This window comes from Elaeis guineensis, chromosome 7, assembly GCF_000442705.2.
Source record: "Elaeis guineensis isolate ETL-2024a chromosome 7, EG11, whole genome shotgun sequence".
NCBI lineage: Eukaryota > Viridiplantae > Streptophyta > Magnoliopsida > Arecales > Arecaceae > Elaeis > Elaeis guineensis.
The window spans coordinates 17,879,855-17,951,943 of NC_025999.2; the positions used below are offsets into that span (position 1 = coordinate 17,879,855).

The 72,089-nt window shown below is 35.1% G+C and overlaps 2 protein-coding genes across 16 annotated transcripts in view; both read right to left on the reverse strand.

The window, feature by feature from the left end:
• Positions 1 to 20,578: 20,578 nt before the first annotated feature.
• LOC105060445 (probable methyltransferase PMT5) lies at positions 20,579 to 36,466 on the reverse strand. Its single transcript, XM_073260718.1, has 9 exons — positions 34,946 to 36,466; positions 34,580 to 34,715; positions 30,795 to 31,035; positions 27,498 to 27,723; positions 27,186 to 27,352; positions 26,751 to 27,054; positions 25,438 to 25,627; positions 21,358 to 21,559; positions 20,579 to 20,922 (listed from the first exon to the last, which is right to left on the reverse strand). The coding sequence occupies exons 1-8, from the start codon at positions 35,461 to 35,463 to the stop codon at positions 21,410 to 21,412; spliced, it is 1,932 nt and encodes a 643-aa protein (XP_073116819.1). The 5' UTR covers positions 35,464 to 36,466; the 3' UTR covers positions 20,579 to 20,922; positions 21,358 to 21,409.
• Positions 36,467 to 53,082: 16,616 nt separating this feature from the next.
• Positions 53,083 to 72,089, reverse strand: part of LOC140859164 (protein EFFECTOR OF TRANSCRIPTION 2-like) — a 21,908-nt gene continuing 2,901 nt past the window's right edge. For 4 of the 15 annotated variants that reach the window (XM_073260770.1, XM_073260771.1, XM_073260761.1 and 1 more), the window contains exons 3-6: positions 71,446 to 71,562; positions 60,805 to 61,076; positions 55,098 to 55,469; positions 53,083 to 54,443 (exon numbers count right to left, since the gene is read on the reverse strand). In XM_073260770.1, the coding sequence (XP_073116871.1) occupies positions 53,229 to 54,443; positions 55,098 to 55,469; positions 60,805 to 60,873 (1,656 nt within the window). In that variant the 5' untranslated portion in view covers positions 60,874 to 61,076; positions 71,446 to 71,562 and the 3' untranslated portion in view covers positions 53,083 to 53,228. Of the gene's footprint in view, positions 54,444 to 55,097; positions 55,470 to 60,804; positions 61,123 to 70,771; positions 70,994 to 71,445; positions 71,569 to 72,089 lie in introns of all 15 variants that reach the window. The other 11 variants (XM_073260772.1, XM_073260764.1, XM_073260767.1 and 8 more) reach the window with 6 other exon arrangements.

Here is a 72,089-nt window from a genome sequence, read left to right on the forward strand (position 1 = left end):
TCCCCTTAGATGAGGAAGGAATTTGAGTAACGAAGGCATCGGATATAAGAAATTTGAGAATAGCTCTAGAGTGAGGAACCAGTTGATCTAGATGAGAGTAGGAGGCTCTCTTTTAGAGGTTGAGCCTTTTTGTACTATAGTGAAAAGGGGTTCTAAGGAATCAATTTCATTTCTAGGCTCTCGCTGCTTTCCCAGCCTTCATCACCCTCAAGAGCCTGGATCTCTATCTGCTCTCAATTTCATGTCACTTGATCTAATTAGCTTGGTCTAATTGCCGAGGACTTTACTAGCTTGATAATTTGATTTTAGGGTCTTTCTAGATGAATGCATAGTTAGTATATTGGTTACTACTCCAATGAACAATGGTAGCTTCATTTCAAAAAGCATCCCATATAGTATAGCCTTGTGGTATCATTCTCTCTTTAAGATTTGATATTATATTTTGCTTAATATTTCTTAACATGATTGACTGCAATGTTTGATCCCTTATGCTAGAATCTTATATCATTATTATTGCCCAGATGTAACAACCTAGGAGGGGGAGGGATGAATAGGATTTTTCAAAAAATTTTATAACTTTAAAATAAGTATGTGCTCAATTAAAATGAACTAAGCAAGTATAAAGTGGAAGCAATAATATGCATAGCAAAATAAATGATAAATCAAGATACAATATGAATTAGAATAAGCAACACAAACACAACAACTTATCATGGTTCGGTGCCAAACTTAGCACCTACGTCACTTTCCAAATCTTCTTATTAGAAAATTCTACTATAATCCTCTTGATTACGGTATGATTATTTTAATTGGATCCATAATCAATCTAACCAATTATTTTATTGGACTCATAATTATTTAATTAATTTTACATAAAAAATTAATCAAAATCTTTCCAACTATGTCACTCCTAGACTTAGTCAGTATAATATCCAATTATGAGCTTACACAAGCCTATCCTATGAGTTTCTATTCTAAGAAACTTATAAAGAAATAAAATATATAATAGAAGTTGGAAAGAATGAGTAAGAGAATAAAAAAAATAAAAATCGTTAAAGTTTGGTTGAAGCTAATGATGAATGCTCTTTGAAGCTTTGATGTCTCTTCTTTAATGAATGAAAAGCTTTTCAATAATTGCTAAGGATATTCTCTTTAAAGCTCACTCCATTAATTATACTTAATTCATCTCTCTTTGATTTGCTCAAGATATCCAGTGCCTTCACTAAAAATTTGAGTTTTTCTCTTTTCTTTTCTCTTAGATTCATCTTTCTAATTAATTTTGTATCTTAAATATATTTAAATTTGATCGGAGGAGGTGTGCTAGCTATTTGAGAGGTCAAACTAATCATTAGAAGTCAAATTTGCTTGTTGAAAGTTTGCAGAAGAATTAGTTATTAGGTTATCATCACAATCGAGTCGACTCGAATTAAGTAAGAGCTGACTCATATTGACTTGGAGTCGACTTGAGATAAGTATGGACTTGAGGCCAATGTAAAAAATCTACTCTTTATCTTCTTGAGAGAGTTGACTCATAATTAACTTGGGATCAACTTCTCCTCTGCAAAAGCTTCCAAAATACTCACAAATACTTCTCTAAATACTTCAAATATTTTTTCAACTTTAGGATTTATTCTTCTAAGCTTCTCTATACTTTTTTAAATTCAAGCTCATTGTACTCTCTATCAAATAAATTAACTACTCTAAAAATATACAATCATTAGTATCATACTCAACTCATCAAAATCAATTCTTCAATCAATAATTACACCATCAATTGGTCAACTTGATGTAGCATAAGATTTGTTAATTTCATTTGGTCATATGGACTACAAGTATCTTGTAGTCTTAATCATAAATTTGTTAGCATGGAATGATGGTAGTTTTATTGCCAAACAAAAAAAGAATGAAAGGATTGTAATACAAGCACTTGACTCAAGAATGGATATGTGACTATCTAATGTGTCATTTCATGAGGATGATTATAGTATATAGGCAGCTAAACTATAAAGTATCATTGACTTTTTTTTTTTTTTTGCATAACTTGTGCGTAGGGTAGCTAAACTAAGATTGTTACACCATGTGGAAAATGAACGGGTGTTTGATAGCATTATGCATTACAAATGCTATGTTTTGGAAAAAAAAATACTTGCTTCATGCAATTTTTGCATCAAGACTATTATAACAAAAATGAATTCATATGCTTTGTGAGAACATAATTCATGTCCAGGCGGACTTCAATTTCTAAGGTAACAATAAATGTGTCATGCAGAGATTTAAAAAGAATATATGATAAGGATCTATGATAAAAACATTAGCATGTATGACATTTTAGATATTAGTTGCATATATCCAATAAGCAACTATCATCTTTGATTTACTTGCAACATCTCCATTGTAAATTTGAGTAAAGCACAAGTAGCATGAGTAATCAGATAGATGAATCAGAGTCTTGGATAAATTGCCAAACCCCATATTATTTTCCAAATTTTGGATGATCAACATGAAGTTATAGCATCTGATATGTATCCCAGGTAAGCAATGATCAGGTGACATGAAAAGGAGAGAACAAATAAGAGCTTTTTAGGGAAGATGTCCTAATAGGTAGAGAAAAAAGAAAAAAAATACCTCATCCATCTGCAAGAGATTGACGTCTTGGTTCTCATTGGAGCATGTAAGCAAGAAATTCTGCTATGTATATAGACGAAGCTCAGTACTAGAGACTCAAATAAAGGAGCTCATCAAAATTCAACCAATTATACTTTGCTTATTGCATTTCATCCTATTGCATGGATGAAGGTGGACCTGATAATACATAGATCCATTTTCATATCTGAAGCTATTTGGATAGAGATATAAATCTGAGTCTCCGATTGATATCTGTATCCATATTTTTATCTATATCCATTAAAGCAAAATGGATAAGAATATTAATAGATAATTATTTGATCCATATTCAAATATTTAATTATGCTTGTAATCTTATTCACTCTTATATAACACTTATAAACCTTTAAGAGAAATATTAACATTGTATGACTTAATTTTTCTTGCACTTTATGATGTCTTTGATACAGCGATCATTAAATTAAACTATCCAACTTATATCTATATTTGTATCCATACTTTCTATATATAATTTATATCCATATCTGTTTAAAATTAATATGGATATAAAATTTTATATCCAGCTATCATCGATATCCACATCCATAATCATCAAACAAAAATAAATATTGATTGGATTTACCAACATTTGATCTAATATCCAATCTATTTTCAGCCCTATCCCATTCTATTTTCACCTATTGTTTTTTAGCCTATGTTGTTTTATTTTGGCCCATTACATTTTGACCATTGTATTTCAACCTATTAAATTTTGGTATCATATTTTAGCCTATTTTTGTTCTCTATAGGTGTGATGAAAAATCTAGACCAAGTTACCATCAAATAATGCTAAAGGTTGTCCATTTCATGCATGCAAAAAGTTTTCATGCTTGAGGAGAGTCATGTTACTTGTAGAAATTGATGCAAAATACACGGAATATTAAAAGTGGTTGAACATTGAATGGCTAAGGTGGCACTAAATGAGCTTATTGTGTTTTTAATTTTTTTATTTCTCTTGAATCATATTTTATTATATTTTATATTTTTAATTTTATCTTTTCATCAAAATTCAAATTTTAAAATAAAATGTTAGGTTTTTCTGCTTTTCCATAACTATCTCTCTTCCTCTCCTCTCCCTTATTCTTTATTTTTCTTGTCAAACTTGAGCCTCCTAACCTACTATTTATCTATTGATGAGTTTTGAAAATAAACTAGTGATGAGTTTTATATATTTCTATCTTCACTTCCTACAACTTGATACAATAGCATCTATTCGTTATTACAAATGACAAAAGGAAAAGAAATACCTAAGAAATAACAAACAAATGAAAAAGTTGGAAAGATTGAAAAAAAAGAAGGATTATTTACTTAATATTTGACAAAATATATCTTTTATACTCAAAGAAAGATAGAATACTTAAGCTTCTTATAGTTCCTTCCATGAAAGAGACTATTCATGCTATGACTTTTGTAAGTGATTCTTACTTTTCAAATTTAATTTTTACATCAAATTTTGCATTACAAAATAAATCACCGTATTTTCTTAATTCTTATTTTCTGAACTCTTTTTTTATGGTTCCTAGTTTTAAAATATTACCTTTTTATCTTTTTATCAAACTTTACATTACAAAATAAATTGCTAGGTTTTACTGATTCTTATTTCTCCTGCACTAGATTTTTTAATTATTTTTAGTTTTCAACTTATATCTTGTGCACATTATGAAAATAAAATGCCAGATCTTGCTATTTTTCCATCTTTCCCTCTCTCTCCCCACCTCCCCCCCAACCTCGACATCCCTTTTATTTTTTATCTTTTTCATCAAAATTCACATCAAAATAAAATATCAGATTTTCTTGATACTTACTTCTCCTAAACTAATTTTTTATGATTTTTATTTTTAAAATTTTATTTTTTTAAAATTCATATCACAAAATAAAGTATCAGATTTTTTGCTTCTTACTTCTCGTGCATTATTTTTTTTAAAAAAATTATCTTTTTCATCAAATTCATATTGAAAAATAAAATGCTAGATTTTTTTTAAATTTTTCATGACCATCTCTCTTCCTTCCCTCTACCCTTTCTTTATTTTTCTCATCAAACTTAAGCCTTCTAACCCACTAGTTATCCACCAAGAAGTTATGAAAACATACCTGTGATGAGCTTTACATGTTTCCATCTTCAATTCTTATAATTTGACATTGATGGCACCTATCCTCTATTATAAAAACAAAATGAGAAGAAATATCCTAGAACTACAAACAAGTGGAAGAATATGACAGATCAAAGAAGATGGATATTTTTTGAATATTCTACAAAATTTGTTCTCTAGACTGCAAAGATAGATCAAGTATTTAAGCTTCTAGTATTTCTTTCCATGAGCCAAACTATTCATACTATGATTTTTAATGATTCTTAGTTTTTAAATTTTATTTTAACATCAAATTTTATATTACAAATAAAACAATAATTTTTTAATTCTTATTTCCTGCACTATTTATGATTATTAGTTTTAAAATATTATCTTTTCATCTTTTTATCATTACAAAATCCATATTAAAATGCTAGGTTTTCTTAATACTTATGTCTCCTACCTAAATTTTTTTATTATTTAAGTTTTTATCTTTTCATCAAAATCCATATTACAAAATAAACTATCACATCTTCTTATTTTTCTATTTCTCCCTCTCCCCCTCACATCCCTTTCTTTAATTTTTCAAATTTTATCTTTTTCATCCAAATTCACATAAAAGTAGACTGTTGGCTTTCCTTAATACTTATATCCCTTGAATTAAATTTTTATCATTTTTAGTTTTTAAATTTTATCTTTTTATCAAAATTCATATTATAAAATAAAATGTCAGATTTTCTATTCTTGCATAACTCTCTTGCTCTCTCTCTCACCCTCCCGCATCGCTCGTGCACCTTTCCCCTTTCTTTTTATTTTTCATCAAAATTCGAGTCTTCTAACCTACTAGATATCTGATGAACTTTTAAAACAAAAATAGATATAAGTTATATATACATACATACATACATACATACATACATACATACATACATATATATATACATACATATATATATATATATACATACATACATACATACATATATATATATATATATATATATATATACATATATATATATATATATATATACATATATATATATATATATATGTATGTATGTATATGTATGTGTGTGTGTATTGATCCTATGATTGATTTTGATGATTCTAAAATTTTGAGTGATTATATTACTAATCATATGTTCATGAGTAAATATAAAATTTTTCTAGTACTGAAAATGAAGAAATTATCCATAAAAATAATCCTTTTAAAAGAAGCTAAATCAAGGAAAAATATGAATCAAAATATCTAAATAAAATATAAATGAGAAGTTTTTGGAAGCTTACATGCTGTGAAAGATCATAAAAATCAATGTAAAAAAAGTCCTCAAAAGTTGAAGTCAAAAAATCACTCATATAAAAAAATATTTAAAAATTTTCAATTAGCTGTCATTTGAGTCGACTCAAATTTTATTCGAGTCAACTCAAGCTAAAACTAGAAGAAAAAAAATTTTGACATGCCAAAGTTTTAGCCTGCATGCACTTAAGTTGACTCGAGTGTCATCCGAGTTGACTCAAAGAAAAAGGATAGAAAATTCGAGTAAACTCATAGAAATTTGAGTGAATTTACAGAAATCCAAATGATAGCTCAAGTCGACTCGAATTATTCAAACGAAAGTTCTAAAAAAAGATAGAAAGCTATATTTTTGAGAAAAAAGCTCAACTAAAAGACTGCTCGAGTCAACTCAAATCCTATCCAAATGGACTCGAAGCCCAATGACTAGTTCTACATATTTTTCAAAACTATACAGATTTATTTCTACCAGTGAGTTTTTATCTCTAATGGCCAAAACTCCTTCTCCAATCACTTCTAAGCTTACAAAAAGTTGGAGAATTAATTGAAAAGATAGCCAAATGGATCAAAAAGAGGAAAACTTTCAAATAAATGAGGGTCATTGAATATCTTTAGAAAAAAAGAAAAGAGAAAAATTTGAGCATAGAATTCAAAGAGCTTTTAAAAGAAATTATCTTCATCATCTTTCACATCCTCTCAAGCATCAAGAAGAAAAGTTGAATCATCATTTGAGCAATCCAACAGCAACTTCTTCAGATTTCAAAGAGTTTTAATTTTTTATTTTCATTTATGTTGAAATTCTATTCATTACATTTTATTTTTTTACAAGTTTTTTTGGTAAAAAAAACTTAGAGTTTAGACCCATCCAAGCCCAGAATTGAATATTATAAGTTGTAGTTGGTGAGCCCGTAAAACCAACTAGATTGATTATAAGCTTGAAAAACAATCAGTATATAGATTTTGGGTAGTGAGTCCGTAAAATCAATTGGATTGATTATGAGTCTAAAAAATAATCGATATATAGATTGTGGTTGGCGATCTAAAAAATTAACTAAATTTATTTGTGAGCTTAGATAAAACAAACAAGTTATAACCAAAAAGATTATAGTGAAATTTTCAAGGAACACTTAGAGAGTGCATATAGGTACGGGATTGCATCGAACCACTACAAATTTAATTGTATGCATTGTTGCATTTACTTTCTTACTTTTAATACCTATTTTATATTGTTCTTATTTTTGCAATATCTCATTTATATCTTAGTTTCACTACAACTCATTGCATACATCCCACAATCACTTAAGATAGTTTTAATTTGAAGCACGTATGTATTTAGACTTTGATTTAGTTAAAATTTTTAGAAGAACTCAATTCATCCTTTTTTTGGATTGCTACCTTTCTGGACAACAATATATATATATATATATATATATATATATATATATATATATATATATATATATATATATATATATATATATATATATATATATATATATATTCACATACCTCCTACAACTTGATAAGGTCGAACTTATCCTTTGTTACAAATAAGAGAAGGAAAAGAATTAAGTACCTTGGAAACTGCAAATAGATGGAAGAATTTGAATGATTGAAGCAAGACAAAGATTTTTTTTATTTAATATTCTACAAAAACATATCATTTGGACTACTTAAATAGAAAGAGTATTCAATCCTCTTGTAGTTCTTTCCATAAAATTATAGAGACAATTCATGCTTCTTGTAGTGCTTTCAAACTATCCATACTATAATTTTTCATAATTCATAATTTTTAAATTTTATCTTTTTCATCAAATTTTGCATTACAAAGTAAAATATCATAGTTTCTTAATTCTTATCTTTCTACACTATTTTTTTTATTTTTTATTTTTTTTTGATATCAATGAGTTAGGAAAAACCTAACTCAAAAGTAATTGTATTAGCTAATATAGATGTACATATAATATTGTTTACCTGAAAGTATAGGTGCTCAAGGACCCAACTAACTTCCGAGCTTATAGATTAGCAGAGCTGAATTACCGAAAAACATTATGTAGGATAAAAGTTAACAAATTGTGAATCCTATTTTTTAAATAAGACTCTATTTTTTGGATTTAGGTACGAAGCCCTTGTCTGAGAAACCAGACTATTATAGATTGAGCCCTCCTGTAAAGTTAAATGGTCCAGTTATCTGCCTTCAAAAATTTACTAGACTCCTTTTTTAGGTTTTGAAAGTTGCAGTAGATTTATAGCAAATCTTTCAATCGGTTGTAAAAAAACTATACGAAGATATTATCCATATCGGCCTCCACTGTCCATGATAGAAAGAGGCTAATTACCTATTTGATGATAGGATTTGGAAGATAATCATGGAAGGCAAAACACCATTTGTTTCGCTCTTTCCATAGTGTCTACAGACCTATAAGTAGGAGAATATCTACTCCATGATAGTTAGATCGCATGGGTTCCTCTGATCTCTAGGAGTTTCATAGGAGGAATTGGTTGTGTGGGAATTCCTTGAGGCTAAGAACACACTAAAGAGTTGACCAGATCTGCTGAGGGAACAGACATTGGAAAAATAAGTGATCTGCAGTTTCTGAACTTGAATCACATAGTGTGCAGCTATCTTTGCCCTTCCACCCCCACATCAATATGTTTGCTTTGGTTAGAATTTTCCTCTGATAACATAGATAAGCAAAGTATTTTATTTTTTCAAGAACCTTAATATTCCAGACAATGTTGCTGAAGAGTGGTCTCACTCCTTCGTCCAGAAGAAATTTGTAGCATTGTTTTGTTATAAACAAGGTAGCTGTCCACCATTTTCATTGCAAAACATCTTGATTCTTTGATAATTTGACATGAGAGAGCTCTTGTTTCAGAGATTGAAAGCCAGATCTATTGTGGAGCAGTATAATGAAGGGTCAGTCTTCACTTCTGTTAATTGAATCTAAGGCCTCAGCAACCGTGATCATTTTGTTTGTTGATAGAAGGAATAACAAGAGGAAGCTATCTTTGAGAGGATAAACTGACAGCCAAGAGTTGTGCCAAAACGAGACTTGTGTTCCATTACCGATTTGAAATCGAATCAACTTCTGAAATAGCCCAACTATAGACCGAGCTTGTTTCCAAAAGGGAGAGAGCCACTGTCGAGGTGGTGTATGGAGAGAAATCTACTAGTTATAATAATATCGAGCTTTTATTAGCATGCTCCATGATTTTGGCACAACTGAAAATAATTTCCACCACCATTTGTAGAATAAGATTTGGTTGAAAATCTTAATGTTGGTTATTCTCATACCCCTGAATTCTTTTGGTCTACACACTGTGGACCAATTCAGTAGATTGATACTTGATTTATTTTTTTGTAAATTATTTCAGAGGAATCTACAATGAAGCTTATAAATTTTTCTGATAACGTCGCTAGGCCAAATAAAATTGGCTGCCCAAAATCCTATGATTGGAGTGATGATAGCATTCAGCAATGTTATACCACCAGCAATGGAAAGAAATGGATCTTTCCAACCGGCAAGTTTCTTCATATTTTTTTTTCAGTAATGGGGTCCAATCATTTTTCTGGAGCTTGCAGATATGAAAAGGCATACCTAGATATGTAAGAGAAAAGGATGCTAATTGACTACCCAAGATGGTGGCTATCTGATTTCTATGCTTTCTCTAAATTCCAATGTCCAAGATCTTTGATTTTCCAAAATTTATTTTTTAACCAGATAAGAGTTCGAAGGAGTATAGGATAAATTTCAATGTTGTAATGCTCTTTCTTTGAACTTCGTAGAAGAAGAGGATATCATCTGCAAATTGAAGATTCTGAAGGCCTCCAGTGATTGCCTTATCACCTATGCCTTCAATTAATTGGTTCTCAGATGCTGATTTCAAGATTCGATCCAGTGTATCAGCTACAAGGATAAAAAGTTGGGGAAAGAGAGCATCACGTTGCCGTAAACCCCAATAGTGATTAAAAGGCTTTCCCAATGTTCCATTAATTATGATTGAAGATTTTGCTATAGAAATGATATCAAATATCCAATGACACCATTTATCCCCAAAACCCCTTGCTTTCAAAAGGTCTAGAAGAAAAGACCACTCTACATTGTTGAATGCTTTTTCAAAATCCAATTTGTAGAGGATTCCTTTGTGTTTGTGAGAGATTGCCTGGGACAAGATCTCATTAGCTGCGGCAAAGTTATCTGCCAGTGTTCAGCCTTGGATAAATGTAGATTGGGTTGTGCCTATCAACTTATCAAGCTTAGAGGCTAGCCTTGAAGATAGGACCTTGGAAATGATCTTAACGATCCCATTTAGGAGATTGATTGATCGATAATCTTTGACCGTGCATCTCGAATCTTTCTTTGGGATGAGGGTAATGTAGGAATAGTTGAGTCTCTCAAGAGTAATTTGGTGGTCATGGAAACTCTTAAAAACATTGATGAGATCACTCTTGATGGTGTGCCAGAAATGCTTATAGAAAGCGAAGGAGAATTCATCAGGTCCTGGCAATTTCTATGAAGCAAGCTGAAACACCACTTTTTTTATTTCTTCTTCAGTGAATGGCTTGTCCAAATCATCAAGTTGGAGTGGTCCTTGAAGATAGGACCTTGGAAATGATCTTAACGATCCCATTTAGGAGATTGATTGATCGATAATCTTTGACCGTGCATCTCAAATCTTTCTTTGGGATGAGGGTAATGTAGGAATAGTTGAGTCTCTCAAGAGTAATTTGGTGGTCATGGAAACTCTTAAAAACATTGATGAGATCACTCTTGATGGTGTGCCAGAAATGCTTATAGAAAGCGAAGGAGAATTCATCAGGTCCTGGCAATTTCTATGAAGCAAGCTGAAACACCACTTTTTTTATTTCTTCTTCAGTGAATGGCTTGTCCAAATCATCAAGTTGTAGTGGTCCCTTAAGGTAAAGAGATTGCCAGTCAACTTGAATGAGAGGTTTTGATGAGTTCCCAATCAAGTTACTAAAATGATCATGAAAATAGTTGTGCAGTTGTTGGAGGTCTGTCAATATTGAATCCCCATGCTTCAATTCTAATATGATATTTTTTTCTCTTTCTATTGCTAGCCCAGAGGTGAAAAAATTGAGTATTTTGGTCTCCATTGTTTAACCATTGTGTTCGGGATCTCTGCCTCCATAGGAGTTCTTCTTGAGTTAACAGCGGGTCTAGCTTGTTTTTCAGATTAGATCGCTCCTCTTATTCAAGGGAGAGGGTTAATTGTTCTTCATCTGCATCTAAGCTATCAATTTTCTCCAACAACTCATTTTTCTGAAGAATAATATTTCCAACATTTGATCGATTCCATACCTTTAAATTTGATCTCAGCATGTGAAATTTCAGAATAAGAGTTGTAACAGCATTAGGTGAAGTTGGCCCGGAGTTCCACCAACTTTGTATCATATTATCAAAACCTGCATAAGTGAGCCAGAAGTTTTCAAATTGAAACAGCTTGCTAAGAAGAGAATTACCTTATTTTGGAGGGCAACGGCATAGAAGGAGAGGGATGTGGTCTGATGTCAAGCGGACTAGAGCTATAAGATAAGTCGGCGGATATTTCTGCAACCAATTAATAGATGCAAAATAGCGGTCTCGAGTTGCCAAAGTTGGGTTTCTTCAGAAGTTAAACCAAGTGAATTGCCTGTTTGAGAGTCTGATTTCAATCTGAATCAATGAACGAATTGAATAGGGATGATGCTTTGAGGGTGTCTACTTCTCCTTTACGGTCTACAGAAAATTTTATAGCATTGAAATTGTCTAAGAGAATTCAAGGAAGTGAGATGACCTCTTTCATTGAACTCAGCTCCAAAAAAAATATTCGGTGCTCGCAATCACAATGGGGACCATAAATGTTAGAAAGCAGCCATTCAAACCTAATGCATTTATAGATGAGACGGATTGTTAGAGAGTAGGTGCCTTTCATGATTAGATTACCTTCATAATCCCTATGGTCTCAGCAAATTAGAAGTCCACCTGATGAACCAATGGCATCCTTTGCTAATCAGCCATCAAGACAGGTGCCACAAATTGATTTTTGCAATCTATCATTCATAAATTATTGCTAGTTTCTTGTAGGCACAGGATCAAGCATTTGGATCTTTTTATGGTTTCTTTAATGGCTCTCTTCTTTTTGGGTTTTCCAATACCTCTAATATTCCAATTGACAATCATGCGTGAGAAAAGTTAAAACTTATAGGACATGACAGGGGAAGGTCAGAAGGGAGATAAGTATTCGGACTTCCATGGGAGAAAAGCATCACTGAGGAAAGTAGACATAAAAATCCAAACAGGGATAACAAACCCCCATTCCTTTGAAGAGAGGGGGAGTACAAGATACCAAAAGTAGGAAAGACAGACAAAATGTAAGAGACTTCTAAAGGAAGTTAGCAGATCTAATAAACCTATAACATCCAAAACACATTATGCAGCAATTTCAGAAACATGATCGAACCTCCTTCCACATCTCTGAACTTTCGGTTCCTTCACTTTGTTGAATGGGTTGGGTTGTTCATGAGAGTGGAATGTGAGTCCACACTTCTTCCCCATGTTAGAGATCAAGGCTGCCGTAAGAAAATTAATGAAGAGTATATCTGCCGCTGTGAGTGACTCTTCTATGAGCCCAAGAGATTTAATCTTCTTCGATCTTAGACGGGCGCTGCATTTATATGTGTTGGTAGTGGGGCATGCTCTTTCGGGAGTCATCTTGCTTAAGATTTTGGAAGAAAAGGGGGATAACTCTTGCTGATGATGTGGACCATTGCATGCAGTGATTATCCTGGAAAAGATCTGTTTGATAGGCATCAAAAAAATTATGACAGAAGGACCACCTTGTTTGGCTATCGAGCTGACAGCAATGGGTTCGAATGATAGTAGATAGCTGTTATGAGGCTCATCTGACTTTTACTGAACATGGGTGTATGCTATCTCAGATAGGTGCATAATAGGGAGTTCAAATTTTGAATTTGAAAAGATAAGGGTCCCGATCCCATTTCTAAGGAACAAAGAAATGATGGTGGTAGGTTTAGCCCATGGGTCAGGCTTGGAGAAGTAGGCCTGAAGAAGAGAGGTGAATTAATGACTCATCAAAGTCTTAGTCTTGGTGTTGGACGTTACAAAGCATGATGTTTGCCGGCCACGCTCCAGCTCCAGAGTTGGACTACCACTTACTACCCGAGACCGGAAAGAATGTCTCTTACCTGAAGAGCTACCAGGCTGGGATGCTGATCTTTTCTTATTTTCTAATTGCAGCGAGTTACCCCCGAACCCGAACCAAAAGTCCCAGTCCTCATCTTCATTGTCAGAGTTCCCCTCCGAGGAGGGTGAGCCAGATGGAGTTTGCTCCGAGATAAAATTGATGCGTATTTGAACATTGTAGGTAAAAGAACCCATCAAAATGTTAACAGATTCAGGGATGTCTTCCACATCCTCATAGAAGAAATCAAGATCAAATGAAGTGAGATCCTCCTATTTGAAGTAGCTTTTGCTTGCTTTATGGGGTAGCACAAAAGAAGATATAATAGCTGCAACTGCTTGTGAGTTCCAACAAACAAGTGAAAGATTAAGTAAACTTGCACTGACCTTGAAGTTGTATTGGTGTGGGAGCCCTCCCTTGAACCTATCCTAGTGATTCACTTCAAGAGAAAATCCATTGCCCCCAATACGAACTTCTATCATTAATCTATGAACAACTTCTTTTGATAGACATGCAATGAAGAAAGTATTCGGTTCAACTAATTTCCTCATTGTCCAATTTCCAGTGGTATTAGCTCTATAGATGAGGGCATTTTGAACGTCATCTTCTTTTATCTGTCATCCAAAAGCTACCACATGGGCTGCTTGCTCCAAGTAAATCTCTGTATCTTCCATTTGTGGAGTGACCGAAACGAATGCTTTGCACACTGCAAAGCTAGAAGAGAGTGGAGTTTGTTGAGGAATATCTGACCAAACCATTGTTTTTCTGGAGGCAATTTTCCTTTCAATTGAATGAACAGGCTTGGATTGCATCCAGGAAGGTAACTTCCTCCAATGCAGGTTTGGGCTGGTAGAGGATTTAAGCTTGCAAGAATAAGCTCTATGGCCAAACTTCATGCAAATGAAGCATTTTATAGGGTTGTGATAGCACTCTTTTGTGTGGTCTTGTCACCGCATTGAAAACATCTACCTTTAGAGAATGGCGCAGGGTGGCGATGACTAATTGAGTGCCAGCGTTCGACTGTTGAAGGAAAAAGTAGAGCTGATCGATCAAGTTTCACTGCCACAGCATAAGAGTGGTATTTATAGTGCCTCGAAGGAAATGGGATGGGAGTGGAGTGGTCAGAGGAGTGGCCTATGCTTCCATTGTCTTTAAGAGAGGGAGGGTTGCAGCCTTCAGCACCGCTACACGGAGTCCTTTGCACCGATGTGGTGGACATTTGCAGTCTGCCACAACAATACCATCCTAAACACGTTGAGGAATGGTTTTCATCGAGTAATATAGGCCTTGCCGTGTAGTCCTTCCCAAAATTATTTGGAGTTCGGGAAGAGAGGGATGAGTAACTAGGTGTCACTATGGATGGCGACTCCAGGCTCGAGGAAGCGAGAAATCCAAGTGAAAGGCATGGTACCCCATGTTCAGGGCACGCCATGTACGGCTGGTGAATGATGGATGGAGGATGATCCATTTTAAGATGTGCATTTGGGGATGCATACCAAGATGGTGGTGGGCCCAGAACTCCCGCTGAGCTAGGATGTTGGTGTTTTGTGCTACAAGATAGCTGTAGTCTCAGTGGAGAGGAGAGCTACCTCTTAGGTTTCCATCCCAATAGAATGGCATTAGCCCCTGTGACAACGGAGTTCCACCGATGAGAGCTTTGGTTGTTAGCTAGTGAGGCAGTAGAAGAAGACTAAGAGTATCGACGAGAATGAACTTTCATCCTATGATGGTGGTTTGGTAGAGCGGGCTTTGAAGAAGATGGAGAAAATCGGTTCAGTCGATGAAGTGGGGGTTGAGAGAAAGTGTTCTGGTTTCTCGCTCTAGGAACAGCAAAGCTTCTCTCTCTAAAGCTTGCCATCCCCCACTCGCCTCCTTCCTTTATCCATTCTGCACTATATTTTTCTTAGTTTCAAACCTTTTCATCCCTTCCATCAAAATTCACATTACAAAATAAAGTACCATGTTTGCTTAATTATTATTTCTCCTGCACTAAATTTTCTATGATTTTTAGTTTCTAAATTTGATCTTTTTAATCAGAATTCAGGAAGTGTTTGGTTCACAACCAGAATCAGGATGGGAATAAAAATCGAAATGGCTTGCAATCAGAATCGGAATGGTCAAATCCTCTGAAGCGTTTGTTTCGTGATCGAAATCGGAATCGAAATTAGAATGAAAAATTGAATTCATAGAGGAGAATATGGATTGAGTTTTATATAGATTGAGCCATTTCTATTCCACCCTCAAATCGAAATCGAAATGGGACTCCTCCCAACTAAATGGTTGGAATGAGAGTCATCTATTCTGATTTCGATTCCAGACCCTACTGCTTCCAACCAAATGCCTCATCACATTACAAAATAAACTGTCAATTTTTTTTTATTTTTTCATAACTCTCTCTCTCTCTCTCTCTCTCTCACGCCCGCACGTCCCCCAGCACATTTCTCGTTTTACCTTTTTTTTTTTTTTTTTTTTTTTTTCCGCTTCAAACTTGGTCCTTATAATCCACTAGTTATTGACTCAGGAACTTTAAAAACAAAACAAAGATGAATTCCATATGTTCCTGTTTGTACTTCCTACAACATGTCAAGGTGTCGTCTGTCCTCTACTACATGAGGCAGAAATACCTTAGGAGCTACAAACAGATGAAAGAATTTGAAAGACGAAGAAAAAGATGGATTACTTCTTGATATTCTGTAAAAACCTGCCCTTTAGACTGCATAAATAGATAGTGTATGAAAGCCACTTGTAGTTGTTTTGATGAAATGAGAGAGACTACCCAAGCTTCATAAGAACAAATGCATAAATCAAATATTATAAAAACAATGAATTTAATATAAAATACCTGAGATATCTAAAATTCAGAAACATGAAAGCTGCATGAATGGTAAGAATTAAGAAACATAAGAAGAAAATGTCAAGGAACAAAATTCTTGGTAAATTGTTAATAAGATAAGCAATATTGGCTACTAATGTGACAGATTGCTCTAAATGATCATTTAACTTGGTTAAAGCCATTAAGTATTTATAAAATGATTTAAAGATTTTTTGAAATCCATAAAGCTAAATTTGGTTGTAAAGAAAATTGCTCAAAAAACTTTATTTTTGAAAAATCTAATTATTTTGTTTGTTTGTTTATTACAAAATTAATAAATTTGAAAAGCAAATAACTAGTATTCCAGAAAGATATCCCTACGCTCTCTCTCTAAGCTTGTCTGGAGAGAGAAGCTCTCAAAGAGACCCCTCTTCCGACCTTCTCCTCGAGCTCCTCGAGCACCCTGTATGTAGTTCTTTCTCTGGCAGCTGGTCGGCCGCTAGGCCCCCCTCTCTCTCTCCCTCCCTCCCTCCCTCTCCCCCCTCCCCTTCTCTCTTTCCTGTCTCCCCTCTCTCTCTCTTCCTTCTCTACTCTTCTCTTTGTTTTGGCCCAATTCTAACTGGGAGCCTCATTCCATGTACCCACATCCCCCTCTCTCCCCCTCTTCTCAGGTCTGTCTCTCTCACACACACCTCTTTCTCTCCGTTGCTGTTATGTTTTAGCGGCACCTTCCAATCCGAACTCTCTTTCGGCACCATTCTCCTCATCAACCGCTTGATCTAACTGTTGGGCTCCCTCCTCTGGCTGTTGGACTCCTTCCCTCTTCTCCCCTCTCCTAACGCCGCTATCGGATCATTACCGACGTTTATCTCCTCCCCCTTCAAAGTTGGCCGATCTGACCCCTCATACCCTCTCTCTCTCTCCCCCTCTCATTCCTGTTTTTTTTGTTAGATGTATGTCCTAAAAGTCAATTGGACCGACACATGTAATCTTTCTAAGGACATAATTTGTAATCTTGACTTATTAATGAAATAAAATTCGAGTTATTTATTCATTCATATTATGTAATATGTCTATGAATCATCCAATGAATTAACAAGATGATAAGACAGACATATTCTCAAAAGTGAAAAATTTGAGACATGTGCCATTAATAGTTAATTCATATATTACTCCCGACCATAAGATCATCACGGGAACAATGATCGATCTAAATAGATTGGTGCATAGATCACTTTCTTATAGATAGATGAGTCTCGAATCTACAGTATGGAAACAAAAGTACTGAGCATGACCAACACGAGTAGTCACTTAGATATCTATTTTTTCATCATGACATACTTAATGCTGCAGTAGTATGAATAGTTCTTTGACATGTGGTGTCTCGACTATTCATAATGAAGTTGCTGTGATTTGACTATACCATAACTCGAATTCCTAGTCATATAGAGTCTTGAGGTGTATGTTAGCTGCAGTAATTTCATTGTACAAATAAAGTGTGCACCTATATGGGATCTATCGATCCTGATAGTTAGAAATAAGTCCTATGAGGATCATGAAACTGAATTCAAAAGTCCATGGCCATAGCAAGTGTGAATAATGAAAAAGAATTTTTATGAGGATTCACTAAGAACTTAGATTAATTGAATTTTACATATGATAAGATCAAATTGATGAATTATCCATGATCTTAATCTTATCGGGACTCATGATAGAAGAATCAAATCATACGGTAACTGCACCTAGAGGTTCATCTATTCAATTCTGCTGGATTGCCACTACATATTGCTAGGTGTCATTGGTGGATCATAAGACCAATTGAGAATTATTTTGATGATCAATAATTCTCGAATTGACTGAATTAGAAAGGGTTCCAATCCATTGAAAGGAGTTTCATGATATTACTGATAGAGATCACAATATATTTTACTACTAGATAGAATTGAACCTATGGGGTCACACAACAAAAGATTTGATCTAGGATCGTACAATTAGGCTTATGTGGTTCTAATTGGTTTGGATTTAAGAAATCCTATTGGGTTTATGAAACCATGCTAGCATATAGTAAATCCAAAATCCTCTTTAGACTTGAATCTCTATGAAATGAAGATGGGACCAAGTCAATTACAAGTAATATAGACAGTCAAGAGTTGGTTTTTCATCATTAATTAAATTAGAAGAAATTGGATTTGAACCCAATTGGATAGGGTCCATGGGGCACCAACTGTTGCCCCCCCCCCCAGTCCTACTGCGATAAGGAATAGGAAGAGGAGAATGGGCCGCACGCCCCATCAGGGTTTGGCATCAAAGAGAGCAAGTGGAGGGACCCCAAAAGTCCTAATTAAAGTTGGTTTTTTAGGTTCCTTATGAGATAAGGATCTGATTTGATTAATTCCTAAACCAAGTAGAACTCTATTTTGCCTATAAAAGGGCCTTGAGATGAGACTCTTAGCCCTAAGCAATCCAAACCAAGCCTCCACGCCTCCCCCTCTTTCGCTTGAGCTCTCCAAGCCCTCTCCCTCTCCTCTTTTCATCACGCCCAAGAGTTGGGCATCCTTGATCTCCATGCTCAAGGATTGGGCGCCTTCTTTTTTCTATGCACAAAGGACGAAGTGCTGATTTTGAGAGGAGTTCTCTCATCTTCTTCTTTCTTTGAAGATTGCTTGCTGGTTTCTTAATGAAGAAATAAAGAGGAGCTTTCCTAGATCTGTTTCGTGGATATCTGTAGTGGTCGGATACTTGTGTGGCTCAAAAAGGAATAAAAAAGAGATATCTACGATCATCAAATTACGGTGTATATCTACCCGCGCAAAGATGAAGATGAAATCTTCATGCTTATGTTTTATAAATTTATTTGCTGCATATAAATCTTAAAAACATGATAGGGATGATCTCATGAGATGACATCTAGAAGATGCATAAAAATTTTTATTGTTCTAGCATGCACACTGCTCTAGATTTTTCTTCATCTTTCTCCCTCTCTGACACCTAGGTGTTGGCCAGCCCATCCCTGGCCAAACATCTCCCTCTCTACCAGAGTTGTCATCGGCCATCCTTAGCAATAAGTTAATCGCCAAACTCTTTTTTTTTTTTTCTTTTTGGAGCTGTTCCCTCCAGTATGGTTGGCTAGACCCCCCTTCTCTCCCTTCTACTTCAACCCCATGGGTGTTTCTTTTTTCCTCTTTTTTCTTTCTTGCCCTTCTAACCCAAGGGTAAAAAATGGTTTCTCCCTTCCTCTCTCTTCCTTTCCAAGTGTTGGATGATCGCCGGATCTCTTCTCTTAGTCCCTTCCTCTCGATGCCATCGAGATCTTGATGAGGTCATCATTAGCTGATCCAACCATGGCCCAATGTTGGTGGCTAGCTAGACGAGGCTTGGCCGAATGCCCCTTATCTATCTCCTTTCGATGATGACCGATTGGATGGTCAACCATATTCTACTCGTTGTGGTTGTAAGATGGAGATTTTAAATTTCAAAATATTTTGATTACATAGGAAGGTTTCAATTTCAAATGAACATTGGAGAAATTTGAATTTGGAGAAATTTGAATTTGAATTCCAAATATTGATGGGATGTTGGAGGCTTTTCTTCAAATTTTCTCTTTGGTACCATCTTTTTTTCTTAATAACTTTGGATAGATTTTTTTCCTCTTTTCTTATCATATTAAAAAAAAAAAAAAGAAGACGGCAACGACGATGACGGCATACCTATTCTTGGAGGCAGCCCCCTTTTCCGGTGAATTTCCTTTTAAGCAAAAACTACTACTCATCGTAGGGACTTCATTTAGATGATCAAAAATTGACCTAAATTGATCTTTTCTAAACCTCTCAAAGACTAATCGTAGGACTTGTGAATTGTTCCCCATTTTGGACTTGACTATTATGTCATCCATGTATGTATATTTCCTATCATGGAAGATGTCCGTCACAGCCCCCTTCTTTTTTTTAATAGTAGTCAACGTTTGATATGCATAAGAAAGGAAAGACAACTATAGAGTACACTTCTAATACAGTAGAGAATGATTATATCAACCATTCGAAAAAAAGTACAGCTAATAATATGGTAAACAAGAGCAAGATGATATGCAATCAATTAATAGAAAGGATAGAGGTAGTAAACCATTCCTCTATCTGTCCCTTGTTCTGTCCATGAGTAGCATCTCTTGCTTCTTCATTCCTGACTGGCAAGCTCAGGAACCAAACAGGTTAAAAGTAAATAATAGTGGCAATATGCCGCATCGAAAGCAGTCCAACAGGCAAATTTAAATGGTCAGATAATTAGACAAACAACCAGGTCCACCTACAATAGCTCATATATTATATCCAATACACAAAACCATCCATGGAAAAGACCAAAGAGAGTATCCTTTAACGACCACACACTTACCACAAGAATTAGTACACAAATAAGATAATATATCTTAAAATTTCACAGATCCAGGATAAATTGGATGTGCATGCATGCAGGCACGCGCACGCAGGCAGAGAGAGAGAGAGAGAGAGAGAGAGAGAGAGAGAGAGAGAGAGATGAATCATCGGATCGTTATCTTCATATTAATATCTCATGAAATGCCCAGATCTGAAATAAGGAAAGCAAAATGGGTTACACCGTGATGTTAAAAGAAAACTTCACTGCTGTCAGCCTGTCAGTCACCTCTCTCCTCAAAAGAATAATAGATGCACATACTGCAAGTTCCAATTTAATGATACACTACAAAATTTTGCAATGAATATTACAAATTATAAACGGATGTGGAACTGTGGATGATAATTGATAGCCCCCATTTTCGCTTTTATGATTACACACGCCATTGTATCCAATCAAAGCATCTGGGAATATAATAAAACTGTGACAATTTAATGAATAATGCCCTGGCAATCATGAAAAATAATTCCATGAATTTAATATAAATAGCAGGATAAAGTGATTACAAAAAGAAGAAATCAGAAAGCACAATGAGATTACCAAGTTTATACTACTTTTGGTCCAATGTTTCAACACTCATTTAAGGCCAACAACGAATGTTGGCCGATAATAGAGACATGCTATTTTTAGCAGACTATTAAACGAAATTATCAACCGGAAGAAAACCAAAAAGTGTTCTTCTAAGTTTGAAGAAAATAAACTTATTGCTCAAATGATTTTGCTTGCACCTCCACAAAAATAGACCTTTTTTTTATGCTGAATCCTAACATAAAAAGGTTGGATAGGTTTCACACTTCCATTTTACAAATATTCATATTTTTCATGAAATATCTGTATATTTTTGAGAGCCATGACTGGAACAAATCAAGAGTTCATCTTACCATGACTGGAACAAATCATCAGTAGAACCAACATTTCCCAGGCAAAAGGTAATCATTTCTGCAAAAATGGCTTTTGGCATATAAGCAACCGCTGGTGGCTATCACTTTGTGACTCAATAACTCGTGCATCCCAACGAATTTGAGTCACAAGAGCTCTTGCTTTTTCTATCACCTGAACTTTATCATGCAAAACAACCCATCCCTAAACAACACAGTACCAAAATATAAACAAGTTAAGAATAGCTAAAACACAGATTCAAAATTTACCCATATAAAATGGGGGAGAGTTCAATTAATGATCAGAATGCAACATGAATCGAAGATACTAAAGCCTACACTAAACACAAGCATAAGTGTCAAAATGTAATGATAAATAAGAAAATAATATCTACTATTTGGATACATCAAACTGTCTACTGCAAATATTGCACATGTATGATCCATGTGTCAATTAAGGAATATTATTGTCAAATTTTCTATATTTAGGCATCAAGAAAAGGATAAGCAGCCAATGTGAACCAATGTGATGATTTGATTTTTGTCAGACACATGGGAGAGTGGAATAGATTGTCCTGAACTTTCGCTGCACTAAAGAATGAGAGTTATATTGGAAGTAGGCAGACTCATAAATTTACATGTGAACAAACAACTGATCTTTGCAAATTAGGCATAAAATGTGAGAAAATCAACGAGCAAGCCATGTTGAGAAAGAGGAAGTCTACCAAGTCATGCAAAGTGTTATTAAAATGAGGTGATATAAACAAAGGTAAGCAGCATGGCAAGGTTAATGAGAGATTTTCATTAAGTTGCAACTGGTGCAAGGGATTTATTTTTGCAGCAAAGGCACCACATCTTATGACCTGAGAGCATCTCAAAAGAAGTGTAAATAATTATTACTGATGTACCATTGGTTCCTGATGAACTTTTTAAAAGAGGTACTGAGAAGAAGATGCCTCCGATGACTGAAAAAATATCATCACTCTAAGTTCTAAGAGCAAGGCAATGTGCAAAACTACTTTAAAAACTTAAGAAAAAAACTATGGATTAAAACATGAAAAGATGGTTAAAGAAATGTTTTAAATGAGTGATGTGAATGTTAGATCATCATTTCGTATACTTTAGTTAAAAATTCTTTAAGAACAAATCTAAATTTGACATTTATTGATAAATAGCAGTGCAAGCAAGTCAAGCTGCTTGCAAGCTACTCGAGCTCGACTCGACATGGTTATTATCAAGCTCAAGCAGCTCGAAAAGTTTTTCGAGTCGAGCTACTCGACTCCAAAGCTTGCAATCCTTCTCGAGTTTATAAATAGTTTTAACCATATTATTTTATTTATAATATATATATATATAATTAATATATATATTATTAATAGGCTAACGCTCGATTTCGAGCTTGAACTCGAGCTCAAGTATGACTCGGTTGATATCCACATCAAGTTGAGTCGATCTTGAGTTTTGCCTTTTTTTCATCGAGCTAAGCTTGAGCTTGAAATATTAAGGCTCAATCAATCTCAACCGAGTTTTGAGTCCAAGTATTTTGAGTCGAGTCGAGTTTGAGCTTCCAGCTACTCGACTCGGCTCGGCTCGATTGCACCCCTATTGGTAAGGATGTGTATAATGCAGTTACACAATTGGCAGGTTCCACAATTTTCATGTGTATCAAGGAAAAAGAATGCTTCTAATGTTTTGTTAAGTTTATCAAAGAGTTGTTAAGTTTATCAACCTGTGGCATGACTAATGAGTTTAAAGTGGCTGGAGGATTACATCAAGGATCAATACTTAAGGCATTACCAACTTTATATTTGTATGGATCTTGACTTCAAGAAAGAGATAAGCTTCTGGTGTACATATTTGGTGATGATCTAGTCTTAGCAACCAGGCTAAAGCGGGAGCAACTAAATTGGAGACAAACTTTTAAGGGCAAAAATAAGCCAAAAACAAAATGGGGAACAGGCTATCCAACTACAGCACTAGAGCTACTAAATACGAAGCACCTATCATAACTAATAAACAAGATAATAGAGGGCCTATGATAGTTTGGTCATGTAAAATAAAGGATGGTTGGGGTGCCTACATGAAATGAGGGCACAAGCATGTGTTTAAGGAGAAAGTGTAAGGGTTTGGCCTAGATGATTATGTCAAATGAAATGATTTGATAGATTTCATATGGGCTAAATTGGACCACAGACATTGTTATAAACAGTCAATCAAGATCAATTGTATGTAGACGTAGTCCAAGAAGTAATGGCAAGTGGCAAATGCAGGTTAGAAGTGCAGCATAACAGGTAAGGTATTTGAGTTAGTGAAATGCTCACGAAGCCTTCCTTTAGTGCCGTGCTCTATAATTAACATTATGTACTTATCTTAAATGGATGATGCTTTGTCGCCACCACTGCCACTGCTGGCACATTTGTGGACTTATGGTGCTATGCGCCAAGTTATAGTTACCTACTTCACTGTTTTGTCCAATTCATGTTTGATTCCTATTTCTGGTTCATGATTCACAATATGCTCATAGGAAGTTGACGGCTTCATTTATCAAAAGTTTATATATGTTTTTCTTAGCCTATTTTATAGCAACTCTCAATTGCTGTAGAAGTAAACTTGAAATTTATCAATGCTTGTGATTATGAGAAGCAATATATTACGGGCAATGGGAATGTTGTGCAAGTAAATGTAGGAATGAATTAAAGAAAAATAATTTTACCCAAAATTTCCAAATTTCCATCATCAGTTGAACCTAGGCAAAATAAGTCATCATAAATTTGGACCATTAACAATTGAAATATGGCCTATGATTGGGAGACTTAGGTAAATATATGGGATAAACAAGTTAACAAAGAAAAAAAGTAGAAAATGAACTCAGCCATGTATTTCCCCTCTCTAGCCCTCTATCTCTTGGCACGTACACTCTCGCAATTAGGTGCAATACAACATGTTTCAACAACAGCTCTGTAGAACCGAAATCAAAACCTATGCCGGCCGACGGGCAGTGCAGTTTGGTATGCTCCCATACTGGACCACACCAGGCCTAAATTGATATGGCAAAGAAAGCAAAGAAAGAGAATTCGAGAGGAAGAGAGAGGGAGGAGAGAAGGGAGGGAGGCTGGCGGCCATCGAGGCCTCTGAAGATCCACCCTCTTCCAAAGAGATGAGAATAGAGAGAGAAAAAGAGAGGAGGGAGGGAGAGAGAGAGAGGAGGGAGGGAGAGAAATAGGAGGGGGAGGTGGTGGTGGCCGTCGAGGCCCTTGGAAGGCCGGACCCCCCCTCCCTCCCGACCTTTGCTGGGTTGAAACAAGAGCGACTAGCCCCAATTTCATTGTGTTTAATTTTTTTTCGTGATGCACAGTGAAGTCGGCAATTCATCTCTATTTCAACCTAGTAGACGCTGTGGGGGGGAGGGAATTCGGCCATCCGAGGGCCTCGGCAGCCGTTCAACGGCCATCGCCATCCCCCCCCCACCTCCCCCTCCTATTTCTCTCCCTCCCTTTCTCTCTCTCTCTCTATTCTCATCTCTTCAAAGGAAGGCAGAGCTCCGAAGGCCTCGATGGCCCTCCGACGGTCTCAGTGAGCCATTGGCAGCCACCGCTGGCCTTTTCCTCTCCTTCTCTTCCCCTCTCTCTCTTTTCCTCTCTTTCCTTCTTCCTCCCCTCCATTTTTGCCAGTTTTCGAAAACACCTGAACCGCATTGATAGGCCGGCAATATAGTTCGGCATGCCAAGAACCATCCGGTTCGGTACGTCCGAAACCACCCAATTTGGTAAACCATAGTTCAACATAATTTGAACCTAGCATTGCAATGGAAAAGCGTTGCCTTTGACTAAACCAGTTGGCTTGCTGACCAAAAGGAAAAACATCTATAGCCCATTTTGAATAGGCATCAAGTAGACAGCTAATAAGAAGAAGTTACAACTGGACTACTCAAAAACAAATTACAGCCTCTTATTGTCTAAATTTTACCGGTACAATATTCAGGTGAGAAGCTTACTATGTTAAAATTAGAAAATAAAGTAGACTTGATGCAGCAGCCTGATATCTTCCATAAAAAAGCAACTATGAAGAGAGGAATAACTCTACCTCTGGACGCAAAATTCGGTCCATTTCTAATAATAAGGCAGATAGATTGCACTTCTCTACAGTGAGATGATGAGAAAGAAGCCCCATAGCATGAAGCAAATCATATGTTCGGGGATATGTGGGAAAGTGTTCACACCTGCAAAAGAATGAAGAGCACCTCCACATAAGCAATTGTTCCACAAACTGCATCCTGCAACAATATTGTTTATAGCTACAAGTGATATATCAGCATGCAAAAGTTGCTCACCTAGCTAGATCCAGCAAATAAAGAAAATGAAAGATAAGCTTGGAAATCATCACAGTAAAAGTTTTGATTCATCTTATTCTAGATGTATGAAAAAGAAATTAATGTCTTCCTTTATAGATGCTTAGAAACATGATAAGTCTCTCTCTCTCTCTCTCTCTCTCTCTCTCTCTCTCTACGTATCTCTGTCCCCCCCTCCTGCGTGTGTGCATATGTTCAAACATAGATGAGCTTATAATTGGCACGCATGAGCAGCAAGCAAATGCACACGGATATACACACAAGCTCACAAATATGTGTGCGTACAATAACATACAGATAATACATTTGGCCAATAAGCACTTCCTTCAACATGCTAACCAGCAGATCACCAACAACATTCAGAAGATCAGAAGGAAAGCCCATTCCAGTTAGAGGATTTCATATATAGGGTGATTCATGCATGGGTACATGTACCTTAGCACAAGAACCATTTATAATAAGAAACTAGTACTCTACTTAATTCTACCAATATGTGCTGAGTAATCTAGTTAAGAGACTGTCTCTAAAAATATTACCAAGATCCCACAATCCTTTGTTAGTATTCCATCTAATCCAGCTTCTTGGTCTTTAGTTACTTGAATAGGCCAGTTCCATCTCAATCAAATATTTTTCTAAAAATAAAGGATAATCAATCTCTTATCTAATGCAAACATGATCTAGAATTACCATATGAACATTTTATGCGCACCAAAATACACAAAAATGGATGAAAGCTTGACATAATCTAACCCAATTTGTTGTGTATATATATTTTTAAAGCCGTAAGCAGCTTGTCAAAGTGCTCACAGATATTCAAGACATTGTCATTAACATATTCAATTCCTGATCCTTCCATTTGTTACCAGTGTGGTATTTGACATTGTTGGAGCCGAGGGCAAACATAAAATGTCAAATGCAGTTAATATTTTCTCCAAAAAACAATCAAGACGACAGTGCAGTGAACCAAGGCATTTAAGTACTCTACATATAAATATTAACCTAAACAAGGACTGAATGTGCAAAGAGGAGGAGAAGAAAAGTTACCTACCAGTTATGCAAGACACCAGCGAAACCTCGACCGATTATTAGGGGAAGTGTATTACGAACCCCAGTTGGTACAACATTCATCACCCAAACAGTCTTTCCAGCCTCCAAAAGTGCAGCATTTAGTCCTCCAAAGTTAGCATTCATGTCCATTACATTGCGCACCATGTTAAATGGAGGTAATGGATCTTCATCACCTGGCCTCTTTGGATGGTCCGAAAATATCAAGGGTGTAAGCAAAGACCAGTAGTCTTCTACAGCTGTCTCCCATGCATTTGAGTCCTCCATAAGTTCGTCGGGATGAACTTCTGGATAGGGAAACAAGGGTCAATTATTAACTAGGCCAATTTCAATTGCAGTTTGGTACCAGAATATTCTAAGAACATATAAAAGGCTAAGTAGAATGATGAAAATCAAATATTTTAGAACAAATACTTTCCATGAATGCCAAGTTCTTCTAAGTTCCATTGGGAGCCAGAAAGCCAGTTGGATGTGTTTTGTATGGGAACCCACCGTTTGCTGGTAGTTCCACTCAAACATGCAAGGAGGGGTTTATTATATGATTCCGCATCTTCCTCTGTACAGAGAGGTACAGTACCCTGCTTGCTATAATGTAAATGACAGAAATGATGTTACAATTCTTTCTCAACATGAATGGTTTCTAGCTACAGAATTAGAATGACTAGCATAATCACAACAACAACAGCAGCAGCAGCAGCAACTGAAGAAAACTCAGCATTTTCATCCTCACCGAGATGCATAGCAATTGAAATCTGCAGTCTTCTGCCAAATGAAAGTCTCATCTTGCTCTCCTAGTAGACTCCAACAGATTTTCTGGGCAAAATCTTCAATAAATGCAAAGATGATGCTGTTCCTTGCACCAAGTGAACTACCTTGGGCTTTGCCGGTAGGTGATGTCAAGACAAAGTAACCTCCCGGCTTGAGTAGCCGATCAACTTCAATTAGGAAAGCACCATCTGCTTCAAGGGAGTTGATAAGCATTGACATGAGATATGATGCAATCTTCCACTAATTTAACAAATAACTCTCAAGCCTCATGTCAATTATTTTTGGTTGGTTTTATGGATACTCATCAAATTTGGCACATGCAAGCATGACTTTAAAAAAAATGTCATGCTACCATATTGCAGTGTCTTATGTGAATAAGTGGCCCAAATTGGCAAAAAAAATAATTAAAAACACTTTTCTGAAAAAAATAAAGAAAGAAAGAGTAAACATCCAATTCATAATTAGGTGCAATTGATATTAAAGGGCAACAGGATACCAAAGATTAAACAAGTGAACTAAGTCAATTAGGCATGCTAAGGCAGATTGCAGAATTAATAATGCTCAGAATTAACAGAAACAGAACCCCAGTAGCCACTTGAATATAAGAATGGAGGAGAAGAATAGTTTATGATGCTCAAATTTGACTGTATAAATGTGGATTCCTTGATAAACAAAATCATATGGCCCCATCTGATCGGAGAAATTTTCAATGAACATCATGGGACATATTATTCAGTTCCAAAAATTGAGAATGGTCCAGTCTGGTGAGAAATGGAGAATGATTTAATAAAAAAGTTGGAGATATAGCACAAAGTTTTTAAGAACTTGAGATCACAATCACATGCTTTGGTGTCATGAAACTTGAAAAGCGAGTTAAGAAAGTGCAGTAAAAGGGCATGAAGCCAAACATGAACAGGTACGGGAGTAAGAGACATACTTTGCCTTTTAAGGGCCTGTTTGGGTGTCTAGGATTTATAAACTTAAGATAAAATTCATGATGGGATGTAGATTTTGATCCTATAGAATTATACATAAAATCCTATTGGGAGAGAAACCCCATGTAATAAATCCTATCCTACATTTGGATGATAAATTAGGATGTCCTCCTCTTCCCTTCTCTCTCTTCCCCTCCTCTCTCCTTTGCATCTTTTACCAAAATGATAAACTTATCCAAGGTTTTAAATCTCATGGGACGGAGGTGTCCCGGTATCTCCATGGAATAGGAGACCCCACTGTCCCGTCCCGTCCCGATCATGCATCTAGATATATATCCTCCATTTCTCCCCCTTCTTTTTTCTTTTGTTTCTTTTAATTTCCTCCCTTCTTTTCATTAGTTTTCTTTTGCCTTCCTTTCTTTCCTTTTTTTTTTCCTTTCTTTTTGTCATCCCTTCCTTTCTTTCTTTTTTTCCTTTTTTTCTTCTCTATTTTTCCTTTTTCCTTCTTTTCTTCCTTTCATTTTCTTCTCCTTCCCCTTCTTTCTTTCATTTTTCTTCTTCTTTCGTTTCATTTTTTCCTCTTTTTCATCTTTCTTTATTTCCTCTTTCTTCTTCTTTCTTTGTATGGATGGGTTTCGAAGTCTTAACCTCGTCTCGATCCCATTTTCTCATAGGAACAGGATAGAATGGCTGAGATGCCCCCCATCCCACCGGAACATAAAATCTTGAACTTATCATTATAAAAATATCATATTAATTATTATAATTATAAAATAGAAAAAGATAATATATCTTTGTATATGTCTGGAATTTAAAATTAAAACCCATTTAGATTTGGGATGGGTTGGAATTTGCCCCTTGGATATCCACTACTTGAATATGATTATTTTATAAATTTTTATAAAAATATGAAAAATTGAACACCAAATCCTTTGATGGCCTAATGACTATCTTAACCAATAGACCACAATTCTCACTTATTTTAAATTGATTAGTAATATATTTATACCGTTTAAAATAGTTATACGTAAATACCCAACACAAAACCCTAGCCATCATCTAATTTTTCCTATTCAGCCGCTCCAAGCTGCCCACCCGATTGAGACTCCTCGGGATGGAAAAAATATTGGAAAAACTAGGAGGAAAAACAACGAAAACAAAGGAAAGAAAGAAAACAAAGGAAACATAAGACCTTTTCTCACATAGAGTATTTTTTTTCTTTTCGCTTCTTTTTCTTTTTGTTTCATTCTTTTTTCGGAGATTTGTGGGGAAGGAGAGCACGTGAGAGAGATCGGAGGGGTTTCTTAGGTTCCATTTGGGGTTTTTTCTTAAGCATATGGGATTTTGTGAGAGTTGTGGTGGTGTGAGTGGCAGAGGTGGCGACGAGGAGGTTGAGGGTAGGGGCATCAAGGGGGACCTCACGGTGGCTGGTGAAGGTGGAGGGTTGGGGAGAGGGAGAGGAGGAAGCAAAGGATGGCAAGGAAGGAGAGGGGCCAGGAGGGGTAGTTCGAGATAGGGAGGAGGCAGAAGATGGGGAGGGCTGCAATGGGGGACGGGAGGAGAAGATGGCATGGGCGAAAAGGGGCCAGAGATGATGGGGGTGAAAGTAGATCCTAACAATCATTGGAAAATAAAAATGTCCATTGGAGGACTTTTTTCTCCTATAGGATCAGCCACTTTCCATTGTTCTTTTATCACCAAACAATGGCTAGGAAAGGAAATAGGCTTTTTATCCATAGGATCTATTGATCCTATAGGATTTTGGCCAATCCTATCCTTTCCAAGCAGGCCCTAAATTTTTTTTCCTCTTCTTGTATCATTTCATTTATCTATGAAATATGAGGTGGCTTGCCACCATTATACCCAAAAAAAGGACTAAGAGACAAAATATTTCATGACACTGCAGCATGGATTTCATGAGCAAAAAAAAAAACAGACTGAATATATTACTTGGTGTAGAACTCATGCATAAGAATGAAATATATGCACATGGAAAGCAAACAGAACATACCTGTATGCTGTTACAATTTAGAAAAAGTACACTAGCTTTCTATAACAATGAAAAATGCACTGATGTATTCATAATAGCACAGGAGAAGTGATAATAAACAAAAGGAAAATTTTGATGACCACTTTTATTATGTTGTGAATTATGGTATTATTTCAGACCAACAGCAGAAACAAATTCTCTACTGATTAGAAGTTTATGGTGGAAAGAGTGGATTACGATTGGGCAAACAACAGTAGAAGCTTTATAAGTTGCTGTATTGAACGAATTATCTATTCAACTTAAAAAGAGGAAAAGAAGACAATGATTCCAGTACCCTTTTTGTCCCAGATAATTCCACACTGAGCGCAATGGACCATATCAAAAGAGAGTGACGGATATGGAAGTCGCCTTGAAACAAAACTCCCAATTATTGCAGGAAGACCCCTTTCAAGGGTCAGTTGAACTTGACTCCCAAATACCTCATAAGCTGCTATGCAAATAGTCATTAATTTCAGTGAGAATAAATGAGCTCCAAAGCTCCCAAAACCGCATTCCATGTCCAACACCATCCTGATCTGAAATTATCAAAGAGATTTATCTTCTTAAACTTTATCTAAGGAAATAATTATGAGAAAATGTGTTGTTCCTCAGAACAAGAAATAGCTCAATGATGCTGCTTTAACAAAATATGATTTCCAAAAATGAAGAAGGCAACAGCACTTCATGGTGAAAAGAAAAATCAGTTTACCTAAATTTTATTGCATTTTTGGTGCTTCTTTTTGTTTATATAATTTTTAAAGTAGGTTCGACAGTGCAATTTCAAGAATAAATGGTATTAAAGAGTCCTATTTTACGTGCATATTGGGTTGGGCAAGTTATAAAGCAAATAGGATTTGATTTTCAGCTGTTTTGAGCATCATTCTAAATAGGGTAGTGTGGGATTCCAAATTGTCCATTTAAGGAGAGGTTTTGGTGATTAGTTTCTTAGTTATTGAGAGTACCACTTTACTTGTTAAACAAGTTATAGAATATTATAAAAGGGCCTATGAGGATTCCTCATGCAAAGCATGGTATGTGATTTTTTTTTTTTTTTTGAAAGAATAAAGGATTTCTTTAGGTCAGGTTTGACCCTTCCCTCACCCTGCTGCTCTTCCAGATCTCCCTTCTATTACATTTCATAATCTTTTTCCTCCTCTAAACCTCACTTTTCTCTTGCTTCCTATAGAAACATACTGTGATCCAAATTTCTGTTTATAGGACTACTGGATACCCACCAATCTACAAGTTTTCTATAGAAACTTGTTCTTTGGACCTGTACCTCATCTAACAACCAACAATAGAAATCTTATTTTGGCCTTTTGAATGTTGCAAATGCCAAAAACAAATTTTCTGCCTTGTTTTCCATGACAAGACAGGAAGGTGATTTGTTGGCCCAAACCCAGGTCTCCTCCACTCCCTAGGTCCTCCAATGCAATGCAGGCCATCCCCAATTTGTCCTGCATCAGCACTCCTCATGCTGCAACAACATCCAGAACAAGTATAATACATTATGTAGCAGTGAGAGGAAATACCAATGCATGCAACAATAATCCAAAGACAAGTAACGAAGTATTTGAACTTTAAAATGCACAATGACTAAATGGTAACACAGTATTGGTCTAACACAGTTCTGAAAATCAAGTTTGCTCTTCAGCAAGTATTGCATGCAGAAAACAATATGGAGCAACTGTAAGGGCATACAAAGTTATGGCTTTATGTTTATTTTCAAAGAACCTATGTGTGTCTACACCAACATAAAGAAACAATATTCAATATTGTCAGTCCAAAGCCAGTACTGTGATATTTCTATCCATCAAGATTTGTGCCAAAGAATAAGCCATTGCAAATTATCATCTAGTATGTCAGTTTACTGCTCTTCATAATTCTACTTGCATTATGGCCATCATTTTGTATCAAATTCACCATCTTTTATGACCTCGAATTACATAAATGCATATTGAATTTCAAACTGTATTATCATAAAACAACCAGAATATTTTAGCATCTTATTTTTATATGAAGTTTAGAGTAGTTAATGATCTACCATTCTCTGTTCAACTTTGCAACCTGAATTGCCAATTTTTCTGTATTAAGTCAATATAAAACACCTCTTTGTCCTTTTGTCCACAATCTTCATTAACCCAAAAGTAATAATTTACCCAATGGTTTTAGGCAATCTTTTCACCTACCTAAAAAAGGTGGATAGCCTATAAACATAGCTTGCAAAGTTGTCACAAACATATACAAACAATTTCTCCATCATTTCCTCTATCACAATAGTCCTATCTGCATTCTTTCATGCAATCATTTACCTCACCAGTGGCCGCTTGAAAACCCCCTATTTGTACCCTCATCCCACAATCCAGTTGCCAAAAAAATTCTATCTTCGCCTATAATATCCAATCTTTGCTAGAAATGACTCAAAAGTATGCCATGTGTTAGTGCACCATGGTTAGTATGGGGCATACAATACCATATTGATCTGAGACTAAAATGCTCAACCATTAGTAGCAATATCTAGAAATTATTTTCAATACTTCAACTATAAAGGATATAGAAAAATGGAGAGATATAAGACAGAGTACATGGCAAAATGAAGAACAGAGATGCTTCTGCAACTGAACCAAGAGGCAACATTGTATGCCAGTAAGTATAGAAGATAACCAAAAAAGCCAGCAATGTTGTACATGTTAAAATGTCAAGCAATAAAAAGGTATGCACATGGAACAAGTTAATGTGAGCACTTAGGAAGTATTTACACGGTGATACAAGAATAGAATTAAAATTATTACCGCTAAAAGTGACAAAGGATTGGTTGAAACTGTACAATATATAAACATTTACTTTTTAAAAAAATGAAGGATCAGAAGTGATGGTGATTGGACTAATCGCCAAGGAACAGGGAAGACACAAAGATGTCAAATAAAGAGGGAAAGACGAAAGAGAAAATGTATGCAAGTCTTGGGGTGATACAAAATGGAATGCTTTGGAAAGTGAACCTCTTGATATTAAGCATATAGCAAACAAGGCTTCAAAAGATAAACCCTAAGTAGATAGGATAAAATTTGTGGATAGTTGCACATAATCATTAGATTACATGAAGAAGATTAGGCATTTAAATCTTATCAGATTAAATTGCTTCAACTAAAAGACCTCTAGTACTCAATGAAATAGCTTCTTGATGATCAAAAAATGCACCAGTGGACCAAGTTGAGCCCACAAAGACATTGCTACTCCTACCCAGATCACAATAATTTCTAAATATACAAACAACATTATAAAATATCCAAGTCACAAGTAAGAATCCTAGAGATATTCTATCAAGCAAATAATAAAACTGTGAATTATTAACCATAGCAATCAGATGAACCAAATTACTATTTAGTGCATCTTGCTCATTTTCCCAAAAGTAAGCTTTTCCATTTTGAACATTCAGTGTTAACAAACTCTATCCTTCCATACTCAAAATTAATGTGCCCTCGCCCTTCAAACTGAAGAAAAGCTACAGCTTCAGCAGAGCCATTGTAATATCTTCCCATGTTCAAGAAGGATGTTCTGTACCTGATAACATATGATAACCACCATTTGAGCTTTTTTTTTTTTTTTTTTACTTCATAACATAATCTCCTACTTCCCATGTATGTACGCATACAGACATATATACGTACAAACATATCTACTAGATGTATGTATGTGTGTGTGTATGAATGTATTCTTAAACAACTAAGAAACATTGTTTGATTCTGTAGAAGTAGTCTCTGTAGCTAACTTGACAACAACTTTTATTGTTTCTCTGTTATCCACATCAGGAAGGAACCTAACTGAGAATAAAAGCTGAGAGTGAAAGAGGATACACATAATATGGAAGTATTAGAAAGGATCAAAAAGAAAGCAAAATGACTTAGGCGAAAAATCCACCAAATTATCATAATCTTGTCTCACATCTGGAAGATGATGAGTGGATTATGTTTTATGTTGCAGCCAAATAAATCAATGCATAAATATAAAACAAACAGCACATTAACATCAATAGGTCATGCAGGAAAGAATTTTTTTTTTAAAAAAAAATGAAAAACATACACCAGCTTGAAGGAATTCAGAGTCACTTCCTAGGCCTATCATTTCTGCAATTTGACGTGCATAATCTTTGATACCATCAAAAGTCACACCATCCTCAGAGTGGAAGGCAATCTGATTATCCTCCAGGAGCACCATCCTGAAAAGTCGTAACAAAATTATTATACCGTCAGATAAAAGTGGACCAATCAACCATTCCCATATACTCCTTTTATATGTAACAAAGAGTTTCACGATCAATGCTGGTGCATGTAAGTTCATGAAATCCTTCAAAATGTGAGCTGAGACAATAACACAGTTACAGACAATCAAATGGGATTTGCTTGGTTGTTATGGGATTCCTAAACATTTCAGTGATACAAGGACTACCTTTTTTTCATGCTGCCAGAAGAAAGAAACTGATCTTTCGTAATCTTCACATTGCCACTCCATATTACATCCTTACCAGCTGGCCACTGCAAAGGGATCTTGTAATCCTTCGGAGGACGAACCAAACAACCTATGTCAACATCATCCACTTCACAGTGCCTATCAAATTCATCCCCCTCATGAAACCCAGCTAACAGGTTTGCAGAAACATTGTAACAAGGAACATGGTTCTCTCTTTCTTTCCCACATAACTGAAGCTCCCCCAATGGAGTTATCCCAAGGGAGAGTGCCTGTATCTCTACAAGATCACTTATTGTTTGCTCCCTTAACCTCCTGTAATTCCTATATATGTAAGGTACTGGCGATTGACCTACAGAATTCCAGGTAGCTGGATATGGTGAGCTTAAAACAGTGATTAATGCAATAACAATGATGAAGTAAAGAAGCAACGAATTCAATGATGGCCATCGGCCAAAGTTGACAAAGTGTCTGTCAGCCCAGGGTTTTCTCTTGTCCATAACCAACAGGGCTTACAGTGCTACTTTAATAACTGAAATCAGGCCCACAAGCAAAGTTCCTGTCCTCTAAACCTAAATCTCGGTAAATACTGAATTAAAGCAGTCAGAAATGACATCAGATTCGAAGCTTCACACGGTTGACAATCAGAACAATTCTTACTCCACAAGCAGATTCTGCCAGAAAAACAGATACTTTTCGCTGATACCGACACCTAATACGAGATGTAAACTATAAAGTGGAGTGCAAATACAGAACACAAAAGGCACAAATGGCAATCAGGTCATACAACCAATTGTTGAAATTCTAAGCTCAAATCAGGTCCCATTCAACTTTCATAGCATATAATCCTCAAAACTGTACAGCACTTAACTAAAATCAGGCCAGAAGGGGGCATTCAAATTCCACATTGTGAATAGAATATTAAGAAACAAGATTGAAGCACGATAAGGCCAGATCTCCAGATAAAGAACAGAAGATCAGGAAATCCATCCAAACGGTAACCAAACAGCAATATCACCAGCAGGATCGAAGCAAACCCGCAGCCAGATCACCGCCTCTCTCAGAGTAAACCAACCCTACCACCCTGATCAACCTCCCACGCCATCAAGAACCGAATCTCCCAGCAATCCCCGACAACCATCTTCCTTATCGGCGAAGAAACACGATCAGTCAAAACAAAAACAGCAAATCCCACTCACCAGAGCACCAAATCTCGACATTCCGTCGATCTCCGACATCAAACGCGACGATCTCTTCCGTCCGAAGCATCAAATCGATCTCAGATCCGATCAAACTACGAATGCGGTAGCTTTTTTCTTCAGGAAAAGCTCAATCAGAAGTCCAAATCTAGGGTTTTCCACGCTCCCTTCTCGCCTTCGGAGAGAAAGAGGACAATGAGAAACGGTTATATTCCAACGGACCGCAGATCGACCCCTTGCGTTCCCCGCAGCGAAGGAATAAGATAGAGAGTAGGAGGTTGTTGTGGGTTTGGGGATTGGCAAGAGAGCCTTTTATAGGACGACATCTGTGGGCCCCGCGCTCGAAGACCGAAATCATTTTTTCCAGATCCCATAGGAATAATCATACTCTACTAACAATAATGATGACGGTATTGGTGGATCGCCGGCCCGCTTTAGGTTACGTTGGACCCCCAGCCCCGGGGCGCTGCCGGCCACTCGATTGAACCGTTCATCCCCTTTGATCTGATTAAACTTTACTGAATCCATCCAGGCTTGTTCAGTTAACGGTGATGATGCGGTTAATGGTGTCGGTTCTTAAATCGGGTTGGCGTTGCAGGTGTTGAGATGCTCCTTGAGAACGTTTTAGGGTAAGGCCACCTGGACAACAAGGGGCACGTTGTCGCGTGAGAGGAGACGGACTTTTCATGGCGAACCGAACGGAATCCAACATCCATATTGAGGTCGCTTTCCATGAATGGGTGTGAGGCGTCCACAGCGTGTGAAAGTTGTGACAGATTGTGTGGATCAGACCTTTCACTTTGATGGTCCATTTGAGTTTTTCTTCTCTTTTTTTTATTTTTATAAAACTTAATAATTCAAATACCGGACCTAGCAATATTATATATTAAAAAAATGATGCATAATGCCACAAATATTTTTGCTCTTTCTGATACATGGTTGAAGGCATTGCTTGTGTTATGGTCAAAAATTCATGACCCGAACGGATCGTTCTCCACTCCTATATATATATATATATATATATATCGTTTGCTTTAATGGCCAACATTATAGCACAGGATCTTATAATTTTATCTTTTAAAAAATATATCGAGATATTTCATCCTATATAAGCTAGTGTTCCTCTTGACTTATAACTAATATGAGACTAATGATATAGTCTCAACAGCTTGCATAAAAATCTATGATAACACATATCCATTAGATTGGCTTACAAAATCAATCTGTAAGATTGTGGTATACTTATTAGAGCATTCATTACAAAGTCACCTTGAGCTTCCTGACCTGCTGGTCAATCTATAGTTCAATTGCCTTCACAAGAGATGTATATTGCTTTAGACCATTTCCATTGCAGGACACTCTTGATTATTGCATTGGAGTGGCTCCAATTCACAGAATCTGTATTTAACCATAAAATAATTGTTGAAGAATCACCTTCAACCCATAATTGTGATGCCTGAAGCTTGAAGATTGGACACCATAACCCTACTCAAGTTGCAACCATCTGAAAATAGGGTACAAAACATGGGGAGGTCAGAGCCATGCCCTCAGCCCACAACACTCGAGCGATGGGGTCTCTGATTATGAAACCTACTGTTGCTTGAGATCCCCTAGCAGTTCATTAAAGTTAATTTTTAAGACAGCAAGGGGAGGGGGAAGCCAGCTCACTGCCCATCAAAAATTTGGGTCAGAAAATTTAGTAAAAAAGCCGCCCCAAGACCTTTGACTATGTTTTGATAAAATCATGTGCATAACTAGAAACCACATCCTCCACGTAACAGTATGAATTTCTTACCAGTTGAGTTCGAGTAACAGCCACATTCTGAAATAGATGCTCATTTCTTGTTGTCCATAATTGCTATGCAATGTAAGCCATTAGAGATCTTAGCCTGCTCTCCTATTTGGATTTTGGCTAATATTATCACGCCCTTGACCTTAGATCGCAAGCTAGAAGTCATAGATATTGCCATATACTCATAAAGAACTTTCTACACGAGTATGCAAGGCATCTGGTCATGATATCATAAAGAAAACAACAGAATAAATTCAACAAATTAAGTCCAAAATTTAACTAATTGAAATCAACTTTAATATCTCATAAAGTCCAACATTATTCAAAAAAAATTGCATCAAACCTTACTAAAATTTTTCAGTCTAAATAAAGATGTTGAATCTACCTCAATCGCTCTCTCATAATGATCTCCCAAGTCAAGTTAGTCCTTTGAACATATAAAAATAATGAAATATAGAGTAATGAGATAGATAGCCCAATAAGTAATGAACACCTTGGTTAGATATATTCAGCAATAATAATATCTTAAAAATAAATATGTATGGTACATTAATTCAAAATATATTATACTTTCCAATTAATAAATATGTGAATCCAATCTAATTATAATTCAAATTTTATTTATAAATTAATTTCTTTCAAAATATTACATTCATCTCGATAACCACGAATTAAATCAAAGTACTATTCTATAACTCCCAATGGTAGGATATCAAAATACTGATGTACACTCCCACTAGTAGAATATCAAATTATCAATATTTAACCATTCTACTAGTAGAATAACGAATTACTAAAGCACAATCTCCATTAGTAGGATATCAAAATATCAGGTTTTAATTATCTACTCTCAGGATATCAAATTCTTAATGCTTAACTCTCAATGGTGGGGTTCAATATGTAATCAAGTTGTAAGTCAAAATTCATCTCAAATCAAAATATTTTTTCAAAATATTTTTCTTTCACAATCCAATTCGAATATTCATAAAACATGTAACATCAAAATCTATCGAATATAATTTATATCAAATTCAATATGTTCAATCATAAATCACTTAATATTTCAATAAAAAATATATTCAATAATTTAAAATATAAAATGAATCGGATTCATAAATCATGGATAATTCAATACAAAAAAATATTTTATAATTTATCAATAAATCTAAAAAATATGAAGCATCACTTACCTCACACGTACTCCAACAAATCTAAATAATTATTAAATTTTTTTTCAAGATCTTCAATTAATAGATTATATAATAGTATCCTACTACTAGACATCTTCTTATCAAAATAACATACCTCTATATAGAATCGAATCCAATAATTAGAAAAGATATGGATACTTAAGAAAGACATGATTGATAGATAGTCATAATTAATGATCCAAATTAGTCAAATCATGATAAATTTATTCGATCAAAAATAGATTAGGATATAATTGGTTCCATAAAGATCAAAAATAATCAAATCTAATGATATCTGATAATGACCAAGTGGTGCGACCGATAACCTTATCAATTCAATCAAGATAATTTTAGTAAATCATGATTGAACTAATGCATAAACAGTTCATTAAAAATCATAGAAGATCAAATCTAATAGTAGTTGATTTGGCCAGAGTGGTTGCCAACACACTGCCCAGTGACCATGAGTTAGGATCCCTTCATCAAGTTCTATCAAGGTTAATAAAAGATCTTTCTATGATTTATAAAATCTTAGAAGAGACACAATCTAGAGAGACACTTTTAGAGATAGAAAGTAGAACTTTCTAGAAAGAGAAAGTAGAGAGAAAAGTATGAAAAAAATTGAAGAGAGAGAAATTCTCTCTCCCCTTCTCTTTTTCTTTTTTCTTTTCTTTTTTCTTTTTTTTTCTCTTTCTTCTTCCTTCTCATTTCCTAAGGAAAACAAAGGGGACCTTTGGTCACCCTTTAATCCCAAAATGCAACAGCCTCCACTGGTGGTGGTGATTATTGTCAACGATGTTGGCCATAGTGGCATAACTGGAGATGGTCAATCGATGATCGGCGACAACAACTAGAATCGAAAAAATCCTTAAAATCCAATGGAAAAATAGAAGAATCAGATTTTTAAGAAAAATCTGATGTTTGCCGACCAAAATCAAGAGCTGTGAGGGTTAAGGAGGATGGCAAACCAATTAAACTCAAAGATTAGAGGACCCTTGCCTCTTTTCTGATGGTGCTTGGGCTATGATGGTGCTGAAACCATCAGCAAAAACTCGACAAACTTAGGTAATTTTCTTTGTCTAGGGTATTGATCCTTAATGGGGAGGTCAAGGAAAGTCTCTTCCCTTTAAATAGAGCCAAAGAGAAGGAGTTAGACTCTCTCCCATCATTAATCTCCAACTCCGATTAGAAGTCTATCAGGGAAGAAGACTCCTCTTTCAATTTTTTTTGGTGCTTTAAAAATCATGCAAAGACCTTTTTGGACCATTTCTTTTTGTGGCTAGAACGGTCAAGTGGATGAGGCCCAGATTGATGTCAAGTCTATTTGGATTGGATATTACATTCTTCTCCTCTAAAAAAAAAATTTATCTTCAAGATTTTCTTGCTCAAGTCTTCAAAAATCCAAGACTATTTTGTTAAGTCATAGTCAACCTCCAATTTCATGATCAAGTCTTTCATCATAATATCCTTCAAATCAAATTATTGTTCTAATCAATTTATAAATGATTAAAACCAATATACTTTCATTGTACACTTTGATTCAAATACACCAATACACTTGTATCAAATTTAGATTTATAAGTTATATCACAATGCAACATAAGTTGTTATCCCGATGTCCTATTGTCTACCCATCTACACTTACGTTTGATTTTATATGTTATAATTTTTTCACTTATGCCTTGATACTATATTAATTATCACACCCTCAATCTGAGATCGTGAGCCAGAGGTCATAGCAACCATAGTATACTTATGAAGAACTCTCTGTACAGGCATGTAAGGCATCTCCTCATGATATCATGTAGGGAATAAATGCAACAAATCAAGTCCAGAGTTTAACTAACTGAAATCAATTTTAATCTCTTATAAAAACTAATATTATTCAAAAGATCTTATATTAAACCTCACAAAAATTATTAATCTAAATAAAGATATGAAATTCTACTTTTAATCACTCTCCTATAATAAATCTCCAAGTCTTGCTAATCTACTAAATATATAAAAATAATCCAGTCAAACAACTCAGCAAGCAATGAAAATCCTGACTAGATAAATTCAACAATAATAATATTAAAAATAAGCATGCAAGATACATTAATTTAAAATCCAATTCAAAATATATGGTACTTTTCAATCAATAACTATGTAGATCCGATTAATCCAGTTAGAATTCAAATTTTGTTTATAAATTGATTTCTTTCAAAATATTACATTCATCATCTTGACAGTTATGAATTAAATCAAAATACCACTGTCTAACCTCCAATGATAGGGTATCAAAGTACCAGTACACTATTCCCACTAATAGAGTATCAAATTAAAAAAATTTAACCATCCCACTAGTAGGGTGTTGAATTACTAGTGCATAATCTCAATTGATAGGATATCAAAGTATAGGCATTTAATCATCTCACTAATAGGCTATTACAGTACTAATGTTAAATCGATCGACTAGCAGGATATGCATGTCTTTTAGTCTGGATCTACAACAAAGTGTATTTGTAAAACCATGCAATATCGAAATCAATCGGATATAATCTATATCAAGTTCAATAAATTCAATCGTAAATCACTTAATATTTCAATAAAGAGCATATTTGATAATTTAAAATATCATGCATCAGATTCATAAATCATGAATAATTCAATATAAAAAATATTTTATAATTTATCAATAAATAAAAAAGAACTAAAGCATTACTTACCTCACATATACTCCAACAAATCCAAATAATTTTTTAATTTTTTTTCAAAATCTTCAATTAATAGATCATATTACAGTATCTCACTATTGGATATCTTTTTGTCAAGATGACTATATCCCTATATAGAATTGAGTTCAATAATTAGAAAGGGTCTGGATACTTAAAGAAGACATGATTGATGCATAGTTTGCAACCAGCCATCCAGATCAATTTGATCATAATAAATTTATTCAATCAAGATCAGACTAGGATATAATTGGCTTCATAGAGATCAAAAAAATCAAATCTAATGGTATCTGACAAAAGTCAATTGGTAGCGACCAATGTCCTGATCAATCCAATTCAGATAATTTCATCAAATTATGATTGAACTAGTGCATAGATTGATCAATAAATATTATGGATGATCAAATCTAATAGTATTCAATTTGATTAGGATGGTGCCAGCATGATGTCCAATGATCATGGGTCAAGATCCTTTCACCAGGGTCTATCAAGATTATTAAAAGATCTTTCTAAGATCCAGAAAATTTTAGAAGAGAGGCACAATATGGAGAAAGATATTTTTAGAGAGAAAAACTTATAAAGAGATAAAATAGAACTTTCTAGAGAAAAAGTGGAGAAGAAAATTATGGGAAACAAATAAAGAGAGAGAGGGAAGAGAGTGAAATTCTCTCTCTTCTTTTTCTTTTATTTTTTTTGTTTTATTTATTTCTTTTCTTTTCTTTTTTTTTCTTCCCTTTCTTCTTCCTTCTCGTTTCCTAGGGTAACGAGGGGACCTATGGTCGCCCTTCAATCCCAGAATGCAACAACCTCCGTCGATGATGGTGGCTATTTGTTGACGATATTAGCCATAATGAAATAGTTGAAGATGGTCAAACCGATGATTGGTGGCAACAATTAGAGCCAGAAAATTTTTAGAACCTCGTGGAAAAATAGGAGAATCAGATTTCTAAGAAAAATTTAGCATTTGCCGGCCAGAATCAAGAGCTCTGAGGGTTAAGAAGGATGGCAAACCAATTAAGCTCAAAGATTGGAGTATCCTTACCTCTTTTTCGATAGTGCTTGGGCCATAGTGGTGGCGGAAACCATCAGCAAAAATTTAGTAAATTCTGACAATTTTCTCCATTTGGGACATTGATCCTTGATGGAGAGGTTAGGAAAAACCTCTTCTCTTGAAATAAAGCTAGAGGGGAGGATCAGTTAGACTCCCTCCTAGCATCAATCTCTAACTTCGATTAGGAGTCTATCGATGAAGAAGACTCCTCTTTCAATTTTATTTTGATGCTTTAAAATTCATGCAAAGATTCTTTTTTGGGCTGGTTCTTTTTGTGGCTGGGTCGGTCAAGTGTCTCAGGCCTGGGTTGATATCAAGACCATTTGAGCTGGTTATTGCAAACGTAGTTAATAATACTAGCAAAGAAGCTGCAAGAGGAGAATCTTGGCCTATTATTGGTAGTAGTTATTTCAAGTGCTGTTGTGCGAATAGATAGCAGACAATCACATGATTGTAGTCTTCTGTTGGTCAAGACATAGATCATAAGATATGAAGTCCTCGCTCACAATTCTTCATCGATGCAGCAATTGCTTACAAGTTAATTTTAACCATAAAAGCTTCTAACAAAATATATACACTTTAACCTGCATAGGCACCCATAACTTCCACACATATATACATAGAAGTTTCAGACATATCTGTTTGTGATGCAGTATTTGAAGATTGGCAGACCTCTCTTTAGAGTGATGTGAATGGATTGATTTGATGCCCAACATTGATCAGCCCAAGGTCCTATGTACGGAGTACTGTAACAAATATTTGTTAATTTGTCTCACATGACTGAGAACGTCATGGCCTCATGTCAAATTGATAATGGATAATATGATAGTTGGACCATATCTTATTACACTTATCAAATTTGGAAAGCATGATAGTTAATGATGTTTGTTGCTTATTTTAGTGAAAATACAAGTTGCACCATTTTATGCATAGGTTTTGAACATGTTGGGTAAATTTTTTAGCATTATTCTAAGAGGTAAAATCTATTTTTTAAAAATTTTAAGTAGATTTTTAATTTTATTTTTTAGATTATCTCATTCTATTGTACTACTCCATCTCTCTCTCTTCCTCCTCCCTCTTTGTGTGCATGCATGCTCATATTCTTTCTATGTCTAATCTATCCAATCACAAAATCATATCTATAGAAGATCATACGAGCGAGAAGAATTCCAACTCTTCAGTTTTATTGGTTTATTATCATATATATAAAGCAATTCAATTCTTGCTCACAATTAAATAAAAATAAACATATTGTAAGTTGTAGCCTCATATGTGTCACAGAAAGGTCAATGACATGCTTCTCATAATTGTAAATATATGTGATTCATTTAAAGGCATAACGGATTATCACTTTCAATCTTAAAAGATAGAAAAAGAGGTCAATAAAACAACAATTTTTCTCTTGTCACTTTTCCTTCTTTACTTGAGCAAATTTCCATAACTGTATTGATTAATTTTTAGCAAAATCAAGGAACTAACTGTGGGATTGTAAATAAGTTACCTAGTCCTAGGCAATTCAAGCACTTGTGGTAGCTTTAGGTCTAAAAATCAAACTTAGACCTAATAAATATTTTGATATCTTTGCCATTGATTATGTCCATTCAAGTTGGGCTTTATATTTTTCAGTCGTTCAACACTAATCTACTTTTGCTTTATTAGTCTTAGGTTTACTTATCTGTTATTCCTATACATGATCTATTTTATCTTTCATGGATAACTAGGTCGTAGAACTTCTGATAGTAGTTTGGGTTCAAATTCTTAATTTATTTTATATTTATCAAATTTTTTAGGATAGATTGAAAAATTAACAATATATATTTATATATTTTATTTTATTTTAATAGAATATATATTTATTATATTAATAATAATAAATTATTGAGTGGTTGATGAGGCTCTACTCAAGAGGCTGAACTTCTATAATCCTTGCAATGCATAGAATATATTCGAGTGAAAAGCAAATATAAAAGAAAAGAAGATGAAGAGAAAGAGGCCTAAGTCCATACAAAATAGTTTCAACAAAATGTCATATGAAATTTTAATTTGCTCAGGTTGATATGCTAGATACCACCATATCACTCTACAATAGGGGTGAAAGTAGCATGGATAATATCCATCCGGATCCATTTTGGTATTCAAATCAATACGGATATGGATAGAAATTTAAGGATCTATCTAATATTCATATCCATCAAAAAAAAAGATATGGATATGGATAAATAACTATCTGATCTGTATCCAAATCTATCTATAACTCTATATAGTTTTATATAGCAGTTATTAACTTTTAAAAAAAATATACAATGATATAAACATATTATTAACATGATTTATCATCTATTTAATAATATCTTTGATTCTATAGTCATAACATTTAATTGTCTAACTTATATCCATAATTATATCAATACTTTTAGTATCCAAATTGTATCCGTATCTATTTTAAAATATGGACATAAATTTTTGTATCTGAATAATATCCGTATCCATATTTGTATTCATCAAACAAAATAAATATGGATGAGGATATACTAGTATCCATCTGTATTTGATCCAGTTTCAACCCTACTCTACAATCCACTTAAGATTTAGTGTCTTAATTAGGAATGTTCCAAATTCTTAAGCCATAATGATCCAGATTTAATAATCGGGTTCGAATCCATAATAGATTCTGCATTTCTTAAAACTATATCCGATCCGATAAGTTCCCTCGCTCCTCCATATAAAGGCCCATGGTAATGCAGAGGACACCATCTCCATGAGCATTCACAGCCATGGGTGCCTGCATTCCATACTATAAGAACTCTGTTGTCCGAAAGTTCGATGAGAATGAAGTGAGACACTAGAGAGAGAGAACTGAAGGCTAAAGAGAAAGAGAGAGAGATCAAGGAGAAGAATGGGTGGGGAGAAAGACATGAAGGAGTCAAATCATGCAGAGCTTTTTCGACATGCAATTTGAGGATGAGGAGAAAAGAAACATCGATTTCAAATACAAGTTCGTCAACAACTACTCTAATGTGTATCTATCTCAATCCATGAAAAAAGTCCAACAATTCTACTAATTTCGATCTTTTTTTGGTTTTCTTCTATTTCTTAATGTTTTGGGCTTGATTTTGGGTATCCAATGTGAAATAACAATCTAATCTTTTAGAAGTTTCATCAAAAGAGCTAATTTTTTTCATACTCGAGTAAGGGTTTTAGGTAGTGCTGTTGCTAAACCCTGGTACATGGGGATGGGATTTGGATATGTAGTGAAAAATATATTTTAAAATTTTTAACCATGCATCAACAATTGATTGCTTAAGATCCGAACCCCAATCCCAAAATTATCTTAATAATTGCAATCATACATACAAGAGATAGTTAATAAAATATAAAAAGGAATAGGGATACCTTCAAGAAAATCTTGATTGCTCACTGATCAACAGGTTTCTTGATTAATATTCACGAGGCACCCAAGTGTGTACCCTCTAAAGGTGATCCATATAGAAACAAATCAAGAACTTTTCTCAAAACTTCTCTTGAATTTCTCAAGAAATCTAGCCCTTTTCTTGATTTCCTTCTTAAGGAATTCAAGCCCTTCATTTCTTTTTCTTGATTTTCTTCACAAGAAAATCAACACGCCTATTCCAAGAATCTTTCTTGATTTCTTTCCTCCCTTTGCCAGGAACCTTTCTTGGCTTCTTTCCTCTCTTAGCTAAGAATCTTTTTTGGTTTCTTTTTCCTCTTTGCTAAGAACTTTTTTGACTTGAGGAGTTATGGCATCATCTCCCTAGGTGTCCAACTCTTGGATGCATGAAGCCCCTCGGGCATAAGAGATGTGCACCATCAACCCTTTTGATGTGACCCTTCTTAACATCCCATCCGACCCATGGATGTTCTCTCATAAGAGGAGGGATGTGAGGCTTTTTATGCATCCACAAGAGGGGTGTTGGATATCTCTTCACGTGTGAAAGAGAGGAGTGGACTCCTCTCTCACATTAAAACTACTAGGGTGTGGAATAACTAGGAGGCATGAAAGACTTCTTCACGTGGACGATATATGGGTGTGCTTTCTCTTCAAACATGAACACTTTCACGTAAGAAATCAACTAACGCACCAACCCTTGGCATGCTTTCTTAAAGGGCGTGGAGATCAAATCCTTATCCAATTAGGAGTCCAAGTTGATGGGGATTCAAAGGTTTAAACATGTGCTAGCATGTATATCCTAAATCCTTTGGGATTTCAATCAAATCCAAATTAAGTCCTCTAAAGCCTAATTATAAGTTCTTGACCAGTTTTTTTTGTATGTGATCTATTGGATTTCACATCCAACTAATAGTAAGCCTAGGCTCATGTCAATCTAATCCAATTAGAACTCTTCTAATTAATTTGGTCCAAGACATATTAAGCCCATGTACTACAATTAATTAGAACTCTTCTAGATTAATTACTAAATTAAATTATTTAATTCATAAAAATCTATAAGTCAAGATTGATGTCTATCAACGTATCATGATTTTGGTGAAATACCAAAATATTCTTCTTCGGTGAGTTACCGTGTCATTCAATCTTTCGATTACACAACATCCCAGATAGACCATGGACATAGAATCATGTCAAGGCCAGATACCTATCCATATATTTTTTAATTTGATGATAATGACTCAGTTGATAAAATATTAGAAATTTTTTCTAATTTTTATCCTACTTTGGTCAAAGACTTCCTAAGTCATCTTCCTATAAGACTACATAGAATATTCTCTCCTCTTATAAAGAGTGACTAATTACTTATTGACTACTCACAACCTCTATGTATACTTCATCATTTTCAGAACATCCCACATATATCTCAGAGAGTCTTGCTGGGGTATAAACCAAAGCATAAATCCACATATATAAGGTACCACAGTGATCTCAGGTTTAAAGATCACTTGCACCACTCCCACGAGAGAATTATTTTTTGACATGCTGATAAGACTCTATCAAATATTCTCTCTATGGATCAGTTCAATGAACTTATTCTCCAATGAACACTTACATCCACGTATTAATATCCCCACACAAGTGATTTTGAGATCAATCATCCTCTTTATCGAGCATATATAGGATGTGGCAGTCTTACTAGTATCATTGATCTCTGACTCAATGGTCCTATGATTGAAAATATTTTAAATTGGGACTATCAAGGTTTCAGATCTCACTAGTATGATCTCATCATGGTCTTAAAATTATTGTCCTAATCTATGAGGTTCATCATAATCTTAATTAAATCATAAATGAGATAACAAGATATAGCATATGATGAAACACAATACCTTATATTATTAATAAATGATCAATATCATTTACATGAGTATAAAGATAATGTAGAACAGTCCCATCGCATCATCCATGCGATTAATTTGTAAGGCACCATTCTTTCATATGGTACATCTGGAGATCAAACAAGCACCTCGAAAGGCATAGGCCATTCGTTATTACTGATGAACCTACAAAAAAGCATCCACTCATCAAAGTATGTCCAACGAAGATTCTTCGATGATTAAGTCAGTCAAAGTTTAAAGAACAGTCGAAGGAGAAAAGAAGAAGAACAAGAGCATAGTTTTTTTCTTTCTAGAGTCAAGCTTACCCGAGAGTCCCCTCATTACCTCTTTATATAGAGATAAAGCCATAGGTTGTTATATCAAAATCTGATAGACAGTCAAGGCCTATTAGGCTACGATCTGACAGGCTGTCAAGATAGAAAATACGTTCACTAATCTATGAATCAAAGTTATTAATTATGGGCACGGTTGTGGGTCATGCCCACATTTTGAAGGTTGTTGGCAGATTTCAAAAATTGCCCATATAGCTGAAAAGGCTGATGGCTTGAGGTCGAAACAGATTCGAGGCTTTGCCCTAGATGTATTGGCACTTATGCAAATCATTGGGCTTCGTTTCCTATCATCGGCTAGATCCTAACCTTGGGGTCGATAAACATCGATCTAAAGGTTGGACAAAACCAAATAACATTGCTTTACCTCAGCCTCTTGAATTTCTCCTTAGTGTCTGAGGTGGTCTCGTCTAGTCGTCAGTAGATGCTCGATTGTAATCCAATGAGGAAGGTTGGGTCGGACGATAGGTAACCTCCATATTAGGTAGTAACATAAATTTTTGCTAGTAATATTTTTGTAATATGCCTTATTGCCTATATTTGTGATTTGCTATATCAAGTCCAAGCCCTATTCCTTTGAATCCAAGTTAATCTGATAGAGAGACTTCGAATCATCTTATTAGTCGAATGGCTCCACATCATTTGAGTTTTTGGTAAACATCATAGAATCTAATTTTTATTGGCCTCTGTCGAGTCTTTGTATTTTAAATATTTTGATAAAATAAAATTATTTGATCAAACTGGTCTCTAATCATTAGGCAATATACCGACCTCCACCTTAACTCTTGTTAGACACTATTAATTTTATCATCTCCAATCTCTGTTGAACCACCTATATCCTAGTCTAATCTTAATCAGATGAAGTTAGATGACCAAACCGATCCAAACTTTTGGATATGACTATCCACCAATCATGTCGTTCTTAATTATCTATATTCTTTCTAATTATTGGACTCAATTCAATACAGGAGCATAGTTATCTTGACAAGATGTCCCATGATGGGATACAATAATATGATCTATAATTGAGAATTTTAAAGAGAAGAAACTTTTGGAATTATTTGGATTTGCTCAAATGCATATAGGGTAAGTAATATAACTCTTTTTCTAGATTTATCAGTGAATTGTATAATATTTATATCATTGAACTTTGAGTTATATTGTTTGTAATTTTTGAATATGAAGCATGATATATTTTGTTAAATTTATTTTATTATAGAATATTGTTTGATGTATTATTGAATATATTGATTCTATTATGGAGGTATGATCGATTGATTTTAATTGTTGATGGTTTTATGTATTATTTGATTGAAATATAAAATTAGTTTTATCAAAAAAGAGATTCAATTCAAAATATATTTTAACTCATAGCCTAACTATGCATCAGAATTCTATCAGTGGGGGTTGTCCACTAGTACATCAATATCCTAGCATTGGAGGTTATATACTCGTATATTGATATCCTATCAGTAGGGATTATATGTTGGTACATCAATACCTGCCAGTGGTCGTTATGTGCTAGTACATCAATACCCTACTTACTGTGATTATACATTGGTACATTGATGCTCTGTCAATGAGGATTGTGCATAGTACATCAATATCCTATCCATAGGGATTGCATGTTGGTACATCAATATCATGAGTAGAGATTATATGCTAGTATATCAATACGCTACCAGTAGAGATTATACATTGGCTTATCGATATGCTATCAGTCGGGTTATACGTTGGCACTTCGACTTGGACTATTCTGAGCTCATTCAGACCTAGCCACAAGGTATAAGTGTGATCATAGTTTATGACCATCGAGGTAAATGAGATATTTTAAAAGAAATTGATTTATAAAAAAATAAGTCTAAAAATAAATTTTGAAAAGATTGAATTCGTATGCACCTTATTTTGATAGTATTGTATATTTTGAATTGAGTTTTGAAGTGATGTGCGCTATATCCCTATTTTCAGTATATTATTTTGCTTGATTTATCTAGTTAAAGTCCTCATTGCTTACTAGACTGTGAAGCTCATTATTCTTTCTCTTTTTCATATTCAGATGCTTAATTTTAGACATAGATACTATTTTGGAAGTGAGATTAGAAGTGAGATTCAACAACATCAATATTATTTGGATTTAGATTTATTATTATTAGGTAAGATTTATCAATCAAAAATTATTTGATGTAAAGACTTTAAAAGTATATTTATTAGTTGGATTGGTTAATTGAATTTAAATTTTTAGTTATTTAAATTAAATCTGCTATGATGCTTTGATATCGTATGTGGAATGCCTTGCATGCTAGTGGAGAGAGTCCTCTATGAGCACGCGGCAGTTGTCATGGCCCTGGCTCATGATCTTAGATTGGGGGCATGACAGAGAGAAAGAGAGGGAGGGAGGAATAGAGAGATGGCAAAGACCCCGATGCTGGCAGTCGAAAGGCCATGCAGGCCCTCGAGTGACTAGAGGAGCAACTCCACCCTCCTCCAAATCGAAATAGGGGGAGTGGGTGAATTGAAGAGAGGAAGAGAGAGAAAGGAGGGAGATAGAGATGGAGGATACTCCAGCGGTGGCCATTGGAGAGGTGTAGAGGCCCCTGGATGACTAGAGGAGCTACTCTACCCTCCTTCGGATCGAATAAGGAGAGAGGAGAATTAGAGAGGAAAAGAAAGAGGTGGGAGGAAAGGAGAGGGAGGGAAAGAGAGGGAGATGGCAAAGACCCGACGTTGGCTACTGAAAGGTCGTGCAAGCCTCTAGATGACTAGAGGAGCAGATCCACCCTCCTTTGGACCAAAGTTGAGGGAGGGGGAGAATCAGAGAGAAGAAAGGAGAGAGAAGAAGGGAGGGAAAGGGAGATGATGAAGATCCTGATAGTGGCCACTAAAGGGCCGCAGAGGCCCCCGGATCATTAAAGGAGTGACTCCACCTCCTCCATATCAAAATAGGACCGATTGTCTCTATTTTAATTTTTTTTATTTCGTCAACTCACAGTAAAATCTGCAAACCTATTGTAGGTGAAGTCTGTAAAATATAATTCGATAAAAAAAAATGATAAATCACTACTATTTCAATCCGAAAGATGAGAAGGACTTTTAAGGGCCTTGGAGGCCACTGCCACCCTCTCCCTCTACTTCTCTCCCTCCACTCTCTCTCTCTCTCTTCCTCACTCTAGCTCTCCCTCTTCTCCACTCCTCCGATCATTCTGAAGCCTTTGCAACCCTTCGACGACCTCCAACAGCCTCCCCGACCTTTTCCACTCCTACCCTCCCCCATTCTATCTCTTTTTTCCTTTCTTTCCTTCTTCATCCCCTCCTCTTTACCATTGAATGGCAGAACCACCTCAATTTATTGCCAGTACAGTTCGACATATACTGAACCATGCAATTCTGTTCGATTCGGCAAATCATGATACAAGGTTTGCTCATTGAATTGTGTAGGTCACTTATCCTTTTATTGTTTCAGATAAGTAAAACCGGTAGGAGCAGGGAGTAATCTAGGTTTGAGAGTTCATACTTGCAAGCTTGGAGGTTTTTGCAGCAGATATGTATCTTACTAGCTGATTAATGGCATTATGGACTTGTAATCAATGATTTATAGATTTTTGAATTATAAAATTTTGAATATTTGAATTTTGGATTTAGAAGCTCTATATCAATAATTTTTTTTATTATTTAATTTATTGAGAGTTTTGGATTCATTTATATATTATATGAATTAGACTTTTATATAGATTGGTATAGCTGGCTTCAGGTTATCATGGGTGATATCCTAAGGTAACATAGCCATATCGTATCCCGAACTTGGGGCATGACAGTGACCCTCCATGTCAATATGGAATATGGTTAAACCAAAATTTACCATCACCAAATTTGTAGGATTCTGTTCGGTACCTTCCGAGCTATCTAACACAAGCCTTCAAAGACATCTATTGAAGACATGTAAAATGGGATCATGTTTCATGCACAGGGAGAACTTTTATCAGGATCTTCAGGAACTATAGAAATAGAGTGCCTATTTGGCATTGCTGTTTTTTGGGTTTTTGTTTGTCTCCGAATTAGTAATATACCATATGAAGATTGATGTTGGACACAACATTTCCATAGAACTTTTATCAAGCAATAAATATCTACTTTCCAAAGTTCTCATGATTTTATTTTTACCAACAATCTGGGGAAAAAATAAAAAAGTTTCATGGTACGTATTTCCTTCTTGGGTTTTTGGACAAAAAAGAAAAACAAAAGCAATACCAATGGTTGTCCTAGATTGCTACTCTTTATTCTGACTGTCACATAGTCTTTTTCCCCCTCCTTTCTTGAGACTAGAGGGGCTAGTCCCCACCTTCTACCCTTATTTCCACCCCACACTTCAGGGTGACTCCAACTAAAATCAAAGTCGACCTTATCCAAGTGGCAAGATTTGATGGTTACTATGTAATCATGCCATTAGAAGAATGAAAAAATGGTTACCATGTAACCATCTGAATAAAAGTTCGATGGTTACTATGTAAACATGTCATTAGAAGAATGAAAAAAAAAGCACTGAAAAATCCATTGCACCTTTTTATTTCAACTGCACTATCAGTGACACAGCCACTTTCTGACAGTCGCTTGAATATGGAATACCAAAGACTACAATAGAACAAATCACCAGCATTTCAAGTTGCATTTCTATAAACCAAACACACGTTACAAATTATTTATCATTCTTGCAAGTTTTATATCAGAGTTCAGTGAAAACTTAGCAGCAACAACAGGACTTGGCAAACTCGATATTTGTACATATTTAAGGAGTGGGGTTTCGGTGACCCTTCTACCTTTGTGTAGTGAGCATCTCTTCCTTCCTGGAACTGGTGAATTCATACAAATAGAACCATTACTTAAAGTAACACCACATGCAGATGATGATCTGCTCACCGCTCTAGAGCTCTCCATGCTTATCATTAACCCAGGTGATGTGACCCTCCTTCCTTTGTGTTCTTCACATCTTTTCCTTCCTATTACTGGTTTCCTCCTACAAACATAGCCATCACCAATGACCACTCCACAGATATCATAGGGCTCATCAAGGTTACATTCTTTTTTTGTCATCCAATCTTCACTTGTTAATAATCTAGTTCCAGCAATTCTCTGTCCTTTATGGTGCTCACACCTTTTTCGCCCTGAAACAGGCTTTTTCCTGCAAATAGACCCATCCCAATAGACGACTCCACAGATGTTATATTCCTGGTCAACATCATATGCAGATGTTAGATTCTTGGTCAACATCATATGAGATTGGAGTTTACTATCAGATGATATGTGTAGATGAGATTCAAGAACCCTTCTGCCTTTGTGTAATTCACACCTCTTTCTTCCATGAATTGCTAGTTCGGAACAAACAGAACCGCCTTCTGAAACAAAACCACACACAGATGATTTCTCTGATGTTGCTGTGAGTTCTCCGCTAGTTACTTTACCAATGCCAGCAATCCTCCTTCCTTTATGCTCTTCACACCTTTCTCTTCCTTTAACTGGTTTGTTTCTACAAACTAATCCACCACCAATACCCACTCCACAGATATCATGATCCCCAGGAATGCCATCACCCCCTTGAACTAATCGAGGGCGGGAAGTAACAAACTTGAGCACGTCTGGGAGAAAACCTTTCCTACCTTCAGATGATCCCACTTCATCAAGTGGCATGCTTCCATTGATTTTGATCCCTGCTTTCTTATCAAATACAGTCTGCTTCCACTGCTGTACCTTTCTATAGGCAGATGAGATTGGGCTGGTGGCTGCCTTATCTAACTTTGAGAGGACCTCTTCTCGGCGACAGACACCATTTCCACGTCTATTCCAGGCATAGTCAAAGACTTCAAGCAGGCTGGCCTCTGTCTTCTCAGCTTCTATTTTGCTAGTCATCTGTCGATTTCAACAAGATTCATTTAAGAGCTTAGAAGGTAATAAAGCAGCAGCTAAAATAAAGCAGAGACTTAAAATTTCCAAAGATGTTTTAGAAAAGCAAGCACAAGTTCTATGGAGTATGGAAAACACATGTTTGATACCATTGAGCATTAGAATTTGTTTGACATATGGAATGGATCAAGCTTTTCAGATGTTCGCAATCAATAATGATTTCGCATTTATTTGTGCATGTGGTTCTTTTTCTCAGATGCATTTATTTATTTATTTACCAGTAAACCTCGCAAGAGTTCTACCTTAGATAAGATATTGATAGAAGATTTAGTTACATATGCATGGAATGATGATACTTCTATTATTAATCAAGGTGTCATCATCATTATCCCATTGTTATATCCTAGGTCCAAGATTATCTAATAGAATCTTTTAATACAGAAAAAAATTTCCAAAACAATTTACATCCTTGTTACCATATTATTTCTTGCATGTCCTTTGAAGTGCTGCAACATGGTTTTCATGCTTCCTCACCTAAAAATTTGGAACGCTGTAGTTCCATGGATCACCTTGTAATACCTTCCATTGTGATATCTAAAATTCATTGGTCATTTAAAGCATTAAGAAAAGAGAGGGAAGCATAAAAAAAACCCTCCTTACCGGAACCCATCTGAACATGATGGAGTGTCCCCTTGAGAAAATCTCTTTGAACAGTCCTGGTCCATTCTGAGTAAACGGGAATTCAATTTTATCTGCAGAAGTACTTGAATTTCTATGGTCCAAATGAGCTCCTGCACGGCCATATTGTTGGAGCCTTGTTCTAACATTATCAGCTTGCCCAAGGTACACAACAATAACATTCTCTGCAGCATGCCTGCGAGTCCTCTTATCTTCACCTCCAGGATTTGAAGCTATGCCTAACTCATAGAGACCAGGGCATGCACTATGTATAGGAATATTATGGATCCTGTACCTTTCTACTCCATCTTTTCCCAAGGAGTAGTCCTCCCAATCAGATGGTCCAATAAGAACCTAAGCAGATACAGAGGAAAAAAAACATTAGCAACTTACTTAAAAAGAGTGAAAAGTGAGCTTGAGAGAAGGCATCCTCTTATATACATACAAATGTATGTCTGTGAGAATATATGTCTCTACAATGTATATTGAAAGAGAATGTGCTCTTAATGTTATTTTAGAATGGCAATGCTGTCACTTGTAATTCAAGTTCAATAATATCATCTATCGAGCAATTGTTAGACAATTCAAAGAGTCATATTTCTCCATGCCTCTTACACAAAGCATTACAAAATGCTGACACAAAAGGATATTGTAGCTCTGGAATATGTTGTAAAGGAAGATGCAGTTCAGAAGTATTCATTTGCCTTTTTGTCCCATCCAGATTGTTTGAGAGAATTGTTCAAAAACCTGACTTGAAAATTAGAAACATGACCAAATATACACACGCACTTGCACAGATACACACACACCAGCCCCAAGATTTTGGTTTAACAAATCAAAGTGGAAGTAAATTTTATGATAAGTGAGAAGGACTTAATCTGAATGTAATTTTTAATTTTATGGATATAAAATCATGGCTACTTTGATATTGCCATGAAAAATTAAAAAAATAATTTATTTTATATGTGTATTTCTTTTCTTTTTTTTTTTTTTTTTTTGAGAGAGAGAGAAAGAGTATTGTATGTGCATTCCTAACTAAGCCATACTAGATAATACACAAACAATGCCAATTCATCCCCATAAGAATAAGAGGTTTGTACAGACAAGTGAGATCAAACTCAGATGTACATGTATATAAATTATACTTCCATGTATCAGTCTTCATTTCCTAGATTTACTTCCAATTGCTATCAAAGAATTAGACATTGGATTCATGCTTGAAACAACCACTAGAAAGTGTTGGGCTTTCAATGGTGGAAATTGGTAGATATCTTGATGATCCAAATTTTGGATTCAGTTTTCCTGAATTTGTATTATGAAATATTGATAGGTATTACTGACGGATTATCACTGAAAATTGGCAACTATGCCACCATTCATTACCAGAAGTTCCTAAATTGGGAAAATTTAGAGATTTTTTCTGCTTGTTGAGAACTTTACAAATTCATGCCCAGATAACCATTTTTTGAAGTTGATGCGTGGTTTTAAAAAGTTCACTGATGGTAGCTCATTTCATATTATGGGTTTTAGCATGTTAAAAACTCCATTGGAAAATCATATTCGCAAACTCATATAGTTATTCTATTAACAAACATCTTGTTTCTTCATGAATAAAAAAAATAGGCTAGTGGTTACCTAAGCTCAAGAATTTATGGCCAGTATTTTCTTTAAGTCAACTTGGACCTAGTCCTCCTACAAATAATGTGATGGTGGTCTCCACCCATGATACAACGAACTTCAGGCCTTAAGTTTTTTTTTTTTTTTGCACTCCAAGAAATTTATAATTGTGAATTTGAACCAGCTTTAAACCAATGCAAAAGGAAAACAAACATAAAAAAACTTTGAAAGTTCGGTAATAAAATCCAGAGAAGCTTCTCCATGTTTCAATAATTTTAATTGTAAAAAGTATTGGATACATGCTAAAGATAGAAGACCAACACTCTGCATAATATGTAGTACATATAACCAAGGTCTTACATCCCAATGGGATGGGGGAGATCCTAGCCATTATGTCCCATTTCTATGAAAAAGCAGGATCAGGATGGGTTTAGGACTCCAAAACCTATCCACGCAGAGAGAGAAGAAAGATAAAGGAAGTAAAAGAAGAAAAGATGAAGAAAAGGAAAAATACTGAAAGGAAAGAAGACGGAAGAAAGAAAGAAGGTAGAAGATAAAAAAAAAAGATAAAAAGAAAGTAAAGGAAGGTAGAAGAAAAGAAAGAAAGAAAGAAATAGGGAGTAGAAGAAGGGGAGAAAGATAGAGGACAGCTACCAAAATGTATGATTGAGAATCTAGGACTGCTTCCTGGATGGGATAGGACAGCGGAGCATCGCATTCCATGACAAAACTGGGACACCTACATCCCACAGGATTTAAATGCTTGCATATAACAAACAGAATTTCTAAGCCGCAAATTGGTTTTGAGGCTATCACCAGAAAGTAGATCACCAATTTCATGTGAATCTAGGAAGATTTATATTTGTCCTATAAGTAAATCTCAGGTTTCAAAAGCTGATTTCTGCACAAACTTCACTATAAACTGCAAATTTAATAAGTTTCTATCAGCAAAAAATCTATTGCAAATTGTATGAGGAAAGGGAAAGAAATTAATTGCATGATTCGATTACATATGACCTCTTGAAGCAAGTTCAAAGTTAGAGGAAACAGTAATCAAGGTAAATAAATTGTGACAATATAGAAGTATAAAGCAATGAAATTAAGGACACTAAGAAGAAGTGATGAGGGTAGAGAAGGAAGGGATGAGTGATAAAAAGAGAGAAAGATAGGGAAGAAAGGAACTTAAACATGGCTAATCTTTGTTTTGGTTGACACCAAGACTTAAAACTGTCTGGTTGGGATAGGAGCCTTGTGCACTATTTCTGCTTAAAGCAGAATCTAACTAGCTAAAAGAACCTGAATGACTAAAATTATAGCAAACTACTTATCATTCTTATCATAGTAAACTACGTATCTTTCTTATCGTTCACCTCCATTAGATCTTCAGTTTGATAGTGGAGAGTAAACAGTGCAACTATCAAATGATGGTTATGGTTTATCTTAATCATATCAATATATCACCATCTATCATCAGGTTGACAATATACTTTGCAAAACCCTTAGGATCCTTAAGGATAGAGTCATCATATCATAGGACCCTGACCTTGTCAGAAAAAGTGTGAATCTTTTGTCCAAAAATTGTATCATATGGATTCATCCTCGATAGATCAACAAGGATTGATTTTACTGTTACTTGTTCTAACTCAAGATTAAACTACCTAAAATGCCCTTATGCTGTCTATACCAGGGATTTCAGTCTCAATACAAGATCCCTTATGGTAGCTTACTAGTATAGGTCAGGGCGGCATAGGAGACACCTTAACCAACACATGATATAATGACAGCAGCTATACCATGTGCCAGTGTAGTACCGTATGAAGCCCCTATTATTGTACCAGTAACCTATTAGGTTAGTGTGGTCTACGTGGTAACCAGGGGGTATGGGTCAGTACAAAAAACTGCAGTTGATACATCAAATAATCTTAAAAGTAAAACATGAACTTCTTATTAAATAATTTAACCTCCAGTCATAGCCAATTGAATCCCAAGACCCATATATGGTTCTATATTCCAGCCGTAAGTATTTGGCACCTTAGATGAGATTTTCATCATTAAAAGAATCAAAAGAAAGAGATCTTCACCTACGAAGGCTGTGTTAATAGACTCTTCGATCTGGCTAAAAATCAACCTTAAATATGTATTAGTCAGTTGGATACATCTTATAATCAAACATAAAAAAAATTCTTCGATTGCACCTTCTAAAGTTTGGTAAAAAGATGGACTCATCTAGTAACTCATTTGACCTTCCATAAAGAATTATTTAAATTATTTGGGAAGATTGGATGATAAAAACTAGGACAGAGTCATGTTGGTTGCTACTTATTTTCACCTAATACACCCCCTCCCCCTCCTTAAAAGAAAATTTGGAAGTACATCAATGGACCCTGCTTCACAGGCTTCTCCCTCTGGGAAGACCCAAGTCTCACAATCAGGATCTTGAAATAAGCTACAATTTGGTGTTCCTAGAGGTGGGGGCCTTTGATGTTCTTTCAGGGGGGCATATTAAGTGAAGATAAGGTCAACCAATACAGAAAGAGTAGTATTACTAAGAGAACTCTGGAATTGGTGGGTGCCAATGTGGCTCATCTCTTGAGTATAACCTCCGAGTGTTGGAACAAAGTAAAAATCTTCTTCAATTTTGCCATCATGGACACTTTTATGCTGATCAATTATTGGCACTAGTTCTTTCAATTCAACTCAGTGGAAGTTATAAATCAAACCATAACTATAAGTTTGTGGTCTACGTAAGCCTGAAAAGAAGTCAAATAATTCTAAGGGCTAGACATAAACACTATAATAAGAATGAGCAACGCAAGCACAAAAACCTTTCCATGGGAGTATATCTCTCCGAAAGACAAACACCTACAGACATACAACACAAGCAGATGTGTCCCCTATCCACTTTGATAGACTTTGACACTTCCAACTTGTAAGTAAAGGCAAGGCACTAAATAAAGACTAATGTAAAACATGAGACCCCACACAAGGAAGAGGAGAGGAAAAAACAATAAGATAAAGAGATTCAAGTCAAACCAGTATGAACTCTTAAAAAAGATAATACAACATGGAGAAATATCGAGTAAGATCAAGTATAAAGATGTAGTTTCACAAAATCCCTAAGTAGGCATATGACTCATGCTAGATTTTGTGTGCCTTAAAGTCAAATATGAGATGTTTGTGTTATTGACTCTGAGAGCATAATGAATTAATACTCCTTCCAGTTTCAAATGATCCAATTCATGCCAATCATGTTTAAAAGCAAAACCATGTGGAAAGCTCTCAAACATGTTAGCAGCTTATGATAAGTTTTAGATTCACCAATATTGGATCAAATTAAACTCTACACCTCAACATTAACTCATTTGTCTGCAACCTATCATTGTTCCAGCCCAAATGTTAAAGTCTTTCCTCTTAATTCTTATAGTATATCATTCAGTCTCCTATCTGTGTGCAGATTAGACAATGCTTCCCAGATACACTTTCAATGTTTAGCCTAACTAAGAAACAAATTTGGTGTCATGATCCTCCAAAGGTAACCAGCTAGGTTAAGACCTCACCCTCAAATTGTGCCTCAAAATTTTCTCCCTACTGTGGAAAAGATTTTAATAAAACATTTTTACAACAATTCCCTGTAATCTCCTCCCTTCACTAAAAATATGAGGCCTTGCAATCTATAAAACAGAGGCTAATTAATGCTGGAATTTTCTGATACAGTAACATCAACAGAAAGAACATGTTTTGCATGAATCTGACCTAACCAAGGTTCATCCTTTTTTCTCTTTTCTGGCTAAATCTAAAGTTTTTTTTCTTTTCTAATTTCTCATTAACAAGCTTGATGCACCACTGAATCAAATTTTAACACAAGAAAAGCACATAAAGCCACAAGTCAACTCAAATTCAACACTACTCAATCGTAGAAAATAAAACAAAGCAAGAAGAAAATCAAATTAGATGCAGTTAAAAAAGGAAGAAAGATAAGAGGAAAGAAAGAACAAACACTGCAACTACATGACAAGGAGAGCATAAAAGATCAACACAAGAAGTAAAGACTGAAAATATATTTCAAACTAACCTTCCATTTGGAGAAGAGGGAGTCGTGCTTGGTTCGCAGGCATTCCTCTCTCTTCAATCTGGGAGACATCTTCTCCCATCGCACCCAGATTCACGGAGACGACAATGACAGTAGCAGCCAAGCTGTTTCTTCTATCGTCGCAGCACTCAACTTTACCGATGAGTGGTCCCAGTACCTTCTCGTTTGCCAGGATTGAAAATGTCCGTTCTATCCCGCTCTCATTTGAACTGATTCGACCGTTACAGTGGCTCGGCCAGATCACGACCCTTCATCTGCTTTCAGAGAACAAAGTAATGCTTGATGTCTTACAGCTGGAATCTAAGATTTGCGCACACGGATGATTCTTGTCATTTAAAACTATTTCAGATGATTGGTATTGGAAAGTATAAATTAGGAAAAAATATAATCATTACTGGTAGTATGATAACCATATATTACAATATATCTTATGAAATTAGAATATATTATTATATTAAAACTTATGTAACTTATTCTATTAGTATTTCATGTAAGTAATATACCATAATGACAATGACAATTATATGAATGTAATATGCAAGTAAAACATTTTATCTTGTATAAAACTGCTACATATATCAAACAATATATTGCAATGATATTAGTTACTACTTTGTATTTTAAAAAAATATTAAACAATAAATATTATAATATATGTTATATATCAGCATATATTATATATTATACATTAGCCCTCATCTATTTATCTAGAAATACAATACCAAGCACTGTGGTACCACTTTATTCCTTTATATGAGAGACTAATACCTGCTAGAATTAACATTTCCATTTCTATGTTAATTATTGAACATGGGAATAAGTTAGAACAGGAAACTATTAAAATTATTAAAACTCATTCTAGTGAAATGAAACTGGCCTAAATGTAGAGATCATTGATGGAGCAACAATATTTCTATGAATAGAAATGTGCAAGGGATTGAGTATTAAGCCACAGCTTGATGACTAGACAAATCAATATAAATCAAGATATAGAAAGCAGCTATTCCAATCTATAAACAATTTTCAAATTTACCACCAATGTCGTTTGAACTTATTATGGAGATTTGTTCTTGCCATTTATTGATTTATCAGTAAGTTTAAATATTAATAATTTCATATAATAAAGGAAATAAAATAATATAATGTTTTTGCTATAAATTTGCCCTATGATTATGAATATCTGGTCAAAAAATAGTTGTGTAGCTCAAAAAGCTTACAACCCACTGATTGGGTCCCTAATAGATCTTCAAAATTGTACCCAAGTTGATCAATCTATACATGCCAAATTAGATCTGCCAAAATGTTATTTAGAATTTAAAATATAAATGGTCTAATCAAGAGAAGGACAAAACCAACAAGACCCTTGATTTGAAAGATAGAGGTGCAAAACTTAAATATAAAGTCAACTTAGATAGGATATAAGTGAATTTAGACTTATAATACACCAACACTATGTTACCTAGTTCATTGGTTTGGTAGGTTTGGATTCGGAACCATACTTCGGTATTTATTGTCTGCTAATATATCTAATACAATATTAGAGATGAAACATGTATTTATGTGTAATTAGTATAGGTACTTGTTGGAATATAGCTTAGTTATAAAATTTGATTAAGAAAATAAAAAACTCTTAATAATAATAATAATAAATGATATAATAAACAAGAATTATTTGGATTGAAGTCTATATAATTGTTATGTTTTACAAGACTTCTATATTTTGATCACTAAAAGTGCTCTTCCCTACTTTCTTTTGTCAATTACCCTTGTTTTTCAAGGGCACAAGTCTCCCACTAGCTTAAATCCATCTTTGGAGTGCTTCCACACCTTTGAATCCCCTCCCATATTAAATAGTTCTAAAATCCTTTTATTAAAAAAGATATTGTTTTATCTTTTTATTCCCCACTTCTTAAATCACATTGAATTGTATTATGAAAGAAGAAAAATCGAATCACTAGTGATTTATATATAGAATCTAATTATTCAAAATAAAATTAATATGGAAAGCTCATGTGAGCTTGGTCATCTCTTCCATTGCAATCTTGCATGCAATGTCATATATAAAGTAAGATGAGCCCGCCTTGTATGTTGCATCACATATAAAATATGACATGCTCTGTGGTTGAACTAGACCATCCAATTGACAATTGGACTAAAGTCTTCTATAGATTCAAAATTACTAATTTACAAGATGTTTTGCTAAAGAATGGTTTCCTAATTCGCTCTATTTTCAGGTCTTCTCTTTAAATAATGTCTAAATTTTTCAATTTATACATATGACCATTATTTTAGACCACAAAAATATAACTTGCATCATGAGATAAATATCCAAACTATCTCTAAACAAAATAGAAGTTTCATGATGACAACATCTTGTCACATAAATCTAGAGATGAAAAAATCATGATATACACCTAAGAAGGTAGAGCAAGATTCAAAATGTTTTACATCTACCCATATGTATATTTTTTCTTTTTTCATTCAACATAAACTTTTATAACCTTTGCTCTATTTATACATACAAGATACAATATGCTCATCTACATAGATTATAACTGTAATGTCCCATCCCAAATGGACCTGAGACCAATTAGGCCTAGTCCACTTGATTGGCCCAATCGCACTGCGTGATTTTTAAAGTATCAAAAAAAAAAAATTAATATGGTGAAGAAGACTTCCGATGAGAGGGAAGCCAATTCCAAGAAGGATTTGGCCTCCCCTCCACTTTATTTAGGGACCCTAAACTCCTTCGAATCCCACATTGAGTTCAAAGAATTTCATCAATGATTTCTAAGTCTCATCGGACGCCACCCACCACCATCATTGCCCAAGCACCGCTGGAAAAAATAAAATAAAGTCGAAAATTTTTGACTGACCCTTCTCTCCCTTTTCTTCAACCCTTGCAACCTTGATTCTGATTGGTTTGTCGTTGGATTTTTCTTGAAAGAATCAAGCCCTATTTTCTCCTATTTTTCTTTGCTCTTTTTCTTGATTCCTTGACACCATTCGTCCCATTAATCGCAAGACTAGAGATGCTGTTGCCCCATCATTGGCTGCATCCTCAGCCACTATCCCTTGATAAGGTGAGACTTTATTGATTTCAGGGAAGAAGAGGATTCAACGGAATCCCCTCTTCACCCAAATAAAGAAGAAAAAGAAGAAGAAGAAGAAGAGAGAGAGAGAGAGAGAAAATAGAGAAAAGAAAAAAAAACTTTTTCTCTCTTCCCTCCTCTCTCCATAATCTCTCTATATTTTTTCAATATAATCTCTATCTCTAGTTTCTCTCTTTATAATTTTCTCTCTCTTCATTTTGTCTTTAGGATTTTTTGGATCTTCAAAAAGATCTTCTTTCAATGATTTTGACGAAACTTAGTGAAGAGATTCTAATCGATGGTTGCCGAATGGCATGCTAGTCCCTACTCCAATAATCAAATCGAGCACCATTAGAGCTCACCAACAATTGCATCTTAGTATGACTGTTGATTTATAGTGGATCACTTGGATGACCTTGATTGATCTTGATGAAGATATCTTGATCAATGGTCGCCAAACAATACACTGACACCCATCATGATCAAACCAGGTACTACTAGCTTTGATAATCTATGGTTTCTATTAAACAATTTGTATACTAGTTTTATTATGATTTGATTAAATCACTTTGATCAAATCGATCGGAATGCCAGATAGTTTCACTTGATTAGCCTTGCCCCACCCAATTAATTTCTCTCTTCTGACATTGTCTCTCTATTTGATTTATGAATCCAATGATAGGTCCGAGCCTGATTCCTTTGAATCCAAGTTGATCCAATAGATAGACTTCGAATTATCTTATTAGTTGGAAACTCCGCACCATTCGAGCTTTTGTCAAGCATCATAGAATCTAATTTTTATTGACCTCTATCAAATCTTTGCATCTTTAATGATCCTAATTAAATAAAATTATTTGATCGAATTGACTTCTGATCATTGGGCAATGTACCAGCCTCCATCTTGACTTTTGTCAAATGCTGCTGATTTGATCACCTTTGATCTCTGTTGAATCATCTATATCCTAGTTTAATCTTAATCGGATAAAGTTGGATGACCAAATCGATGTAGATTAATTGTTAGATACAATTACTTATCAATCATATCTTTCTCAGTTATCTATGTCCTTTCTAATTATTATACTTGATCATATACAAGGTTGTAGTTGTCTTGACAAGAAGATATCTAGCACTGAGATATTACAATATGATCTATATACTGAAGATTTCAAAAAAAAATTTAAAAATTATTTAAATTTATTGGAGTACATATGAGGTAAGTAATACTTCATTTTCTAGATTTATCAACGGATTATATAGTAATTATATCATTGAGTTTTGAATCATATTATTTGTAACTATGAATATGAAGCATGATATTTATTTATTGAAATTATTATAGAGTACTATTTGATGTATTATCAAAATAGTTTTGCATATTGCTCGATTGAAATATGAAATTGATTTTATCAAAAAAAATTGATTTGAGATGGATTTGAACTTGCAAGTTTTGCATATTACTCGATTGCAATATGAAATTGATTTTATCGAAAAAAGATTTAATTTAAGATGGATTTTAACGCGTAATCTAACTATGCATCGAAACCTTACCATTAGATATTATGCATTGGTACAATAATATCCTATTAGTGAGGGTTATACATCGATATACTGATATCTTATCTATGGAAGTTATGCACTAGTATATCGACATTCTACCAATAGAGATTGTGCACTGGCACTAGCATATCGACTTCCTACCAAAGGAGACTATGCACTGATAGATCAATACCCTGCTAGTGGGGATTATATACTTGTACATCGATATTCTATCAGTAAACATTATGTGCTGGTATATTGATACCCTGTCAATGAAAATTATACATTGGCACTTTGACTTTGACTATTCTAAGCTCATTCTAGCCTAGCCATAGGATATAAGTATAGTCATAGTTAATGATTGTCAAGATAAATAGGATATTTTAAAAAAAATAGTTTATGAATAAAAATGAATTTGAAAATAAATTTTGAAAAGATTAGATTTGCATGCATCCTATTTTGATAGTGCTGTATATTTTGAAATGGGTTTTGAATTGATATACTCTACATGCTTATTTTTAGTATATTATTTTTACTAGATTTATCTAACCAAAATATTCATTGCTTACTGGGCCATCTAGTTCATTACTCTATATTTTATTGATTTTATAGATTCAAAGGACTTGCTTGACTTAGAGATTCATTATGGGAACAAAGTTTGAAACAGAGTTTGATATCTTTATTTTAGATTAGAATTTAATGAAGTTTGATAAAAATTTTGCAAAATATTTGATTTAACTATTTAAATTTAACTTGAACATTAATTTATGGATTATTTGTTCCATTGTTGCTTTATGATATCATTATGAGATGCCTTGCTTGTCATGGGAAGAGTTCTCTACAAGTATACGATGATTGTCGTGACCTCTGTTTCATAGTCTCAGGTCGGGAGCATGAAATAACAAAGGCATCAAATGATAGGTGAGTTAATGCCATAAAGATATTTTTCAAATTCTCTTTTTTTTTTTTTGAGTCATTGCCTTTGACAAAGCCTATTGAGACACTCATGATTGAGAAATATTGTGCAATGATCATTTGTGACTGCTTCAGGCACCATAATCTTGACTAGATATTATGAAAAAAATTATTAAACAAATCAAATAATAAGATTTTCTAAAAGAAATAAATAAACAGGTATTAGGTTAAACTTTTAGGGATTATTTTTATTGTAGATAGTGTTATTAATCTCTTATGTTGATTTGTAAACAGATGCCTAATTTTAAGAATATATGTTAGAATTTTTTTTCACTTAATTAATGAAAGATGCTTTAGCACTCACCATCCTATCTACATTTAGCAAATCATATCATAAATAAGCTTATTGAGCATTAAGAATAATAAAATAATTTATAAGCTTTTGTAAACTCCTGTTAAGCTTGAGCCTCATTAAAGACCAAATATATGGGTAACCATTTTTCAAATGAACTTGCTTAAATTTATCATGATAATTTTAAAGCATTTTTTTTCTGTCAAATAATAATAAGAGAATAGGATATATAGACTGGTTCAAAAGTTTCTCGCTCACAAGAAATACATACTAATTATGTTAAGTTAATTCTAGGAAACATGAATGCAAATCAAATAAAAATGTCAAAATTACCTTTTCCTTTTTAGTATAGAACATTGTTAATGGAGAATTGGATAGTTAAAATATCTTGGATAGACGAATCAATGATCTAATAATTTGGTGTTACTTTCTTCATTAAAAGGATAGTCTTCACATAATCTGGTGTTGGGTATAAAATACCCACAGCCGAAATCCTCGCCGGCATCGACTACGAACAGGACAGCTCCGCCCGGACTCCTACGGGAGCCGGGCTCCGCCGCCGACATCGACTACAGGACGGCTCCGCCCGGACTCCTACGGGAGCCGGGCTCCGCCGCCGACATCGACTACAGGACAGCTCCGCCCGGACTCCTACGGGAGCCAGGCTCCGTCCTCATCGTCGACCGCTGGTAAGTCTCGTCCGGACTCCTACGGGAGCCGGACCTCTCCTTCGACTCAAATCACAGGAGGACTTCGTCCGGGCTCCTATGAGAGCCGGACTCCGTCCTCAACTTCGACGGCTACAGACAGACTATGTCCGGACTCCGTCCGGACCCCCACGGGAGCCGGGCTCCACCCACGACCCCAATCGCAAGGAGGACTCCGCCCGGATCCATACGAGGGCCGAACTCCAACCGCTGCCGAGCTTCAGCCTCTGCACTCCCAGGCCACAATCACGGCCACGATCCTGCTCCACTCTCTGCGGCGGATCCCGCGCCCACGCGGCTCCATTACTGCCTGACAGGCCACGATAAACGGCCGCGATCCTGCTCCACCTCCTGCAGCAGATATCGCGCGATTCTCCCATCCGCTGACAAGATGCCGCAGCATCTGCATCCCACTTCCCACGGCAGATTCCACGTGGCACGCCCCAGTGATGGCCACGGCTCCGCTCCACTACTCTTCGCAGTAGATTCCTCCTGACTAAGGGCGGCCCACTACCTGGCGGTTACAAACGTCGCCATCAATCCGTTACCTCCCCCGCCTATAAAAGGGGGACCCAGATACGTTATTCTATAAGCTCATTTTCTTATCTCAAAATTCTGCTAAATTCTCCGTTCGAGCACTCCATTCTTGTTGAGGCAGAGAACTGACTTGAGCGTCGGAGGGTCTTGCTGGAGCAACCCCACCTCCGGTTTAGACTTCCTTTGCAGGTCCCAGCGGCGACCGTGACTTCCCCGACTCCAGCTTCTCCGGCGCAGGCAGATTTTTGTGCCAACAGGTTGTAACATGGTGTTCTTCCTAATTAAAATAAAAATCTATGATCTCCCATAAGGTATACCATCTATTGCATGTAAGATAGGATGTTTTGAGCTTTACTGCAACAAATTAATGACACCATTCATGAGATCCAAAACAATCCATCAATGGATATATGGTGGAATAAGTATATTTTAGTACTAGAAATATTAAATTCAAAAATCAAGATAATTTTTAACTAACATCAATTATTTGATAAAGAGAAAAGGATGATAGCCGAATACTTGAGATGATTATAAGGAATATGAGAACATAAGAGAAGGTAGAATGGTTTAGCCATCTTCTTTAACAAAATTATTTTCTCGTTTTGCCTTTTCTAGATGGATGATATAATTTTCAAGGTCAAATATTTATAGTTATAAGATGCATGCTTATGTAACTTAATGGAGATAATTCAATCAAAGATGATCTCTAGGTTGAGTCTTTCATGGAACTGAATAAACTTATATTTTGATGTTGAAGAGCTCGTTGCTCCCTCCTTAGTAGAGAAGAGCAACCGACTCTCCAAATAAAGAATGATTGCATAAAAAGATGATACGGCACTTAAAAGGTCATATCCAATAGATATTCATGGCAACCATACAATCATGCTCCACCTATAGTTGTGCTATCTATTCTCATAACTATTGGTTCTCCATATCTTTTGGATCAATATCTAGTATTAGGGCGCCATTGCAAGTATTCTAGAAATGCAGGAATTACTTTGACCCCAATGTAGTATGTAACAATCTTTCATTTGAAAAGGAAGAGACCTCCCCAATAATATAGCACCAAAAAAGAAAAAAAATAGAAAAATAAATCCCAAACATATAGAAGAGTGGAGCAAAGAATGAAAATATATTCAACTTAAAAATTCTCCCACACAATTTTCTAGGATCTAATTGAAACAAGGGAAGTATATACAGAATGAAGCTCCTTGTATTCAAATAGGATTTGATAGTATCTATGTTTGATCTTGATATTGGGTACTTCCAAATTTGCCTAGATTCAATGATATTAACCATTTTTCCTCATATATCTGAGACTTATCTTCCTTGCCTGCATTAATCTTCTAAAACCATCTTGCATCCAAATCTAATAACAAACTTATTTGCCTCTTTCGTCAGTTTTGACTGGGGCAAATATGTCTTGGCTATGTCCACATCACATACATCTTTCATTTTCAGAAGGAAGTAAATCATCATAGATAATCAATTATCTTCCAAATATATAGCCTATTCATAAGCATAGAGGTAATAGGCTAGAGTTGCATTGATTTCTTAATCATCCATTGACATAAAGCTCTTTTTGTAATATTGGATGGGCTCAACTCTAGGGGAGAAAAGGTACTAGACAAGTATGATAAAGAGTATATTAGGCAGTAGTTGATTAAAGTTAGTTGGCAACTATAAAAGTAGAAATTCTATTGCATAAGACATTGGATTTTTCTAATTTTTTGGTTCCTTTTATAAAGTTGATGATTTTGCTTTTGTTTAATTTGAAAAGTTTCTATTTCGATTTGTTCTTATTTTGTGTATTCTGGACTATGTTTATATTCTGGATAGATAAAAACTTTGATATATTTTGTAGTTGTTAAGACTAGAAAATCAAATATCTAACTAACAGCTATCATTTTCAGCAATTAGATGGTGTTGACATGCTTTTGGCATCTCTGTTTTGATTATCTAACATCAGCTTGATATAATTCTTGCCTACCTCTAGTATATAAGGAGGATAAAGGATTAAGTTCAATCCTCGAAGAGGTGACTAGCTAGAATGGTTAAAAAGGTCAACATGCTGCTAAGAGAGAACAAGGAGGATGGCCAAATGAGAAATTAAATAGATCATAAAACATCGAGCAAATAAGACTGACACTATAAATTACAAACTACCAACTGTAAAATGAGTTTGTCAGAATTCTAAGGTTCATTATTGATCTTTCTTTTGATGGTATCATGTTTTACATTCACTGTTAAGTAATGCATTCCTGTTTAGAATTGCATTGTATTGAAGTTCTTCCAATTATTTAGTTTGAGAACTAATGGATATATTACCTTACAAATACTTTATAAATCTCAGACAATTATTTGCCATATTTTATAGATTGAAGACAATTGTACCCAAGTCAATAGACAGCCATATGCCCAATTAGACCCACCAAACATTTGTTCGAAAATTTCAATATACATCACTTGCTCAAGCGGAGGCCCAAACTAGCATAATCCTTAATTGGTAATGTTGGGGTCTAAAGCTTAAAGCCGATGTTAGTTGGTATAGGTTATCTACAAAGCTAGATTGGACCAGATCCAACCCACTTGTTGGCCTACTCTTTAAATAAGTTCAAAAGCTTTGATCTATGCTTATAACCATTGGTTTGATCAGACAAATGCAACTTGTATCATGGGATACATATCCAGACATTACATAAACTGGATGTTTCATCACACTGACATCCCATCACATAATGTTGTAAAAGAAAAACCATTTTACATGTGGCCAAGAAATTGGGACAAGGTTCAAAGCATTTAAGGCTTACCTATATCTGTATGTTTTTTCTTTGTTCGGTTCGACAAAGAATTTTATGGTCTTCATATTGTTGCTACATATATGGTTCAACATAGAATTTTGTCCACATATTTTCTATTTTTATGCATGTTTAGGCTTGTGGATTTCCCCATCACTGATTTCATCAGAAGACTTGAGGTTGCTAAGAAAGCTTTGAGCCAGTGGAAGTTCATGACCGGTTTCTGTGGAACTCCTAAGAAAGATATCAGGGATTAGTATGATGAGTACAAGCACTGGATCAGAGAAATATCCAAACAAAATCCAAAATTCCACAATTTCAAACCATGTGTCATGAATTTCAAATCATGCTCAACCTCTAGTAGGCACTGGTGACGGAAAAAAAAAAGGAAAAATAGCATTTCTTGAGACCTGATGGATCTGAGGAGTATGTTGTTTCTTTGCCACTATTTTGATGCATTGGACCAAGGGGAGTCCCTTAAATGAAAAGGATTGTTTGGAGCAAAATACACTATCTTGATACCGAACTCTGTATGGATGCCATTCTATTATTATGTCAGTACATGCATTATGGAGGCCGATTCGGTGTATTGAATATCGGTACATATTCTATGCTGTGCATCAATGTTGAATCAATATGGTACAGTAATGCCAAAGTATCATCCGATTCGGTATGGTACGATATACCTTGCTCCTAAACCCATAAGCCTGGGAGAAGTGAGCTGTGTGGACTTTGGACAAACTGAACAATCTCCGTTTAGAAGTAAAGCCAATAGCTTTTGGCAGGTTGGGATAACTTGTGATCTGAGACTAAAATGCTCAACCATTAGTAGCAATATCTAGAAATTATTTTCAATACTTCAACTATAAAGGATATAGAAAAATGGAGCGATATAAGACAGAGTACATGGCAAAATGAAGAACAGAGATGCTTCTGCAACTGAACCAAGAGGCAACATTGTATGCCAGTAAGTATAGAAGATAACCAAAAAAGCCAACAATGTTGTACATGTTAAAATGTCAAGCAACAAAAAGGTATGCACATGGAACAAGTTAATGTTAGCACTTAGGAAGTATTTACATGGTGATACAAGAATAGAATTAAAATTATTACCGCTAAAAGTGACAAAGGATTGGTTGAAACTGTACAATATATAAACATTTACTTTTTAAAAAAATGAAGGATCAGAAGTGATGGTGATTGGACTAGTCGCCAAGGAACAGGGAAGACACAAAGATGTCAAATAAAGAGGGAAAGACGAAAGAGAAAATGTATGCAAGTCTTGGGATGATACAAAATGGAATGCTTTGGAAAGTGAACCTCTTGATAT

Coding starts and splice junctions, on each gene's coding strand:
- LOC105060445 (XM_073260718.1), bottom strand. CDS start 35,463: ATGGACAAGAGAAAACCCTGGGCTGACAGACACTTTGTCAACTTTGGC. Junction 27,055..27,185: donor AGAAGAACTTGGCATTCATG/GAAAGTATTTGT, acceptor TTCCCTATCCAG/AAGTTCATCCCGACGAACTT. Junction 21,560..25,437: donor ACCGAATTTTGCGTCCAGAG/GTAGAGTTATTC, acceptor TGTGTTGTTTAG/GGATGGGTTGTTTTGCATGA.